The following is a 60948-nucleotide window of genomic DNA, read 5'->3' on the forward strand; positions in this document are numbered from 1 at the left end:
TTTCTGGTGTCCCCGCCGTGGTATTGCTGGAATATTGCTAAAAGCGGCGTAAAACCATACTCACTCACTCACTCATATTACCATAGCAAGCTGTTGTTCGATTCCAAATGTTGATTCAGTAAGTCTTTGGGGTGGAACCTACGAGTTTCTAACGGATCCATATCCAAAATATAGACACGACAAAGATCATAACGATCCACAAACAAGCATCGCTTTCACTGACCTTTTACTGACACGTATCGTCTCTCCTGTCTGTTTAATATCGCCGAACCACGTTGTAATTCTGTATTAAAGTCTTGTGTGTCAGTCGTCTTTAAATTCTGTCGCCACAGGGGAAAACCAAATTTAATTATTTGCATGGCTTTTTCGTCTTGAATAACACTGATCAGCGTAGAGCGTTGTGGTGCATTTGATTAAATATGCTCTTGGAATCGCATCTTAAGTACGTCCTTAATGGAAACCCCAGATTACTCGGAAGTGATCCTGGAAATCTTTAACTTAGAATTCTGTCCATCGTCAGTGACAATATTTGTTTCTGCGAGAAGTTTCTTCACTTTCTGCATTGCCTTGAACCATAAACCTTGAGGATGTTTTTCGTTTTCATCTGACTATTGATTTGTATGGCGTAGACTTTGAAATAGCGCCTTGAAAAGAACGAGAAGCCAAAGGGGAGGCTTTGTACAACTGGTGGTCAAACAAACACATAGGAATTTCGTTTGTTACTCACCGTCAGAGCTCCAAATTCTGACGAGATCAGTACCAGCATGACACCCCGAGCTTAACCAGTACATGCGCTGGTAAGAATCTCACTGATATATAGAAAAGTGGTTCATCGTTTTTGTGATTGGCGCCCAGGGGACTTCATGTAAAAAGGTCACGAAGTTCCAATCTTATCCAGATTGTGCCCAAGCTGTGCGTTAGAGTAAGTTTACTTTATAAATCCAAACAATGTTCTGAGGGTACCCGTTATCCTATCATAATCGAAGTAACTATCATCAACCAGTGTTTTAAAGTCAACTTATTGATAAGTATTTTTTTAATATTGGCTAGCATTATGCACAACCACCAGTAGCTAAAGTGATAACGTAAATCCTGCTGGGGTATCATGCAGGAAGCAGAAGTACTGTTAGTCTCCATGATCGATCCCCATGGCCAGTGAGGTGGTATGGCTTTGGCTACTGGTGGCCTATAGCCCGTGTTTTAAAATTGTATAAAATGATATTGTTATGTTCAAATATGTTTCATGAATTGTTTTTAAATAAAGCATGCTCAAATATGTTTCATAAATTGTTTTTAAATATTACTTTGCATAAATTACTCAATTGTGAATAAATTAACTTGGTCTCGTCGCTATATGGCTGAAATAATGCATGAGACGTAAAATTTTAACTCACTCACTCTGAGGGTACCTTGTCGGATCCATTCAATAGAAATCCTGTGAATCACATGACCCAATGTAAATCACAAAATTACAAACGCAAAGTATTTAACGACACGACATGTTGGAAGTGTGAAATATAACACAACTATTAAACGGTTCCCTTCAACTCAAACAAATTTTCGTGAACTAACAACTAACAACTCTCAACAATATCCAATATCCAGAATTTCCATGATTTATATTCAGTGAGTGAGTGAGTTGGGTTTAACGCCGCTTTTAACAGTATTCCAGTTATATCCGGGCGTGTCAGCTTAATGATGGAGGAAAGCCCGAAGTGATGCAGGCCTCAGACGTTTACCACTTCGGTGAAACCCACGAGCACGGGTATGGTGCTGACAAACCAAGAAACATAATCAGGGCGAACCAGGATACTGGTGTGCCCAAGGGACGCAACTCTGCAAAGCGAATCGCGGCGCCTGGTACAACTTAATATTAATTCACATTTTAAAAAAATATGTGAGTATTTATCCACATACAGTGTCATGTCTTGTCATTGCAATGTAACCATTGTTTGGCGGATCTTAATCATGAATTACCAGGATCAATGCTTGTGCTAAATTGTATGGCATTTTTTGTAGTTCCTGTCAAACAAGTGATCTGTCTGGAGTAGGCATAGCCAAGGCAATATATCAAGCATGTAAGAACTATACTCACTAATGAGGGAGTTTATATTTAACATCAAAGTCCTGGGATTATTAATAATTTGCATTACTCGGATATAATTGCAATATTTGCGCATGGTGGGCCAGACATTGTCTACATACAACCCGTGACAGTGCATAATATGTGATGGTTATATATAACTGATGTGCCGTACAAATAGGTTTTATCTTTCGTTTGGATTATTTGAAAATACGCATACAAATACAAGCTTTGGCTGTGGTATCCGTTTGAGAAGAACCCACGAGCAATGTGGAATTACAGATTATCTGTCCATAGTGAATTTCTTTATTTATTTTAATAACGAGACATACCTCGAAGATTGTAATTTTCTCTATGTAGTACCAATAGTCTGTTTTTCAAAGTGACCGATCATTCTAAGGGGATGTGGTTTAGTAGTAGACAGGATATTTTTTTATTCTGTCATAACGTTATTTCGTTGCAGGGGGCACGGATGGCCCAGTCGTCTAAGGCGCCTCAATTCGCTGTGCAGAGTTGCGTCCCTTGGGTACGCCAGAAACCTATGATTGTGGGTTCGAATCCCGGTTCGCCCCGATTATATTTCTAGGTTTGTCAGCACCATACCCGTACTCGTGGGTTTCATCGAAGAGGTAAACGTCTGTGACCTGCATCACTTCGGGCTTTCCTCCTACATTAAGCTTACACCCCGTGAATACTGTTGAAGGCAACTCACTCACTCCCGCTTTCGTTGCAGCCAACATCAAGAAACTATCAACCAATTACCGACCGTTCCAATAATCTCTCGAACACAAATCCTTTTCTTATTCTGCAGCAGTACTTTGGAACAAACTGCAACTGAATCTCAAGACTTCATCTTCTCATGTTTGCGTTCAAATCTGGACTAAAAACACGCCTTTTCAAACTTTTCTGCAACGAGTGAACTGTCAATTACACTTCAGAACTGTATAAATGTTTATTGAATTATAATTTTTTATCTTTTCAATCATGAGCAACCACTTGATGGATGGAACTTTGCGCTTTATAAATGGACTTATTATTATTAGGAAATGCTAATATCATTCGGAAAATTACAAATAACATGTTCTAAAACATAATGTCACGTCATAGGTTGGGAATTCAAACAATAATGATGTTAAATTACATGCATTCACAGCTCTCTAATCGAGTTTGATCACATAAGTCATCTATTTATTTCCGCGGAGGAATTAATCCCAATAGGTGCCTGGCTATCGCCTGTGTTTTCACATATAATATGAGGCCGTGTTTCCTCAAGACAAATTATGTATGAATCATTTGCAAGCATTTTGAAGATTACAAAATTTCCTCCTTATAGAATAATATTTTCTTTGTATTGCAAATTTACCTCAGCAAGGAATCACCAACTATATTCATTTATCACGAGTTTGTGTCTGCTGTAATTAGAAATATGCAAAATGAAGAATATATGCAGTTTATTCAAGTTAGCTCATAATATTAGTTGGGTTTGAAAGCCCACATGGGTAGAATGTGAGAATTCCATGTTTGGATTTTGCTGGAATGGTGATAAAACAGCGTGAAGCCCCGCTCACTCACCATTTCAATAACGTCATCTTGGTAAAGACACTCAAAGTTATTTCTAAATATAATGTACATCGGGAGTGTTTATAACAACATTTATAAAACTGCTATGGTATATACGGTGATAGTATAAATAAACAGTAATGAGTGCCAACTACATCCTTCAAGACATTCTTAGCTTACGTCATGCTGCTAAAACTGACAATACAAAACAATCGTTATTTTTCCCTTCGTACCATGATGAATCATTATTTCTGAATGAACATTGAGAGTTTCTAATAGCATGTGCAGATAGTTAAAACAAGAACAAGTGCCAACTTTGTCGTTCAATACATGATATTGAAAACCCGAGAAGATGCGGGTAAGAATAGAACTTCAGCAATCCATGCTTGTCGTACGACTGACGGCGTCGGGTGGTCAGGCCAGCTGACTTGGTTGATGCGTGACATCGTATCCCAATTGCGTGGATCGATGCTCATGATATCATTCTATAGATTGTCTGGTCCAGACTCGGTTATTACAGACATGCATCAACCAAGTCAGCTGGCCTGACCACCCGTTTCCGTTAGTCGTCTCTTACGACATGCATAGTCGCCTTTGAGGGTAAGCATGGGTTGCTGAAGATCTATTCTACCCCGGATGTACAGCGTGATGTCGCTGGTCAATCATATTTTGGCACTCAGACAAAATCCTGCGACAATCTCTAACACCACCTGCGACACCTTGGTAATATTTTCAGTAATCATCAGGCTGTGTTCACATTATAAATGTCTCGGAATTCTTGCTGCGAAGTGGTATTATCTTTTTCCAGAAGCTACAACATTCAAGGACTCAGCAACGGTTTCAAAACGTTTGATGGTTGACATTTCCAAAAATGATGCATCAGCGACAATAATAATGTCCGGTGCAATTCCCTATTTCGACCATATGTTCCCCTGTTTGTTCAGGTGAACAATTGACTTGCCTTTGCATGTGTTTTGTGACGGGTCCCACTGATGGAGCAGGATACACTCATCTATTCGCGAACAACTGTAGCATCACTAATGGATAGTGATTGATTGACAATTGCTTGATATACATGTAGGCGGAATCGTACGATGGACGATGTGATTTTTAATGGAAAGCGTATTGTACTAATCTTTTTTAAAATGTTCATATAGGTACACATATTTTGTTACCCACATGGTACTCCGTAAACAGTTAACCTAAACTGGTACACACCACACTCGCATAGAATTTGAAACGTGAGCAAAACCAGTTATATGCATATGCAGATTGCGTTCAGGTTCTATAGATTGACTGCATTGTGCATTATTTATCTGACTTCCCGAAGCGCAACAAATACAAAAGATAGAACAACAGGGTAATTAGTGAAACACCGAGTTGAGAATCAATTCCTAACCTTTACATTTATCTGAGGCAACGATCCATATGTATATTGGTCCTTGAGCACAAATTTCTGCTTGTTTATTTTGCCAGAGTATATATGGTACTTAAGAAAAGTTCTTTGTGATTGGGTCAAAAAAGAATAATAAAACTGATTACCTGTCTTGTGAAAGTCTGGTTCTCTGCAACAATGGATATATAGGGCCAATGGAGACATGTAGCTCTTTTATTGCTTTCGAAGGCTCATGCAGAAGAAGACAGGAAGGTATAATTGCCTGTATCTTAGACCAATGTAGCATCGTAAACATGTTGTTGAAGATATGCAGACTGCAAATAAGTCTTTATAATGGGAATCCGCACACGACGATCTCGTTTCTTACATCCAACTGACCGTTATGTAATTCTTGTATAAATGTCACTGTGGTCGCTTGTGAACCACAAATTGAGCTAATAGAAAGGCGCAAATTCTCTTTATTAGAAGAGACCGAAAAATAACTGTCTTTCGGAGACTGAAATACTTCATACAAAGTATTTCTTCCACGTATAGTTAAGACATTGTATGTGTATAGTTCATTAATATGTCAATACTATGTTGCTGAAAAGCTGATCAGAGTATGGGGAAATGTTGCCTGCGTAGATTAAGTTCTTTTGCCACAGAAAGAAAGGGGAAGTTTTAAAAAGCGGGTGAACAGTTTTTGACTAGACAAGCTGATATTTTATGTAGAAATCGTCTCTGACGTCACATTGAGAAGGTCAGACACACATCTTCAACAAAGCCCCTGCGTATTAAATTTGAAACACCGTGTCTTCAGAAAGAATATCGCCATTTTGTGTTGTGTGACGAGGACAGCGTGAGCGAAGGATTACAAAAAGCGTTGAAAGGCAGCGAGAGCTGGAAAAACTATAAAATAACATGGTCTCAAATAACACACCATTTGAGCTGAAACACAAGGTTCTAAAAATATTTCGCTGTGTACCCAACAGGTTATAATTTGTGTATACCATCGACCAATACTTGTGTTGAGAACATATTTCTAGAATTAATGCAGTGTTATATGTGTTTTTGAGAAATAATCCTGTCGTTAAACATGCCACAATTTGTTTTGAGAAATAATCGTATCGTAAAACATGCCACGATTTGTTTTTGACAAACATTCCTATCGTTAAACCTGCCACGATCAATGATGAAAGCTTTAGGTTCAGGTCGTTGTGAGGGCCGCTTGGTAAGAGTTCAGTTGATACACAAAATGCTAATGATTTACTGAAAGGAAGATTGTCAGATGAACATTATGAAAACGATTTATATATAGAAAACCAAATATGTGATTGAATATGGTCTTCGAGGTTTCATTTAGGTTTCGACGCGTGAAGATCCGGGATAGAATCGGTCTTTAGCAACCCATGCTTGCTGTAAGAGGCGACTAGCGGGACCAGGTGATCAGACTCGCTGACTTGGTTGATGCATGTCATCGATCCCAATGGCGTGGATTCCCGTGAAGATTCCAGGGTAGAATAGGTCTTCAGCAACCCATGCTTGCCGTAAAAGGCGACTATGCTTGTCGTAAAAGGCGACTAACGAGGATCGGGTGGTCAGGCTCGCTGACTTGGTTGATGCATGTCATCGATCCATATTGCGTGGATCGATGCTCATGATGTCAATCACTGGATTGTCTGGTCCAGCCTCGATTATTTACAGACCGCCGTCATATAGCTGGAATATTGCTGAGTGTGGCGTAAACAACAAGCAAACATTACCCGAAGACAGTCAGAGTGTAGAAGACCCACCCGAGAGAACTATGAAGCTCACTCGTTACGCACATGTGCAGCGTACAGCTAGTTAGGCAGCGAAAGCTGAAGCTGACTCGATTATATACAGACGACGTCATATAGCAGGGCTTATAGTTTTGACTATGTGGCTTTGCAGCTGTAACTGACAAATTATCCAGCTTTTGTTTCGTTTCCAGACCGTGAAACTTGCTCGTGTTGGTTCTTCCCAATCAAGTATCGGATGCCATGTTGTCATAAACTGGCACTGGCACTAAGATGAGTAACTCTGGCTTGTTTAGCTCGGAACATGAAGCCTAATAACCGCGTAACATTTCCACAAGTTTTGAGATGCTTCAACGTGAGAAACATTGATATTAACTAATTGTAAATTTGCGTTTTGTTTCTTAAAAGGGATTTTTGAGCGTACACTTCCCCTTTAATAAACCCCCTAAAATGATTAAAAATAAACGTGTATGTGTTTTTCTACATGGCAGATCATCATGACTCTTCTTTTTTTGAGGGTATATTTACATAACGTTTTAAATTCGGTACATGGGACATGTGTGTTTGGAAGATCACAAACTGTACATGAAACGTTAACAGAGAAGTCTTTAGTGAGGTCTGGTCACCGGACCACACAAATGATCCCAGTGAGACAGGTCACAAATGGCCCCAAATCAAGGAATTAGGTTAGTCCTTAAGTTTGTCGTGGGAGATAGTGGACTATAACGCGAAACCAACCAACAAGTCCACAAGTCTCCTTGAGATATGGTACAGATGCTGCAATATATCGCTCTTGTACGTATTTTTATGGAGCTTTGAAATCCAGTGCAATAGATGAATGGACAAATGCAGATGCGTGGTTTTGGTAGATTTCCTTCTCAGTTAAAATATTGAACTAACATGTGGCATTGTTAGATATGTCTATGGTTCCAAGTTCAAACAATTAATGTCGTTGTGCTTACACATAACGGTCATGTTATTTGAGGTCTTGTCAGTGGGTGCAAGGACAACCTTTTCATGTAGGCTTGCCTGGATGACAGCTGTTTTGAAGAAATTGGGCATATTCCATTTCGCATCTTCATTTTCAGTTTGTACATCCTACCAATCACAACATCTCGCACTGACTTTACCATATCCACAGACATTCAACCGGTTCACATCGACTGGCCAATATTTTGGCATGTTTCGACAGCATCAAGAAGGCTGTAATTATCAAAAGGAGATAAATCACCTGTGATTATATGACCAACAGGTTGGTGTAGTATGGTGACATACTCTACGTTCTGCAATACGTTACCAATGATGATCCGGGGAAGAATAGGTCTTCAGCAACCCTTGCTTGCCGTAAAATGCAACTATGCTTCTCGTAAGAGGCGACTAACGGGTTCGGGTGGTCAGGCTCGCTGACGTGGTTGATGCAAGTCATCGATCCCAATTGCGTGGATCGATGCTCATGATGTTAATAGAGAATATTACATTCATTCTCGTAAGATAACATTTTTACGAAACGAGTGGACTTTCTATGGTATCTGACCGAGCGAATTATTAGCCACGTTAAATATATATTTAAGTGTAAATACATAACTTTCGTTCGTTAACATACCAAAACTGAAACCGGTTGCAAAATCTGGTTGCGCACGAATATTGATATATGCCCAAATATGGGCATTGTTGACATTTCTATGTCTGGTTACGGTGACATGCAATTAGTCACCGAGTCTGGCCACCTAAACAAGTTCGTCGCTTCTGTCAATCTCGACAAAGTATGAAAATACAAATCATGATATATGTCGTGAAGCTCATTGGTGGGTTCGACGAGACATCGGTGCCTGGCCTGTATGTCTGAGCACTGTCCTTATCTTTTGACAGTTAACCTACAGACTGGAAAATCAGCTGAACACTCTTCACTGTGGCGTATCGTCGTCATTGTTTTGCAATATTCCTACTATATGGCGGTAGACTGTAAATAATCGAGTCTGGAACAGACAATCCAGTGATGGACATCCAGAGTTTTGGTTGGTTGGTTTGTTTGTTGTTTTACGCCGCACTCAGCAATATTCCAGCTATATGACGGCGGTCTGTAAATAATCGAGCCTGGACCAGACAATCCAGTGATCAATATCATGAGCATCGACCCACGCAGTTGGGATCGATGACATGCATCAGATAAGTCAGCGAGCCTGACCACCCGATCCCGTCTTACGACAAGCGATTGAATAACTAAACTTGCTACAAAGGATGTGCAAAAATGTGCTGAATTGGGAGGGAAAGTGAGGGAAAACACGTTGCTGCTGTGTGAGAATTGACTTTGAAAAGAGGCTGAATTCAAGAGTATATGAGAGTTATTCCCCTTGGAATCCGTGACCTAAATAATGATCGTTGGACCTTCAACCTACATTGTGAAGTTGCCTCTATTGACCTACAACTTGATAACTTTTGTACTTGTGTAACTTACAGATTTTGAGATATTTTCAGACTGCTGAATTAACACATTTTTAACGAAGAGCTTACAAATTAACTAATGCAAACTGAGGATGGTGCTTGCGTAACATTATTGTATAATAAAAAGCATTTTTGATTTAGGAAAACCAACAGTGACACAGGCTGTATCACTTGGTAAAAAGCCATGAAAATGGGCATGTTGACAAGCTTTAAAATTTGGGTTGATTCTTGAATACAAACCAATGCTCGGGGGATACTGGCATTCAAACGCGCACATTACGGCATAACCAGGCCATTTGTCTCCCGTACATATATACTCAGCAGCCAAAGTTCCTGTGACACCAATATTTAGTGTATTTTTCAAACAAGTAAAGTTTGGTTTTCAATATTGTAATACATGTATGGAATCAAGTCACAAACACGCAACTGCTACAGAAAAGCATGCATCCCATGCAAAAGTTGACTTTTATGCAAGTCCAATGCATTTCACTACCCAAGAATGGGTATAAAAACGTGCGTTATCGGGATTCCATATGCACTGTTTAGCATCGTGCTGACAAAAAACTCTCAGAAAAACAACAACATTACGCAATTATTTAACATTACGAAATGCCACGCCTGTCCGAAAATGAACGTCTGTGAGCCACTGGTATGCTTGAAGCAGGATCGAGTCAACGTGACGTTGCAAGACAATATTACGTCCACAGAAACACCATTTGGTATTTATGGCAACGTTGGCAACAGACGAATGCAGTCAGAGACCATCCTCGGAGTGGCAGGCCACGAGTAACCAATAATCGACAAAACAACTGGATTCGAACAACACACCTACGAAATCGATTCCAGCAAAAAACTGACTGCAAGAAGCATTCCTGGCCTTCGACGAATATCTTCCCAAACCGTACGTCGTCGCCTCATATGTGCAGGGATTGTAGCCAGAAGACCCGCAAGACGTCCCATTTTGACAGGAAACCACCGTCAAGCACGCCTACAGTGGTGCAGACAGCGTCTGCGCTTGACGGCCATGCAGTGGGGGCAAGTTCTATTCACTGACGAGTCTCGTTTTCACCTTGGCCACAGCGATGGACGGATTCGAGTGTACCGAGTTCGAGGTGAACGTTACGTCAATCATTGTGTCATGGAAGAAGATCGGTTCGGGGGCGGCAGCGTTATGGTATGGGGTGGGATTACAGCAAGACAGAGGACCCGTTTGATAGCGGTAGAGGGAATTATCAATGGACAGCGCTACTACCGCGACGAGATCATCGGCCCTGTTGTTCTACCGTTTTTGCGTCGTCATGGCCAATGCATTACCTTTCAGCATGACAACGCCCGTTCTCTTATTGCTTGACTTGTTCAGGATTACCTTCAACAAAACAACGTGAATGTCATCCCCTGGCCGGCTCGCTCCCTTGATCTCTCACCAATTGAGCACATGTGGGATGAGACGGATCGGCGCCTCCGACGTCAACCACGTGTTCCACAGACATTCCAGGAAGTCTTTTATCTGTTGCACATCGAAATTGTTTCAGATTTGGTAAAAAACATAACTTTGCATTAAATCTTATTCATTGTCAAAGGAACTTTTGTTGTTCAGTATAGATGCAAGTGGAACGCCTAAGAATGATCAATATATGTAATAATATAGATGTCACTTGGTGGTAAAGACAACGATCATACTACACTGAAATAGAATCTTTTTGTTGTCGTATACTGTCAAATTAATGTGGTGATACTAAAGCTTGTCTAGACGATATAGCTGCGCAGATCGACATCAACAAGGATCAAAGAAAGTAGACTGAATTATTCGGTTTAGGCTGGAAGAGGTAAAGGTGTATGGCGAATACGCATAAATTGGCATATCGGCATTATTTCAGCCATATAGCGACGCTTTGATTAGAAATATTGGTTGGAAATATTTTCAGTTAGCGTCAAAGCTTCACAAAGTTTTAAGGTAGACATGTGAATGAGGCATCTTTCCTTCACTAGACCCTTCTATGTGTCAAGTTTGGTGAAGGAATATTGTACCGTTTTCAAGATCTGCTCTTGAAATGACATCTTGCGTTGACGGACAGGCTGACGGTGACGGTATCGCGGTGCGGGGTATGAAATTGATGTCCAATGCAATTCCCTAATTTGTCTTTTACCTTATGTTCCCGATTGTTTTCAGAACAATTGACTTTCTGTTGCATGTGTTTCTGACGGGTTCCACCGGTGATAGTGATTAATAAGCACATGTTCATGATGTAGTAGACTCGTGAATTTCTTAGAAATATTGAGTTGCATAAATAAAGGAATGGCAGCTCTAGGAGTGAGTGAGTATGGTTTTACGCTGCGTTTAGCAATATTCAAGCCACATCACGGCGGGGGACACCAGAAATTGGCTTAACACTTTGTACCCATATGGGAAATCGAACCACTAGGAGCACTTGGGTCTGCAATAGGCCTATGATTGGGCAAGTTTACAAGCATAGCAAGTTCAGGTCGGGTTATTCCAAAAACAAGAAGTGACACAGAGAGGAACTGAGAACATTCAGACTTTGCGAAACTAGGAAAAGTAGGTCTTCAAATTAAAATATATTTCACATTATACACAGTTAGCTTGCTTCTTTATGAAACTTCCTCTTGTTTCTGAGATGTTAAACGTGCTCATCACAGGTATATAGGGTCCTTTAGTGTCGACAATCAGCAATACCAAACACCAATACACGCATATAAACGTTACATTTGTTGCTGCGCATCTTACATCCTTACATACATCATGATCCACGCGAAACACATCGAGAAGAAAACGTTTGATGCATGGGATCAATAAGGCGGAAAAGTCTTTGTTCATCAGATTAAATTAACAACAAAGTATGTTTTTACTTCCATGCGATTATCCACCATATATACTGAGTTAGACAATGTCTTTCCAGTGTAAAATGAGGACAGAAGCCAATTGAGAGACCTAAACTAGGTCACGATGCATTCTGCTTGTGATGAACCAACAGTGACAACAGTTTCCATCTCATTATTACGGTACCTTCGAATTAATGACGTGTGTTTCGGGGTTTACATATAAATATAACTGAACAAATAATAACATATCAAAACTATTAAGACCAAATATGACACGTTATAAACAATTGTTTTGAAAAATACGTATACACATGGTAAATAAAATTTTCGTTGTGTCCATTGTAATTCCTGCATTGAACGTGAACTGGTCACATGTTATTACATTCATTCCCATATGGATGTAAAAAAATAGACCGCGCCCACCGAAGCAGACTACTTTTATTACTACGGCAAAATCTGGAAATCCGAATATTACAGTCGAAGGAATTCCCTCTCTGCTCACGTGTGTCGTAATGCACAGGGCATTTAACGAAACTTATGGATTTATTGTCCCAACTACTCTTTGAGACCAAAGGCCGAGAAGGACTGAAACAGCAAACGTGCAGCCTCGCTCGCCTGTTTTTGTCCGCTCGCTTGCCACAAATTTTATATTTTCGGGTTTCATTTCTAAGCAGTATTTTTCCAACTGTGTCCTTCCGTTCTCAAGGAATTAATGTTTGAATCTGTAATTGACCATGTCATTTGAAACATCCGCCTTCTCCCGGACATATTTGTTCCGGTTCGTCTGACTGTTGCAGGTCTTCTCTCCTCCTTTTGTTTGTTTCTTGTTTGTTGTTTAACGCCGCACTCAGCAATGTTCCAGCTATATGACAGCGGTCTGTAAATAATCGAGTCTGGACCAGTGATTGACATCATTAGCATCGATCCACGCAATTGGGATCGATGACATGCATCAACCAAGTCAGCGAGCCTGACCATCCTATCCCGTTCGTCGCCTCTAACGACAAACATCTGCCTTGATTGACTGGTCCTATGTTGTTCTACTTTGTTTTGATCCTACCAACTATTGTAGATAACACAGGTTTTCTTGTCGAATTTAAGTATAAGGATTGACTGTGGATATTTGTCTGTTCATTTAGGTATGAATCTAAAAAACCGAGGTGCAAACTTTTGTAAGAATCCGTTACGCTAAGTGAGACTTTCAAGAACTACAAAGCCAAATGTGACATGATATATGCAAATGTTGTAAAATAGAAATGCGTGTGCAAGTCAATTTCTCATAATACTATATTTCAATTACTTCCCATAGACTTTTCAGAAAACTGTAATTACAAATAGATACGGCGGCATGGCCGTGGAATCGGAGGGCAACATTGATATCGCAGCTGCCGTGATGGACCTGCCTACAATCGGATCGTAACTCTGTGAGCATTTTTTCCTGACGTTATCGCTGAAATTTTCGTTACAAAGTATAACTACAATTGGACATTTTTGCGGCACCGTGTAAATGATCATTTACTATGGCAGTGAGTGAGTATTGTTTTACGCCGCTTTTAGCAATATCACGGCGGGGGATACCTGAAATAGACTTCACACATGGTGTCAATGTGGAGAATCGAACCCAGGCCTTCGGCGTGACGAGCGAACGCTTTAACCACTAGGCTACCCCACCGCCCCCTCATTTACACTGGACGGACAGCGCGCCATTATAGGACCAGTTATGCCAAGATTAAGAATTTATATATATGACTTCAAGCTTTTCTTCTGGATGCTTGTGTTAAAAGTGAGCGAGTGATACTTGTTTAACGTTGCATCAGCAGTCTTCAAGCCATTCGCTGCCAGACAGGTAAAAACATCTTCATTAATAATATATATTTCTTTTGAAAATTCAGGAACGTTTGTTACAAATAGGATGACAATACAAGTACAATAAATTATCACGTAGATGTACAAGTGTCCGTCTGACTTGGGTATTATTTGAAAACATATGTATAGAAGATTGATGTATGTACTGGCATTCTCCATGATCATGTCTTGGCTTAGCCAAGGCTCGGTTATCCGGATTACAAATATGATAAAAGCCAAGTATTATAAACATGATCTATCTGACTATCTGTCTTTCATCGAAAACAAATGCACTCTTCAAAAAAAGAAACGAACAGGTAGATGTTTAGTAAATTTATTGTACCTTATAAAGTCGATATATTTCATTTAATATCATAGTTACAAATATGAAATTTTGGAGCTCGATAGTCACATGTTGTCGTTGTACAAAGGCATTGAAAACTGTTCATTGCAATTGTCATGTCACATAAGGTCACAAGGTGGCGCTGAACTCAGTATCTCGTGTGACCGCACCGGGCAGCAATGACGACTCTGCATCTCCTCGGCACTGACTGGATAAGTGTACAAATTCTGTCTTGCGCAATTCTGCGCCATTCTGCTTGTAACGCGTTGGCCAGTTGTGGGATTGTCTGCGGCGTGTTCTGACGTTGACGTACACGTCGATCGAGTTCATCCCAGAGGTGTTCAGCAGCCCATGAATAGGTCTAGAATACGAGCTGTGTGCGGTGAAGCGTTGTCTTGTTGAAACAGCTCCCTCTGGTAGTCAATGATTAGAACAAGGTGAGGTTGAAGAATTTGGCCCACAACCAAGTCAGATCTCGTGGTGAAGGATATGGCCCCCAACACAATATCACTACCGCCACCGAATTTATCGAATTCACGTATACAGAGTGGGGCAAAACGCTCATTTCGACGACGATAAACACGTCTTCAATCTCGCCGGTGAAGAAGAAATCGTGATTCATCGCTAAACCACACTCGTCTCCAATTTCTCAAATTTCCAAGGATGTAAGGTTGGCACCAACGCAAGCGTCGCTGTTAATGGATCTGTTGCAAATCAGGGACCATACCTGGTCTTCCAGCCTCGCGAAGATTGTTCCTGACAGTCTGGTCCGATATCCTCCTCAAACCATGGATGCGTCCTGCAGTCTCCGTACCTGTGGCATTGCGATGGCGTAGGTGGAACAGTCGAATATAGCCAACCTGTGCATGGGTGGTTCTCGGCCGTATCTCAGACGGTCTGCAGTGAAATTGAACTGTGTGTATCGGTCCTTAAGGCTGCAAATGGTGCTCAGATGGACGTTAAAGTGGCGTACAACAGAAAAATGCGATTCTCCTGGAGCTCTTTGGACACGTCTCATGGCGATGTCTCGGCATTTTCGAACTTGAAAAATGTTGACAATTAAATGACAAATTATTGGTTTATCATTGCCTTTTTATCGCCACTACCACGAGTTACGAATGCCTTTACTTGCACGTGTATATTGCTTTGCTGTTTTCCTCCATGACATTTTTGAACACGTGTGAAAACAATGCCGTTTAAGACATTGCAAATTGACAATGGCTGCGTTTTGATGCAACGTTAGTCGAATATCAGGCGATACATTTTTTTCAGTAGCATATATCCAATTTATATACCGTTTCTGTCTGTATTCAGGTTCAATGAACTACATACCACGTGTGCGTTTCCTTTTTTTGAGAATGTATTGTTTAAGAGTGTAAGAGTGTGTACTGTCGGACCGAAGGAGCCAACAAAAATGGATCGATTGCTTGTTATCGTACCCTAAATATACCTGAAGTTGCTCATAACATAAAAGACAGGACTGACTTGAAATATCTTGATTATTTACAGACCGCCGTGTAATGGTGTGAATACTGCTGATGAATATAACGATAACCTTATACTGAAAGACACATCATTCACTCACTTGTGTGAAACTGATGGACAGACAAACATAGTGCAGCTACGAGTTCGTTCATGTATGTTCACCAAGGACAAGTCATTCACGACAAAAACTCTTCGATTTGCGCCAAAGTCAATATCGACAGCACTCGTAATTGGTAAATATGAATGGGGTCATCTCATGACCAGTACTACAATTGGACCCAGTCTATTCTCCAGACAATAACTGTCAAATCGAACCGCCAGGACCTTGTGGTTTTCATCATTGTATCTCGATGTCACATCTAATTTGAGGGGATGTCATTTACAAAGGGTCGCAATCATATTGTCCTCGGCTGAAGTGTGCGTGGTTTAAGACACACAAGATGCCCTGGACTCACGGAAATGGAAAGAAGATGTCATTACCTAACCATCTCATCTGAAGACAATAAATTCGAACTACTTCTATGGACAAGGATGTAGCAGCTTATATATCTTGAAATATTAATGAATTTTGGTCAAATATTATTGTTGGGCAGGCTGGATCGCTATCCAAATAGGAAAATATTAAGGATGTAAAATGCCAGTCACCTGACATTGTGTGCAACTGAAATGAAACCGGTTTGCGATGATATATATATATATATATATATATATATATCAATATTGGATATTTCATGGATTTAGACGAAATAAAATTAAATTGAAGATATTGATTATTTTGAAAGCGCGTCATTCGACTCTTGCGAAAAGTTCCTTCATCAGGGTTACATCAATCATGGCCTTAGTGACGCTTTCAAAAGGTTTTATGGTAGACATTCATTTTTAATTTGTTTTAAGGTGGCGTGACCCAAACACTATAGTATGGTCCACCACAGTATATGTGCCACAATGCGATATTACATTCCTTCCAACAAACTTTACACAGTAATATGACAACTAATACTGTGAACAATGCTTTCTTGCTTACTTCATATTTTAAATTTATTTCACAATTGTATCGTTACAAATTTTAAAGGAAAGTATTTCTCTCTCAAATCAGAATATAAATAAACAGAATATATCAAATGATATTCATCCTCCATGTAGCCTGATTTACAGCGTAAACATGTCGGTCATATCTGGCAATACCCTCATATATACCCTTTTCAATTCGTAAATTATGAGACAACACAATGTCAAAGCAATCCTCAATTTATCAATTAAGATAATATAATGTAATCTTCATTAACAAATACATATTGAACATTTAGAGCAAGCATGTATAACGGTATCGTTTGACTCGCTAACATGGTTAATGCATGTCATTGTATCCAAATTGCCTGGATCGATGCTAATGATTTCAATCACTAGATTTGCAGGTCCAGACTCGAGTATTTACCGGCCACCGTTATATGGCAGGAACGTTGCTGTGTGCGGCGTTAAATAACAAACAAACAAACTTTTGACACCAGATGTTTGCGAAAAGGTGGGCGTTTTCTACCCCGATGTCTAAAGAAATGTGTTTGTCCTTTATGATCTCATTCGTCACCACTCGCCCCTTTCCGTAACCTTCAAGAAGACTCGTCCCCTATCGATGAATGTTATCTGCAAAAATACTTCAAATCAATCAGAATGCGCGTATGATTTCAAGTTCTTCGTCAAAGAATCCCTCAGAAATAAATTTTGATTTTACAAATGGCTTGCATCTAAACATATACCAAAGACACAGTTAAATGTGTTCAAACATACTGTATCATTCCGCACGTCCCAATGTGCTTTAAATTGCATCTGAAATATATATAATATATGGGGTAAATGTGTGAACCATTTCGCAACGAGTTGACAAGTGTTTTAGGTATGCCCGTTTGCACTAAGACGGAACCCGGTCGCAAAAATGGCCACGAGAGGGGCACAAGTCGCTATTCGACTTGTCCCGGAATCACACGAGTTGGTCACAAATGTTATTATCTGTCCAGCCACGACAAGTTTCATGCATCTTTCATTCTAAAAAATTAGTAGCTTCACAAATTTCTGCAGTATCGTAAATTCTCAAGTTATAACGTCGTAAATTCTCAAGTTATAACGTCGTAAATTCTCAAGTTAAAACGTGAGTAGAATTCTCAACAAATATTATCCGAAGACAGAACGTGCATTACTCCATCCATTAATTATATTCTTTATTGAAAAGGTATAAAAACTCGAATCCATCATTATTAAATCGTCATCAGAACCAATTTCTCAGCAGATGTGGATACAGTTGATTCACTGCGTCATATAGAAAATGGAAATGGTTGGATAGAAATTGGTCTCAGATGCAAAAACACTCAGAGAGGCGAAATTATCAGCTTAAAGCTATTAGTTCAGGCACATATTTCATATAAGGTTCTTTTACTTTCAGGAACATCAATCTTCACGATATGGCGGAAATATTGCCGATGTAACTATAAATCGAAACTCACTCACTCACTCACTCAAGTTTAATTGATATTTTGTTTTGCAAAAATGCAGGATAATAATGACTTAAATACCATGCCTGTATAAATTACTTCCGGGTTGGTTATGGTTCAGTATATTCCCAGTATATTATTTAGTTTAAAGTATCCACGTTTATTAGTTTTCATGATCTTAATATGAAGTTAAAACACATTGTATTATCAAGAAACAATTGTGAACAACAGCAAATTGCCAAAATATTACTATACCCTCTCTCGTAAGCTTAAAAGTAAGACGTGTATAAAACATCACCCTTAAACATAGAGCGAAAGCAGCAACATGAGCAGCTAATGGATGCATTGCAGTTTGCTCATTGTCAGAACTTTACGTTCTTTTATACACCACTTGAATACATATGACCGATTTGTTGTGTAGTAATGACACGTGTCTAATTATAATGAAATAATAAAATGAGGTCGTTTGTAATTCATGGACGTAAAAAGCCCAACTCTGTGCACCATACTATTGCCTTCAAGCGACACTGCGTCGCCTAAGCATAATGCCTTATACGAAAGAAAGACTTCTCTGTTACTGTAACATGAGGTCATGTAACAGGCTGATAAGGTATCATAAGGGTCAAAGCGTGCACTGTTATGCTGAAGATCCCGGTTCGATTCCCAATATGGTACAATATGCGAAGTCCATTTCAGTGATATTGCTCGAACATTGCAAAAGCGGCGTTAAACAATATTCGGGCACTCAGTCGCATGCAAAATGTAACATTTACTTTAACAATAGAAACCGTTGATATGTAGCCGCTTCTTCGTGAATTTAAAACTGAGCTAAAGTACTTGACTGAGTGGATTCTTCTATGTTGTTAATGTAATATGTTCACATTTGGTTGAATTTATGAATCATTGTACGTGGAAAGTGTGCGCGTTACATTCCACAAAGTACTAGTATTAGGGTCATTAGCGTTGTTCACCATATTCTCTGACAACATACCCATCTTGTATACAGTCACAGTGCTCTTTTGTCTTACTTTAGCTCACAAAATCTCCCCCAATCCTGGTTCTTTTGAAATGTGTCCAGTGTCACCACAAGTTGGAACAAGTTGTATGATTTCGTTGGTTTGTTGTCTTTGGTCCCGAGTTCAATTATTTCGTATACATGCAAGACTATACGGATAACAAATGCGGACATCACACATTATTTGATCAAGAAACGTATTCTCATATTACAGTTACAACTCTAAAGTTTCACCCAAAGAAACCATTTCACTTTGTACTACATTAGTCTGAATTAGATGATTTTCCTTGTTTTATACCCTGTTTTCGTAGCTATGTTAGCAGTGTTTTGTGTTATGCGTCAGAAGTATGGGGTTTTCATAAGGCACATAACATCGAAAGATTACATCTGGATTATTGTGAGCGGTTATATGGCGTTAATAAATTAGCTTGTACTGCTTGGGCTTATGCAGAACTTGGTCGTATAAAAGAATGTTCTATTAAGCAACGCCGGTGTAAGTTGCTTGTAACTGATAACTGTATGCTACGTTGTTATGATTATTTATATGACGAGGCAGAAACAAACAATGTTTACAGTTGGGCCTCTCAGGTTTTCGTGAAATATGGTATAAGCAAGAACAGAATGTTACTTAAACAAAGAACGATTGGTCATGCCTTTCATCCAATAAGAAGTCAATTGTCCAGTTTGATACTTGCACTTTGAATATTGTACCAAACGAATGCATGTACCAACCACAATGTATAACACCGACTAGCTGTAACGCTAAAGAATTGAATCGGATCTGGGTCAAAATTTGTAAACCTGGTTCATTACGATATTGTATTTCCGGCATTTTACAGGACGGTTTTGACAACAATGATGTTCAAGAACCGAAACCATTGTTCTCTTTCAGCAACGATCACACAGTAGTATATTAATGGACATATTACTTGCGTTCAGTTATAAAAGAATATCTTAGTAACTTTCGTCAAGAGCGAACTCCATCTATGACTCTTCGATCTCAGGAATTACGCTTTGAAGAACAGCATCACACCACCACAGATTTGATAACAGTGTTTTCAAGCATAAAGGAAGCACGCAAAAGTAAACAAGTACACTCTCCTGACGTAATACGGGTAGAGGAATTGGTGTAACGGGTCGATGGCCAATTTAAGTCGATTGGTTTCAAACAAATTAAACCCTTTTCATATTCAAAAGAATAGTTGGCAACCAAAACGTGAAATGTAAATGGTGTATCTGAACCACTTGTTATGAATTGCCGATGGATTGACATCACATTTTAGACACAATAAAGACCACGACGTTGCAAATTTGCATTGGAGTCGCACAAAATTTATCGACGTCTCTCATTTCTATAGGAAACTGTCAAATCCCATTTTAATTCAGTATTCAAGTCTTGTATTTCATTCTTCGTTAAGTTTCATCGCCACGTGCACGACTTTTTCGTCTAGAATAAACTTCAACAGTGAGATATTTGATTAAACATCCTCTTGAAAATCAGCTTAAGATGTTATTAAGGGAGACTCATTATTATTTGAAAATAATCCTGGAAATTTAATTTTTAGACGTTTGTCTATCTATAGGAAAAATATTTATTTTAGCTGAATTTATGGATGTCTGCATGGCCTTGAACTATGCGCCTTGCCGTTTTTGTCGTTTTCACCTGACTATTGATTGACACGGCGTAAACTTTCAAATAGTTCTTGGAAAGAAACCGGCGCCATGGGGAAAATTTGTAATAATGTTGGTCAATCAAACGCATAGGAATTTAGTTCATCGGTCACCACTGCGGCTCCACAGTCTGAAGAGATCAGTCCCAGCAGAGTCTTTTCACGTCACATGACTCAAACATTTCCCTCGCAGCTAAGCTGGAACATGAGCTGCTTATCTAGTGTGTCAAAGAGATGGTTTAGTATTCGACGCCCGGAGGACCTCTTGTAAAGGTCACACAGTCCAAATTGAATCAAGAATGTGCCCAAGCTTAGGTTTTCTTAGTTTAATTTACAATCACTACACACTCATGAGGTTACCTTAAAATACCCTTTCTACATGACCCAATATAATCACAAAAACACATATGAACTATTTGTCGACAACAATCGACGTTAAAACCTTGACGTCAATATTTGGCGTTCAGATGGCACATCACTACCAGAGGTCTAGCTACAAATAATCATGCAACTACATCAGTGTTCCTTTTATCTCAGATGCTGAAGTTTAAGGGCAGCTAAACCCTAACCAATATCTACTGATAAACCAGAATTTGTATGGATGTGGAACTCTCACATTTCTTCATACATAATGACAACTTCGCTTTCAGACGAAGGTTTAATCAAACACAACTAAATTCCCATCTATTTGGTCAACCGACAATAATACAAGAATGTGCACTTTCATCGAAAATAACAATGTTTTACACAAGCCTGATTTACTGTCTGCAAACTCTCGCAAACACCTGGTGTCATCACTGATTTTCAACGGTCAATCCATAAAACTTTCACAGCTATTTTGAACTCTCTGCCAAATGGAAACTGTTTCAGCGGATAATCAAGACTGACAATCCTCTTGCACTTACAGTTAATATTTACTTGAACTGGGTCGATGTTTAAGCTGGTTGACTAGAATCCCCGAGTTTCATCATAAGCTCAGAAGCATCTATTTATGCTGAGTCAAGAAATGCTGGCGGACTCATTAAAACTGCCTCCCCCCCCCCCCCCCCCCCCCCCCCCCCCACACACACACACTCTGTTGCAAAACGAATATTTTTCTTAACGTTTTCCTTACCTGTGAGGAGTAGAATCTCTCCACTTGTTAACAACAGACGTAATTCAAAACAAACATTGTGTTTGTGTACGTTTAAACAAAATCAGTAACTTGCGTAAATGACTTGTGCTATTTTGCCCTTACGCCAGTTTGAACCTGTGTCGGTGGTTAATCAAGACTGGTTATTCACAAGCGTTGACGTTATATATATAGAGAATACTACACTCATTCCCGTTAGATACCATTTTTACGAAACGAGTGGACTTTCTATGGTATCTGACCGAGCGAAAGCGAGGTCAGATACCATAGAAAGTTCACGAGTTTCGTAAAAATGGTATCTAACGAGAATGAGTGTGGTATTTTATTTATTACCCACGTTAAATATATATTTAAGTGTAAATACATAACAACTTTCGTTCGTTGACAGACCAAACTGAAACCGGTTGCAAAATCTGGTTGCGCATGAATATTGATATATGACCAAATATGGGCATTGTTGACATGTTTATGCATACGCATTAACAACATGCGCCTGCTGTTCTGTTTGCAAACAAACCAGCACCGACGCTCAAGATCCTTTAGGAAGAAAGTCTTCAACTTATAGTAATTCAAGCGCCATGTTGTTAGTACGCAGGACACCGATAAAAAAAATTGAAATGTCACATTAGCGCCGCGCTTTGAATATCGGACTAACAGTCGGTCACACTGCCGGGGTCCCGTCTGTGCTATCAAAAAATGGTTCGGTTTCCTTGATCTATCAGCTGAATTTATATCATGTCCGTTCAATTTTGGAAGAGGGAAATCAGACTCTTCGCCAAAGACATTCATTTTAACTGTACCACCCTATATACTGAAGATGTGAAAATCAACAAACTCAAATATGCTTGCATGTCAGTGACAGCTTCGAACGATCGAAGGGCAAGGTCGCCACCGGAATAAGAAAAGACAACCGCGATCCACTCACAGCGTTTTACGCTAGAGATAGGGAATGTTATTGTTCACATTTTCGGATGTTTTGGGCCACAAAATCAGAAGTCAGGCACACTTCCACGGAGTTTTCGAATGATTTGTATCGGAACTATGATTAAGTGATCTGGTCGTGCTGTCGTGTTCGTTCATCCATGAACAACACCTCCCGAAACAGCGCCACAAAATACGCTTCAAAGGGGACACCGATGGCACAACCGGATCATCCCAAGTAAGTCTCGATATCTGTCCAGATAGTTTAAACAGACTTCATTTCACCACGCTTATCTTTTTACGTTAAATCAAATTGAAAGTTGCGAAAGTGGTCGGGTGCGTCACGCTCAAGGGACGCGCTCGATCGGCAGTCGTACATTGTAAATCGATTTATAGATCCAGCTCGATTATATGTCTGTAGAAGCTCTATGCATAACTTATATAGAATGCAAACCTAATTTGATGCGTGTGACTCTCTTGTTTGGTTTAATTAAGTGTTTGTAAATATCTCTCGTTCTCATGAATTTCTTTAGTTCTGCCTTGTAATCGCAAAATGAATGACGTCTCGCGATTTTTTATGAATGAAAAAAGTAGTCCAGGTGTGACAGAGGTCACGGTTATCCAATCAAAACGAATAAAACAAGGTCAACCTTGTACGACACACGTGTGACGTACGGATTTAGTATCTTACCACCTGTATCTTCACCACGTGGGTAATGAATATATATATATAGCTAAGAAGGAACATATTTGGAAATGTAGTTGGTTTCGTTTGTTGTTTAACAGTCAGCAGTCAGCAGTCTGCTATATATCACGGGCCCATTCCGTCGATTACACAATAACATACAATCGATTGTCGGGGACCTATACTAACCGGCTCCCCCACAGGGTATGGGTGTATGTTGTTCTTTGCTTAAATTAGTATGGACAGAGTCCCTACCTTTTTCCCAAACCACACTGACGTGTTTCTGTCAATAAACTTATGCCTAAACACAGAAATTATGTAGGGATGCACATATATGAAGGCACCATCGACCCATAGGAGTCAACACGGCAATATCTCCTGACATTATTCCGATCACCTTGTTGGAAGAGTGACTGACACAAGACCTTATTCGGCACTATAACATATCGTCTAGACGGATTTCAATCACAATAAGCGAAGAAGATAGTTTTGACTTTTAATTAATTAGGATACTCTGTATGTGGTATTGAAATTTCTGCTCCTCCCAAATTTAAAAAACAACAACTTTTCGCGTTCAAACCTAGCCACCCAGATCATACAATGCAAAACTTACAGAAAAAAGTGTTTTCACTGTGTATGGAAAGGGAAATGAATATACCATTAAAAGATATGCCATGCCCTTTTCTCCTAAATATGGAGGTAGTAATGTACCGGTAAGATGGCATTGGGATTCAAACGATTAAAAAAATCAGAAGGATATTATACTGATTATTAGGACATGATTGTGCATGATCAAAATTGTTATTTTTCTTCATGAATATGTTTTTTAGACTTAAAAAAAAGCCAGTTTATGACATTCAACTGATAATACCGGTTGCGTTCGGTGTAACAGTTGTGAACCTTGGGAACTGTGAGATGCCCGTGGGAGCAAATTGCAAGTGATGCACAGGAAAATTGAAATGCACGTGAAACACGTGCCAGGGTTCTGTATAAGAACCACCTGACACCTACTGAGAATTCAGTTACTTTGTGAAGACAGCAACCATGCCACGACTATCCCTCCAACAACGTGAACAAGCCATCGGACGATTAAATGCCGGGCAACGTACCCAAGTCATTGCCAATGCTTTTAACTGCAGCGTACGAACCATTGAAAGACTTCGGATTCGTTACAACACCACCAACAGCACTAATGGCCGTCCACGCAGTGGTCGTCGCCGAGTCACAACACCAAGACAAGATCGCTTCATCCTGCGGCAACATCTGCAGGACAGATTCACCACAGCGGCACAGACAGCTCGTCAGACCATTGGCAACCATCAGCGACCCATCTGTGATGACACTGTTCGAAATCGCCTCTTGTCGCCGTCCACACGGGGTCCAGTGCTCACTCCTCATCATCGTCAGCAACGTCTTGTGTGGGCTACCCAACGACAACATTGGCGGCATCAGCAGTGGAGGACCCACGTGTTCTCAGATGAGAGTCGGTACTGCATTTCCACCGCAGATGGAAGAGTACGAGTGTGGCGAAGGAGAGGTGAACGTTTTACAGAACAGTGTGTGGTTGAAAGAGACTCGTGGGGAGGACCAAGCAGTATGGCATGGTGTGCAATCGGCATCATTCAGAAACATGGACCTGTTGTCTTTCAGAATATTGGCCCAGGCAGAGGCCATGGAGTCACAGCCGCCCGTTACATCGACCAGGTTCTCCGACCCCACGTTGTACCTCATTTTGCAAGACTCCGAAACCACACCTTCCAGCATGTCAACGCCCGTCCACACACTGCCATAGCTACCAGGACCTTCCTCCAACAGCATAACATCAGAGTAATGCCATGACCTTCACTCAGCCCGGACTTAAACCCAATTGAACACTTGTGGGATGACATCCAAAGACGACTAACCCAGATCCAACCGCGTCCAAGAAATGCAGCAGAACTCAGTGCAGCTTTCCTCAGGGTCTGGGCGCAGATTCCAATGGCGTCTGTAAACCGTTTGTGCCACTCCATGTACAGAAGATGCCGGGCCGTTATCAACGCACAAGGTGGACACACCAGGTACTGACTTTCAGCCTCCATCTCTGAGAATCACGTGATCAGACCCTCGATATGACATTGCAATAACATGACTGACACTCAAACAATCCTTCATCCTGACAATGACTTATTGCATTATTGACATTTGAATAAACAGTTCACTATTTTCTGTATTCTTGCGACGTTTCTTTATCTGTTCAGTATATATAACACAAAGTAGTCAACTCTGGCATCTTTTTGGACATCTTCCCGAGGCAAGAGAGTTAACTGATTATTAAAGTCATCTCTTCCCTCGGGAAGATGCTTTTTTGATAACCAAAATTAACTTGTATTTGGCAGATTCGACCCGTGAAGATCCAGGGTTGAATAGGTATTCATCAACCCATGCTTGCCGTAACGGTATCGAATGGTCCCCAATTTGGTAGTGTCCTAAATGTGTGGATCGATGGGCATGTCAATCACTGGATTGTCTGGTCCACGCTCATTTTTTTATAGCTGGAATATTGCTGAGTGCGGTGTTAAATAAAAAACAAGCAAACACATTTGGCAGATTCATCTTTTTCACAAAATATATCATCCCTAATACTTCATACATACATATTTTATAATGATGTCCTAAACGCATGGGCCCTACAATTGAAAAAAAATGTTATAAAAAGGCAAAAAGTGATTTTGAGCTGGCAATTCCGTCTATTTTTAGTGGTATAATGATGACTGTCAAATTGGAGAAAAATAAATCTGCTCAACTAAGCGGGCCAATACTCTTAAAGGATACGGGTGGGATATATATATTTATATTGAATTTAAAGAAGTATATGGGATTAATACTGTTTTTCTAACATTCCAAGGTATTAAAAATGCTATCAGAGCATATTGTTTGAAAATGAGCCTACCCATACCTAGCTTTACTATTTAATGTCTTTCACCTGAAACAATATGTAAAGAAAAGCAAAATATCAGATTTTTTTGGACCGGTGCTTTGCAAGAACACATACTCATATCAAGGGAAGATTTCAATATTATGTCGTATAGATGTACACAGGAAAGAAGATATGGGACTCAATCCGTAAAAGTAACTTTACTAAGAAAGTGTTATCCCAACCCGATTATAACATTTGTTACATTTGACCACTTTCTAAATGGCATTCATAGCTTTCGGCCATAGGAACCATGCCAATTTACACTTGTCAGAGGGGTACACAAAGTACGTGATCTAGACTACCAGTTGTCGGAATTTCCTTTCTGTGGAAGCCTCAGAACCTGAGTGGGTTAGATCGCTGACTTTGTGTGCTGGCGATTAGGCGCCTCAACCGGGAAGATGGGTTCGAATCCCAGATGGGACTCAACCCCCGAAATCACTAGGCACTGTACTATACTAAGAAAGTGTTATCCCAATTACATGTGTTACATTGTGTGACTGGGGTAATGGTGTAATGTAAAAGTGTGAAGGATCACAATATTTTGGTCGTATTATGGTGGAATTTCCTTTTCTGCAGGGACAGTGTCATGTCCTATTATTGTCATGTAATCACGGATCGCAACTATGGATTAATAGGATCAATATTTATGCCACAGTGTTGTTTAGTATGCATGTACTACCGGTTTCTATCAAACGATCTATTCTGTCTGAAGCAGCAACTAGAATGGTAAAATATCAACAACTAAAAATATACCCACTAGTGAGGGACAGTTTTCATTTAACAAATATATTGTCATATATTGTACAATTAATGAATTTATTCTATATTGATGCCATATGCAAAAGTGACTGTTTGTTACATTAAATGTAGCCCAATTTGGTAACTATGGAACATAGAGACAAGTGAATTTGGTAATGAATGCAGCACAACTATCCTTACATTGAGGAAGAAATCTGAGACTTCGTTTGAAAATGTCAGAATAATATGGTTATATATTAATAATTTTCTTGACGAAGACTTATTGATAATTAAATGGATACGCCATAACCACTTGGTCCAACTTGGTTAAAGTACTTTGTGAAATGTTAAGAATAGTTTTGTTTGTTCTTCTACGCCGCGCTCACTAATATTCCAGTTATATGACGGCGGTCTGTAAATAATCGAGTCTGGACCAGACAAGGCAGTGATTGACATCATGAGCATCGATCCACGCAATTGGGATACGATGACATGCATCAACCAAGCCAGCAAGCCTGACCACCCGATCACGTTAGTCGCCTCTTACGACAAGCATAGTCACCTTTCACAGCCAGCATTGGTAGCTGGAGACCTATTCTCTACCCGCAGCTACATTTAGGAGATAAACATACTGTGTTTTCAATGTAGAGCTAGGTTACCTGTAGATTTAATTCCGCTAAATTGAATTTGGAACCGAACGCGCAGCGTGAGGTTTCAAATGTTAAATTTAGCGCGGTTAAATCTACAGGTAACCTAGCTCTACATTGAAAACACAGTATGTTTATCTCCATTCTACCATGACTAAATAAAACGCGAACTCTTTGGTGTAAGCAAATAAACTGAGTGAAGCGGCATGGGTTGAGTTCAGTGTTTTGAGTGGGTTATCGATCTGAATTACGGAATCACCGAACAAATATGGTGCTGTATATACTCAAGCAGTTTGTTTAAACCGTAATACTTCACTCGAACATATGACAGGCATTGAAAGCATAGAAGCACGGCAACTAACATAAGGTGGGCATCCCTAAAGAAAACAAAGCAAGCTTTGCAAGGCTTTCGCTCTACATCGCGCGTCACTATTATGACGTCATATCGCTCATTGTGACGCAAAAGATTTGACGTCACAGTCGTATATAGAAAAGCGCCAAAATTTCAAGCTCTCTGTTGTCTCCAAAACGTAAATACATTCCCTTTGTAGATTTCTGTCGTGTTTTTCTGCACGAAATGTATTGCCACACATCTTTTGAATATTTAGTAACCGCATATGTGCATTCTGTAACCTGTAACTGTAGATACAGTTATTTAAATATGCCTACCGACAATGACTGAAAATAGTATTATTCTATGAATATTAGCTTCCGCGGTGATGCGGCCGTCAAACCAGCTGTTTCAATGAGAGGGGATTTATTGTGATTTAATAGCCTCTGATTGACCAATCAGAATCGAGTAAATTCCAAATTCATGGTAGAATTTATAATAAATGCTATAAAACCATAAGAAATGCCCAGTGTCATAATACGAACATAGTTCTTTTGATTAAAAGATAAAGTCAGACTGTAGTGTACTGTTATCACATTCTGGTTTTATATTTATATTTCGTCTGATGCGCAACCCAAAGAGATACTTCTGAATTGGAAGTACACTTCTAGGAAACTGCTTATGCAGGTGTGTGCTTTGGTCTCGATGTCAACACCCAGACTGATTAGTAAACGTAAGGCTGTCAGTAAGCAAAGATGAACGTAGCCAGACTGGCACTAACTATAGTCCTGTATGTAACAGTATCATGCACCCATGTCACGCACCCTATACCTCTTGATAAATACAGTAAATAGATTCCGTTTGATTGAATTTGTTTTAAGCCAGACTGTGATTACATTACTGCTTTGCCTTCGCATGAACTTGAAATGAGCATCTTACAAAACAAATGCAGATTGCTCCGTACATCGGAACTTATCTGATGAAGTTGTGACTCAGGGCATGATTTATTGTATTTTCGTAATGATGGGTACTGAAAGACAAACATGGAGGAATTGAATGCAGTGTGTCAACACCTAGACGAATTATAACATGGGACACATTTCCAACTTAAGCAAATTCACATAGTTAACAGTGTCAATGTTTCTCTGAATATTGCAGTTCTGAGTGGAATGCCCGCAGAGTTTACATTGGCTTTTACATTATGTCACTAGGCTGGATGATTTGTAAATATTAATTCTTGTGGTAATGTGAGATTTATTCCTTAGTGGTTGTTTAAAATGTATATTGAGTTTGTGAGTATGGCTTTAAGCCGCTTTTAGCTATATTCCAGCAATATCATTGCGGTGGAAACCAGAAATGGGCTTCACGAATTGTACTTATATGGGGAATCAAACCTTTGCCGAGACGACCGAACGCTCTAACCACTAGTCTACCCTTTGAAATGCATAGAAAACATATTTTTGAAAGGAACTTCTCCCTTTTTATTTTGCTATAGTTTATAAGCAATAATCATAACTTATAAAGCGGTGCAGGAGGGTTGTCATTTGACAATGTGAACGTCACGTTACCATCCCACAATCATACCACTAATCCAAGGGCTAGAACCGTGTACCGGAACGCGACATTTAGTTCACGTAGGATACATATTACGAAACGCCCGTTTCGATACAGTTGCATAAACTGGCCTTAACGAAAGATCATAAAACATGTGTCCTCGATTTCATTTCAAATCAACACAAAGCATAGTCACATTGAAAAGCACTTTTCATAAGAAAGCTAATGTTCTGATAAGAAGTAAGGCGCAAACAGCTGCTACATAGCACTTTTTCTGAAAGGATACATGTGGACATAGCTGAAATAGAAATAGTCATCGTATTGGTAGCTAGGCAACAATCGTTCTCAAACACATTCTTGATTGATATTAAGTCTTCAATTGAAAGGTGTCCGCGAAGCATTTTATGCAATAACTGAACACCAGTAGCAGATGTGGACGTAGGTAAGGACGTCACCGAAATGTGGTGAGCATTTCACGGTTTATCAGGTATTTGTTTCCAAGAAGGTCACTTTTTAACACTATGCAAGACAAATATCTTAAGATCCGCAACCCATGCTTGCCGTAAAAGGCGACTATTCTTGTCGCAAGAGGCCACCAACGGGATCGGGTGGTCAGGTTCGCTGACTTTGTTGATGCATGTCTTCGATCCCAATTGCTTGGATCGATGCTCATGTTGTCAATCACTGGATTGTCTGGTTCAGATTCGCCGTCATACAGCTGGAATATTGCTGAGTACGACGTTAAACAACAAACCCAACCAAAACTAAGATCTGCGCTTTAGTGTCCATCTAATTATCTGTTTGTCCTAACACTATAAGTCTTGAAATTGCACAACGGGGTTTGAAAATCTGAAATAAATATACATTAAACTACGGTTATAACGAACTAAAAGGGACTACTATTTTTAGTTCGTTATAACCGTAGTTCGTTATAAGCACATACACAGCTTAACTACAACAAATAGTCGGGACTAAAAAGTAAGCTCGTTATATCCGTCAGTTTACTGTAGCAGTAATGTCAACATTCTTACAGCATGCATACATTTCGTACCTCTCGTATAATATCTAACATATACCACTGAAAGCCAAAAAGGTGTCATATTCTTGCAGCTTCATCGTTGCATCTCAGTTGTTCAACAACAAAATGTCCTTCAGTTTGAAAAAAACCCATTTTAGTAGGATCCTAATTACAGTGTACAAAGTACAGTTATCGGAGATGCCCTGACGAAATATGGCCCCAAATTGTAAATATTTATATAAAAGCGATCATCGATATACTTGAAGGGGAAGTTAAACTTGATGTAAGTTGATTAAGATTAGGTGAATATGTACTTCTAAATTCGGGCACGTTTGGTTCACATATTTCGGGGCTTTCGTTTGAGATAAGTGTGTTCGTCTTTGTGGATCCGTTTAAGAATGGATCTCAAGTACACGAATACTGAGGGGCTCATCTTGAATTCCTCTTCTTGCACTGTGACACCACCATGCGATGCACGAAAAATGCATATCTCTGTTTTGATTGTGTTTGGCTTTCACCCTAAAAACAACCTAGATTAATCTCCTCACAGTAACAGAGTGCATGAAATTTTTCAATTACACTTTTTGTCCATTACTCTTACCAAAGACGGCATTCAAGAATGGCGATGATGTTATGAGAAAGTCTTAGAAATCATGCAGCTAGCCATGTGAAGGCACACTCAGCTGAGAATTATCTCGACTTGTTGCAGTTTCATTGGGTATGCTGCAATGTGTATTCGTCTCAAAGGCGTTGTTTAGCTGCCGGGTCGCTAATTTACATGGCATGGAACAGGGACTTTAGTGCACCAAAGGAGGTTGTACGTTATCCTCATCCACTGTGTAATTTGCAATTTATCAAGAATCCTTTGTCCAGTCGCCTGTCTTTTAAATGGCAGCTTAAGTGGCAGTGTGATTGAGTTGGGTTTAACTATGCTTTTAACATTGATCCAGTTATATATCACGTTGTGTCAGCTTAATGTGGGATAAAAGGCCGAAGTTGTTCTCAGCTGCAGACGTTTACCACTTCGGTGAAACTCACGAGCACGGGTATGGTGCTGACAAACCTAGAAACATAATCGAGGCGACCCGGGATTCGAACCCACATACATAGGTTTCTGGCGTGCCCACGGGACGCAACTCTTCATAGCGAATCGCGGCGCCTTAGACGACTAGGCCACCCGTGCCCCCTTAAGTGGCAGAGTTAAGGTATCTACATATCGGAATTTGAATATCACGCACGAGACACAAATGTTCACTCTTAGACAACATTTCATCTAGTCGCCGATATATTATCATCATATGAACTTTTAAGAATTTCAATAATAACTGCTGAACATGATCTGTCTGAATACGGAATGGTGTATTGCTGTAATATGATACATTCTCGATTTTACAGAACAAGAGGTATAAATTATCTTAAGATCTCATGGAATCTCTTCTCCAGTGAAACGTTACTTTTGTGCTGTCTGTGCACATGAAATAAAAATTATGTGTTTGCATGTGACAATAACGAAAGAGATACAATGAATTGTGTATCATCTTGTCGAGTGACATGCTGTTACAGTAATGTCCTGTATTTAGCTTATACATACTATCGAACTGAAGCACCTCATGTTAAAACACAAAACCAAGGATATTTCAACAAAGCAGCGTGAGGCATTGTTTGGTCGCTTGTCATTAAATATGCTACGAGGTAGGGGTGGAAAGTTCAAAGCCCCATGTTGCCATAGGTTTTCACCATAATAAATTATAAAAAAATAAATAGACATTCAAATGCCAGTAAGACCTGCCCTACCCTGTGGTGATATTGCTGGAATACACATTCACTCACTGTATATAAACTGTGAGTTAGTGTGTATTTCAGCAATATCACGGCAGGGTAGGCAGGTCTTATATATCCCTCCGCCCCATACATGTAACTTTAGAAGAATACTGTTCTTCTCCTGTATAAAACAATATTATGCAAGGTAATATTAAGCTTGTACCACATGTTCCAGTGTGTTTCCATGTGAACAGTTGACTTGCCTTTGCATGTGTTTGTTACGGATGCCACCAATGGGGCAGGATACGCTCACCTTTGTTCGGACACCCGGTATCACCTCAATTTGATAGTGGATCAAAAACACAAGCTCATGTTATAGTGGGAATCGTGCATCACCTCTGCCTTTTGCAGGAATTATGGAATATGGAAAAGGTACGTCTCTTTTATTGCTAACGAGACTTATACTTTTTCTGACTTTAAAATATATAGAAGTTTGTTTAAATCAGTCAGATTTGTAAGGGTAGGGTTTAATAACATTCATTTTTAAACAGTGCGTGTCCTCATAAAAAGGACATGATATTGAAAAATGTAATTCATCTTCAATAATTCTGTTTGTAAACTGATAAACACATTGTGGATAAAATATTTAAAAATGAGTTATGGCTTCATCTTGACAGCGATTTTGGTACACTCCTGTTGTAACGCTTAAGCAAAATGACACAGGATAACACCCTGGTAAAAGTAATGCCATGCGAGCATTTACACTTATCCGTTGCTTTTTGTTTTGTCGAAATATATTTTGTTTATTCCCTCATAAGACTATTAAGAGGTCGGTGTGACAAGATGATGACAAAATTCTCTAAAAGTTGTTTGATAGGAGTTAATTACAAACAATTGCACATGACAAAGCTAGGTAGGTATGGCCAAATCATACATTCTCAGGCTCGAAAATTAGCCCAGAATGTCCTAAATTACATGGAGGAAGATCGGGTGGTCAGGCTCGCTGACATAGTTGATGCATGTCATCGTATCTAAATTGCGTGGATCGATGCTCAAGATGTTAATCACTGGATAATCTGGTCCAAACTCGATTATTTACAGACCACCGCCAAAACAAGCAAACCAAACAAAAGTTGCAGGTTTATGTTATCTTCTGATGCCTATGTCGTCTGCATGAGCAAATATGCTGAGACAATCTTCGTCGATTGTTATTCCCAGTGGCATCTCAATTATCATTAACGTACAAATTAAAAAGGAGGGGAGATAAGATAATCCCTGTTTCAGTCCACATTTGACATCAAACCAAGTTTAACAGAGTCCGTTGAGCCGTACCCAGCACTGACCATCCTTATATAGCGACACAAGGGAAGAAAATATGCTGCGACTAATCCCGATGTTGCAGTTTTTTTCTCACACCATTTGCCTATCTGTACAATCAAAACCTTTCCTGAAGTCTATGAAGACAACGAAGGTCGATTGCTTGACAAAATGTCAGTTCACTTACGAACGAGTCTCGATTGAGGCAGGTGCTCCGTTCTTGAGTCCGGCATAGTGACGGGTTGCGCGTAATAGAATGGAGATATGACAGCTTGAATATAGATTCATGAGGCCCATGTGGCGATCCTTGTCAAACGGTGGAGTAACGAGCAACTCGATAACAGGGATCAGGAATGACCAGCAAATGAGCATAACATTGTGACGTCACTACCTTGTGTGTACATGTATACCCAGTGCACGTTTCACCATAGCTTTGGATTGAGACTTGGTTCTGTCTCCCTGATAAACCGTGTACTGCGTAAATATGTAGTGACGTGACGGCTATATGGATTAATTGATCCACCGTTTCCAATAAAATCCTTGATCCTGTATCATTAGTCATTTATCATTGATAGGTCATTCACAGCTTGTAGCGTTTGCGTCATACTAAAATATGTCATATGTCTACTGTCATCTTCACACCCAGCACACCTTTGTCGTACGAGGACACTAAATGGATCGGGTGGTCAGGCTCGGTGACGTGGTAGATTGCATGTCAACGTATCCCTATTGCGTAGATCGATGCACATGATCTCAAACACTGAATTGTCTGGTGCAGACTCGATTATTTACGAATTGTTGTCACATAAACTAATGCCAACCCCCCCCCCCCCCCCCCCCCCCCAAAAAAAAAAAAATATGCCAAGAGAGTTTGGAAGACTCTGGAAGAAAATCCAAAGGCATGTAGAAAGTCATGTATATATTCCATTAGCGTTTAACAAGTATAAACATGTGTGATATAACACTTTATGACTGACTGAGACAAAAACACATGACACATAGGGTAAAATATGACAAGTTTCACAATACCACTGTCCCAATACTTGTTTAGCATACCTTTAAAATATCTGAAAAAAACATTCAAATCCAACTTAATACCGACTATGTCCAATTTGTTTCAATAATGCACGCCTGAACGCGACGACGTACCACGACGTCAAATGTCGGATGACGTCAATTGTCGGATGACGATGGGGGTAATCCGCTGCCATTCCTAAAGGAGACATTGTTCCGGGTTCCTGATGGTTGACTGGTGCCGCTGCTCGTCTTTTGAACTGTCGGTCAAGGTATTCCCATAATGTTCAATGGGGTTATTATCAGGAGAAAATGCTGGCCAGGGTTAAACGTGAACTTTTATGTTCGTCTTGCCGTATGTGGTCACGCATTGTCTTGCTGGAAGACAATGTCACCTGGCTGTTGTTGAATAAATGGTTGCACTACGGGTCTCAAAACTTCGTCTCGGTGTCCCTAGGCATTCAGATTTCCCTGAGTAATAACGATCCTCGTTTTCACATGACCGCATATAACTCCCCTGACCATGACGCTCCCGCCTACAAATGGTTGAACTTGCTGAACACAATCTGGCGCTAAACATTCACCTACTCGTCTATATCTCGCAGCCGACCATCATGTCTGTGCAAGCAATATCTACCCTCATCGGAGAACATGACGCATCCCCAGTCTCACACTTACCAACGTCGAACTCGCATGGCTCATGTCAACATCAGTCTGCGGTAGGGTCGACGTGCTCTGACACCACGTGCTCTTGATCTCCTATACACTGTCTTTCGACTGACCCTGTGTCCTTGTGCCGTCGCTGCAATGAAGCGGTTACTGAGATGAATAGTCCGGATATGGCGGTCTTCATTGGGCGTGGACCGTGGTCTCCCCCTGCTACGCCTATCTGACGTCTGTCCAGTCTGTTGTAAACGTTGCACCAATCATGGTCATGGTGACACGGATGCATCGAAACGTTTTTGCAATGGCGGCATGCCAACGACACTTTCCATCGGTATAGTGCTTAAACGTGGCATATTTTATTGATGCTTTTGGTTGATGTGTTCTTGGCGTGGCTTGTCATCAATTTTATTACAGTACTTTTGCATGGTGGCAAAATGCATGATTTGCACTCAAATTGTCAATTCTTCCTGCTCTTTGTTATCGGATACTTTTGGTTGCATTAGTGCGACATATATAAGTCTTAATATAAATTGATTTTTAAAGTTTTATTTGGTAAAACTTTCTTTCGGACAATACTCAGGTCTAAAATCAAGCGTTTCTTACCCGATGACTGTATAGCGACAGACAGAGGGTTAAAAACACACGGCGGAGTATCACACTCAACAAGCAACTGTTTCTTGACAAGCTCTGATGCAGCTCCACACACCAATCAGCTTTATTTAAGACACACTTCTTATTGTGTAAGTACATTTTGGGTGGCATACACATCCATGTTTTATGATACCTAAAACAAAGTCGTTTGCACCTATCTGTTGTCAAAAGTTTTCATTATGTTTCAAATGACCTTTAACGACAATTTCTGCAGCATCCTGCCCATATGCAAAGTAATTATCAGTCAATTTAAGATAATTTGCACAACAAAATTAAGGAGATGACACTTAACTGATGGACCTTGGCCTGTGCCCCCTCAACTGCGTGCACGTGGCGGTTGCTGACGGGACGCTGCCTGACAAACATGCATTCTGGACATTTGCGTTGAGATAGGGATAATCTCCTCTGAAGTGCGTGAACTCTCCGCAGTGAAAACATGATCCCTGTCGCTGACTTTTACCTCGAAAAAGCTTGTTGTTGATTTTTTAATAGACTGCGCACCAGAAGAAGAAGGTATAGCAAACAGCACGGGTTGTGTAGCGGAAGTCGCTGACCTGGCTCTGAACCTTGTCGAATACGATGCATTCCGATTTCGTTTTTGCTTGATTTTGTTTTACTGCTTTTAAATTTGGTCCTTTTAATCTTCTTATATCATCGTCAGAATCATCTACTAAATCGTTTGTCACGTAGTTTCAGACTGTTTCCCAACCATCTTCTGATGAACCTGCAATCTTTATCATATTTTTCTGCAGTATTCTCTGGATCTCTGAACCAATATCACTGTCAGCTTCTGATAAACTTCCAAAAGTAGATTAACCTTCTTATTTTGTTCAACGCGTCAACTCACTCTGTGTTGAAGCCAGACTGAATTGTGTTTCCCTACCGTTTCCAGGTGAATTCTTTTTCGGCTTTTATTTTCCTGACGTCTTGAGATGTTTGCAGAAACTTATTCCGCATTGCAGATAAACTCGAATGAATTGCCATTCAATTTCTGCCTTGTTTGAATTGAGCCGATCCAAGATGGCATCTAGTTTCGCCGCGGTTGATAATTCACCTGTCATGTTGTTAATTGAACTGCCGTGAGAGCAAGCAAGACCCTTCCTTTATATACCCCCAAATATCAGCGCCATCTACTGGCATAATTGCGTCCCTTGATTAAAGAACGTACCACTAGGAGAAAGTAGTTTCCCTCTAATTCAATACTTCAAACGAGGGAAACATCATTTCTTATGGCTTTATGGTGATATTATGTTTTCTTCAAATCATAAGATGTTAATGGTAGCTGTCAGGCTGTAGTTGTAGAACAGTTTTGATAGTAATTGTGACAGTAGCATGCCTTAAGTGATAAGACATATCCAGGTGAGCTACAGTGTCGTGACATTATTAATGATGTACCTTATTCAACACAGAACTGGCAATGCAATGGGATAACTATAGCCTAAATGCATGATCAAAGGAGGAAATACGTTTATCCTCCAGATTAATCAAGGTCTTGAGACTATATTACGGTCAATAATATCTTTTACTCAACTGCGTAACCTCTCGGCATTATATTTCGTGAGACAAAATTACTAAACCAATTACAGTTGAGAAAAGAGCAGATCAATTACAGCAGGATGAGAAGATTTTCTGGCAGAGGAATTTCTGCAACCGTCTGACAATGGCTACAATGGCGCTAGCGGCAATGTAATTGCAAGATGAGAGGTCTAAATTCGCTGGGATTCCATTGACTCCACATACACATATGGTGACAATCAATAGAAGGGTTTGCTCTTTTTCAGTATTTAAGAATGGAATTCCGTTTAACGCCTCTTGGAAAAGTATTTCCGTTGTATCACGTCGTGTCGGCTTGACATGGGATACAATCCACCGAGATGAAGTAAGTGAGATTGTGCAATTCTATACATGCTTGGAGATATATTGACGGGGAAAAAAGTTCAAACTAATCAAACTAAAAAATCCTATGAAACGTGATCACACATGTCCTTAATTGTGTCAGATTTTGTTAGTTTTAATCACATCCTTACACAAATATAATATCAATAATGAATTAAAGTTATAATCATATCATGAACAAAACAGTGTACCGCTGTCAGATTAACTTCTGTAATAATGTGTAAGGAAGAAGTGAACATTGAGAGGCTGACATAGTGTCGTGTATACCGAGGACACTACAACAATGTACTGTATAAAATCCTTGGGTGGATTTGGCTTAATTCGACGTGAAGGTTTAGGTACACAAGAGTGAGTGGCTTTTACACCACATGGAAATGTATTTCAGTGAGATCTCGGCGTGGCAGCCTGATGTGTTATGAAAGCCACCGTGATTTAAGTAAGTAAGATTGTGAAATTCTATACATGCTTGGTAATATCTTGACGGGAAAAAGGTTCAAACTAATCACCTTCTAAACAAACTATGAAATGTGATCGCTCACGTCTTTGAATTGTGTTACTTGCGTTACTTGTGCTTCCTAGTAGTCTGTCAGGCAAACAAGATGGTGACTCTATCAGCAATGGTTCACGCAGCCAGTCACACACTGTCACGGCCTCACGGGCACCCCCCTTTTAGCAGAATAATACTACAGTAAACCACGGTTATAATGAACTCGAAGGGACATCTCATTTTAGTTCGTGATAACCGTAGTTCGTTATAAGCATATATACGACATTTATACAACAAATGGTCGGTATTGAAAATTAAGTTCGTTATATCAGACAGTTCGTTATATGCGTGTTTGCTATAACCATAGTTTACTGTACAACCATTAGGCAATGGGTATATATACGCTGCCCCTGACTTGTTTTGCTGTAAATCGAGCTAAATGTTTTTTCAATGTTGGGTTAAGCAAGATTCGATATTTTATATAAATACACAGAGGCTCTCTAAGCATGGTTATTGAAATGAATTAGAACAACATGATCAAGGATGAGTTTTGTTGTACATTCCGCAACGTTGGCAGATCACCAAGGACCCAAAACCAATTGGACAGAGTTCTGGATATTCTGGATGCGTATCATGTGGGCAGTTGAAACAGAGTCTCCGACCCCTTTCAAGAAGATAATAGAATACAGACTGTAAAAAATGTTCTCCGAGTCTTAACTAATCGTAATTGGGCATCAAAAGTTAAAAACATGTTATACGAATGTGGATATGGTTATATTTGGTTACAGCAACATGTAGATATGCCACAACATTTCTTCTCCCGTTTGACACAGACTTTAAAAGATATGTACATTCAAAAATGGCATTGTTCTTTGTCCAGTTTTAGAAAAGCAAACTACTACACTACATTTAAGACTACTATTATACTAGAACCTTATCTATTAAGTGTAAATTTACATAAGTTTAGACCAGCTCTTTCTCGATTCCGTTGTGGCTCACATGATCTATTTATTGAAACAGGCAGATATGAAGGTATTGCAAGAGAACACAGACTTTGTAGGATTTGTAAAACTGATTGTACTGAAGATGAATATCACTTTTTATGTGTATGTCCAGTGTATGAAGATTTAAGAGCAAAATATCTAAATAACTATTTCTACCGCAACCCAAACGGTAACAAATTTTGTAAATTAATGGCTTGTGATTGTACAGAAACTATTAGAAATCTATCAATGTTCATTTATCATGCCATGAAACTAAGAAAATGTATGAATTTGTAACACGCCCCACACATTGTACTATAGGCCTTTGACCTCATAAGTACCATGAATAAAGATTGATTGATTGATACTAATCGCGTCTGCAGCAATGTAACGACCACAATCTGTGCTATATTGACTCAGATGATGAATGTAATGTCCCTATATAGTGAGAAAAGAGGGAAGCATCATAAGGCCACATACGTCACTGTCTCAATATGTTCTTTAAACTGTGATCTGGTGCCTAAGGTGCTCCAATTATTTTAAACCCGAAGGATTCTGCTATGATGAAGACAGCTCCAGTATAAAATCCTAGTCCTGGTAATTAAGCCTTTGTGCAAATAATTGTAGAATTGTTGCCGTTTTTTGTGTGAAAATTGCACTGCTGAATGCATTTGTGAAATATAGCCCTCACAAATATAGCCCGGGTTTACATAATTTCTGTTGCACATTCCAAAACTGCACAGGGGTATCTTCCTGCAGTCATGCTTCGAATACAAGTATATGATATACAGGAAGCAGCACCGAACAGATACATCAATAAAATCAACTTTTGAGGTACAAACGAGCATGCGTTTTTTACGAAGAATTCAATGAGTGTAATGCGAAAATAAATGTTTTATGGTAGAAATGTGGAGGATATTTCGAAATTTGACCCATTAGTGAACACAATGATATGCGACACAATTCCTCCAGTATTTGTTCAGTTGACAGATGTCATCGATGGTCCAAGATGAAATGCCAAAACATCATCACCAACACTATCATGACGGATTGGGATTGCCGTCGCAAATCTGTTCTTTGAGCATCAGAAAGCAATGAGCGGATCAGTACGAAAACAATTTAATAATGGATCGGACTGTTTGTCTCCAGAAAGGAGGAGTCGGTGTTGTGTGTGCACAGCTCGAGAAGCTGTTCATTTTCATTCATCTTGCAAATTCGGTATGGTCCCTGATTCGTGGTCAGTATCCGCCCTTTCACTGACGTCACCAAGCAGTAGCAGCTGTTCTTCGCGCGTGATCCCCTTGATGACGGTCTGAAGCTGGTAGTAGAACTTGAACATGTCTATCGCCTCCTGTGTGGAGCAGAGGGTCGGAACGAAAACCATGATGAGGCCTGTCTGAGGTGACAAGTTGGATGGTCAGAATTCTTCAGAGTTCGTTGACAGTGGACTCACTCAGCTGTGGTGCGAACATTCCAGCATCCCAAACTAACAACTGGCTTCTTGAGTTTCTTTCGTCGATCTTTGTTGTCTTTTGCCCACTGGTCAAGCTGGTTTTCAAAACAGGCAATGCATAAACCATTCAGCAATATAATAACTTCTTCAAAAACTGTCTGATGAAATTACTCCTCCCATGCACATTATGCGAATTTCAGGTCATCGTAGCATGCAGAATGTCCATATCGATTTCAGCAATGCTCCAAACAGAAGTAAATTAAAGAAAACAGCAATAACATGTGCGAACGTACATGTTAGTGAGAGCAATCAAGTATCAACTGATGATGGGATCATCAAAGGTGTGTACAACGGTATCGAGTAAGACATTGGTCCAAATCAAAGCAAGACAGGTGAAACGATCAGTGATAGAGGCAAACTGATAGAGAGATAGGTTGGGCACAACTCAGTTCTACTCCAGTGAAAACAACATCTCTGACGCTACACTGGAAGTTAGTAAGCGACTGCCAGTAATGGACAAGATGGAGGAGAAATCCTCAGTGGAGGAGCTGAGCAAGGCCATCGAGAGGCTGTTTTCTGCTTTAGTGCTCAGAATAGATTGGATCCCTTCAGCGGTCATCAATTAAGGAATGGGGCTCCTGCTAAGCCTCTTGTTGGAGTTTCTGTTTCAGGTTTGAATAGACTGAGTGATGTCCCAGAACACGAGAGACTGCAACAACCTCACCTTGAACAAGAAAAAGGGGGATAGTAGCGTTTGTAACAACTATCTCATTGCTGAGCATCGCCGGAAAAGCCTTCGACCTTGTAGAGAGATTGGTTCCTCAGTAATGATCCAACCACACTGACATGCAAAGCACCATGCAGTTTGACTGCTCATCCTCAGAGGCTTTTGAAATCCGCAGTTGAGTAATACAGGGCAGTAAACTTACCCCTACCCTGTTTTGAATCTCTTTCACAGTTGTGCTGAAGCAAGCCGTACACCCTTGACCGTCGGAGTCCATCTCCACGCAAGATTGGATGGGAATTAAACCATGGTGCATGCCGAGAGGTTCATTTCAACGATTAGACACTGGGGTCCGAGTGGTCTAACATACTTAAACAATGTCCAACATTTATGGCACCTAAAATTCTTAAAAAACATTGTTTTGTTAAAGGTATTTTGAAAGATATTCAGGAACTCTAAGCTCAACTGTGAGAAAACTGTGTGAGTCGGCCCAGCGTGAAGCACGTGAAATATGTTCCCCGAGCCTTTTGCACCTACACCTCGCACTTTCCCGATTTGGGTTATGAAATGTCCCGGGGCAAGTATACCATTCATTTTGGACTAATTCGAGCACATATATATATATATCATTCACCTAAATATTTCTTGCCCATGTTGATGGGCCTATTATGGGCAAGCATAGCCCTGCTGAAGATAATAGTATTTTGTTTCTATCTGCTCGTTTCATTGAACGAAAAGTTACAAAATCACAAGTACAGCACAAATACTAGAATGCCTAAAGTAACATACTCTATAAAAATTGCCTAAAACACATTTCGCAGTTCATAAACGGATTAGTCCTGATGAAAGTAAATATTTAGTTAATTTTATACCATTTCTCGTGGCAAAAGACTACATACGTTAGCCTTCAGTGCAGACTTCGCGGGTTCTAATCCTGCTTGCGACTTGCCGTTTTCATTAAATTGTTCTATCATCAAGATAAATGATATGGGAAAAAAGAAGTTTCGTTATTACCAAGTCGCGTTTATCTAACATTTCAGTTATTTGGACCGCGGTCAAAGACAAAGGAGCCATGGTTTAAGTAGAAATGAATAAATAGTTGAGCTGATCTCAAACCAAAATCACCCTCCCGCCGCTCCCTTATCCCCTTGTCATGTGAATTTAAGAAATCCCCTACCCTCTGAGCTAGTTTTAAGTGTAACATCCACCACATTGTGTTCAAATTGGATTCAGAATCGTGAGGACTAAGTTGGTGTGTTTCACTGAGTTTGTTACCGTTATCCGTATACCTTCACTCTTTAGATTGATTTTTTATGATAGCTTTTCGAATTTACGATCATTGTTCAGAAATGAACGATTTTACTTTGATTTAAGGCATACTGTCGAAATTTGACGTGTCACAAACTGTAATCTTTCTTCTTGATACTGACACAAAATGTACATAAAATGTCACAAAGTTCTGTTGAGGGAATGGATTTGATAGGATGTGTGTTGCTATTTGCACTCATGAACCCCTGCAAAAGCTTCATGTTGTACATTGTTTTACATAGTGTGTTTTGATTGGGATTGTCATGAACAAATTTGGAGAGACACTGACGTTAGAGTGTCATGATCAGATATTTTGGCAAGACGATACCTTGAAACTTGTCGCATCTCTTCAGTATAAGTACGAATGATGTACAATTTTGTATGTTCCAAGGGGTGCCACACTGGATACAACCTTCCCTTTGTCTTTATCCGTCGATCTTCACACAATCGTTTACACAGATATTACTGTTGAGGCCTTTTTGAAAGTCATGACCTTGCCAACACTGCAGCATCTAAGATTGCAGACGATAAACGGATACATATGTTAATATTTATTCCAAGTTTGTTTTATTGCATAAATACATACAAACGACACAATTGCCAAAATATCAGGGCAAACAAGAAACTGAAGGGACTTGGCGTGACTAACATGTCTCCATTCGACAGAAGCATGAGTAATTTATCAATGAATTAAAACTACATTCAGGAATGTACATGTAGTGCGTCAATCACGGATATGAAATTTGATCTCAAATATAAATTTGATACCAGTTATCTCAAAAGACGTTCTCACCCATGTGTAAGAATAATATATATCTGAGCATTAAAATTCGGATATTATTTACAAACCACTGTCATATGGCTGGAATATTGATGAGTACGTCGTTAAACAACAAACAAACAAAACCTTGGCTATAAATGATGGTATGCATGTGTTTCTATTTTTCAAAAGTTAAAACGAAGCAAAGGAAAATCGAGGCTTGTCGATCATAAAGCACTGACTTCATTTTTTTCCGACATGGTTTATCGAGGCTGCATGGTGAAACAAGAAACAGAAACAGTTAGTGAAACAATACCCTCATTGTTAAGATTCAGTAGTCCTAAATGTGATTAGACTGTCATACCTTTGAAAGAGTAACTTTTTAAGACACAATGTATAGAAGGTGTATGGTGAAACGAGAAACAGAAACAGACAGTGAAAATATACCCACTGTGTTAGGATTCAGTAATCATGTACGTGACCAGTGGGTCATATCGTTCAAAGAACAACTCTAGTGCATTATCATACAGCAAGAAATTATATTTGTTGAGACTCGAATTCTTGACCATGAACTATCGTAAGAATTCATGTGTTTGTGCATGTGCGGTGGATGAACGTATTTACCAACTACTTTTAACTGAAACGTCTCTTCGAACAACACCTGAGTCATGTACAAATACTCAGTTATTCCAAACAACGCTATACTTTTCATAGAAGGTCATCTTTGGCACTGCTCAACATTTTATCACAGCACCGCCTTTTTGACATTTTAGTGGTAGTAAGATGGTGGGGATCTGTGGACAGCCAGTAAAAGTTTTGAAACTGACATCTTTCCCTTTGGACATTCACGGCATTCTCGGCTCGCATTGTCTAGTTTGTCCAAAGGAACGTGAGACCACTTCCACACTTCTTGACTTCGTTCCACTCATGGTAGAAATAGTGTGCTGGGTATCGTAGAAGTCATGTAAAGATACCTGAAAGAGAATATGTGTCATGTTTCAGAGAGATTACAGTTGGTGACGTATGTGAGTGAGTGAGTTAACATTTATGCATTCAGAGATTTGTTAATCAGGGAAGTTATTATTCTGAGCATTGTCACTTGAAACGAGTCTGTCATAATGAATGGGGTTACAATTCAGTACAAAATAAGCTTTGACATGATTCGTAGCTAGGAGCATGAGCAACGATACTTTGAGGAAATAATGCATATTACAGTGAAGAATATGAAACTTTACTGTGATATTGTTTTATTACGTGCCTCATTTTCGATAGTGGTTTCAGACGAATACCTAAGTTTCGGGATCCACGTATTCATGCAACCAGCGCCCTCTTACTAGTAGTAGTAAGAGGACATATTTGCTAACATTTGTGTTTGTCTGTTGACAGCAAAAGTTTGGAAACTGGCATCTTTCCCCTTCGACATTGCACGGCATTCTCGGCTCCCATTGTCTAGTTTGTCAAAAAAGGAACCCCAGACCACTCTTGCCATCCATGCTCTTTGACTTCGTTCCATTCATTGTCGAAATGGTGTGCTTGGTATTGTAGAAATGTCATGAAAAGATACCTGAAAGAGAAAATGTATCATGTTTTGGAGACATTACAGTTGGTGACGTGTGTATGTAACTGAAGCAACATTTATGCATACTAAGATTCGTAATGAGGGAAACTTTTTATCCGAGCGTGTTCACTCTGAACTAGTGTCTTCGAACAAACGGGGTTACAGTTTAGTACAAAACAAGCTTTGACATGATTCGCAGTTATGAGCATGAGCAACAATAATTTGGGGCAATAATGCACATGACCTTGAAGAAAATGAAACGTTACTGTGACATTGTTTTTATAACGTGCCTCCTTTTCCCTAATGGTTTTCGACGAAGGAATGGGTTTCAGGAGCCGCTTATACATGCCTACAGCGTCCTCAAGACCTATAGTATCCATAGAAAATCATCGACGGATTTAAATCCGATTATCAGAGGCACCTTTTGTACCATGAGAGAATCCAGTAGGAAACACCTGACAAATCTGAAAGAAAAGAACATTTATTAGGTGAACAGTGTTAAGTTAATTAAATGTCTCGAAAACTAGTGAAAAGATGACAAATGTCATCCTAGAAAACCAACGACGGTTATAAATCCTATTCCTATCCCTCTTTCGGGCCACCTATATTAATTATCAATGTTACGATTGCTTGATATTTCACAACAATTTGTGTTGCATCGTGTCATTTCAACCGTATACTTACATTCATTCTGATTGATGTTTGACATTGCATACAAATTATGCTTAACACTAGCATATGTTTCCTGCTTGATTTCAGTGGCATTACACTTTCATATTGAGAGGGACAGTATTTCTGTCTGGCAAAAAAGATTCATTATTTAGAATTAATGGTTTCCAAAGATATTCAGTGGAAAAATAATTCATGGAAAAAGTAACGGTATCTTTTGAAACCCTTCAGGATGTTTCCTGCATGAATTAACTTGCTTAGTTGACTAGACATTGGTATCAAATTAGGTTTCGTGTGGCAATGTTAGTATAGGTTAGTCACGGAAAAGCACTGAGATGATCATCGCGTTTGTGTAAATAAATAGAGGTATTTTGTTACGCCACTCCTTTCAGCCTGTCACGAGATGAGAGAAACATGATATTTCACGAGACACATCAAATATGCTACTAATTATATACATTTTGTGTTTTCTACGGAAAATTAAAGTATTTCATAACAAATGTAAGAGCTTGAAACGTAATTTCACCACCCCATGTATTTGCGATTTAAAAAGTAGTTCAATGTTTGCAAAATCTTTAAAAAATATAAACAAAAGTACCAAAAAATATTTAGGGTCAAGAACATTATATACAAAATCAACTTTAACAAAAAATATTCTTGAAATCTACGAGACCGCTGTTGGGAGCGAATGAATACATGCTGTTCAAGCAACAAAAATGTCCCCAGACAAGTTAAATGAGAAATTAACAGTTTAAGAGGAAACATTTTCAAAAGAACAACAAACAGCAAGAAGCGATATTTACTCTATAAATGCCTATATGTATAGACAATGTACTGGAGACAATTTGCGTCGAAGTAACTCTTGTATGGCAACAGTTCGGTTCAAGAGTTTATGTTCACTGGGGTGAAATATTTAGTATTATGTTCACTGGAGTCAAATATCAAGTGTGTTATGTTCACTGCAATGAAAATATCACTTTTCTCAACTTCAGAAAACTCAGTCTTTCAGACTGGAGTACATAATGAAAAACGATTCTACTGGGAACATGCAGCAGCAGAGCTCTTGGACATCGTCCTCGACATCCGCTTTTGAGAAACGGTACCCATTAGATCATGAGATGAATGATCTATTCCGCGAAGTATGCAACATCACAACTGGCTATATTTGAACGCAAAACGTATGAATCGGAAACTGAAACTGATGTCGGCCGAACATGTTCATCAAGAACATTATATACAAAATCAACTTCAACAAAAATGATTCTTGAAATCTACGAGACCGATGTTGGAAGCGAAAGAATACATGCTGTTCAAGTAACAAAAATGGCCCTAGACGAGTTAAATGAGAAATTAACAGTTTAAGAGGAAACATTTTCAAAAGAACAACTAACAGCAAGAAGCGATGTTTACTCCATAAATAACTGTCATTATGGAACAAACGTAAAGAGGAAGTCAACAGTTTGTTTTCGGGCTAGACACTTACGATAAAGAGAGACAATTTGCTTTGAGGTTACTCTTGTATGACAATAGTTCGGTTGAAGTTTTTATCTTTACTGCCGTGAAATATCAAGCGCGTTATGTTCACTATAATGAAAATATCAACTCAACTTCAGAAAACTCAGTCTTTCAGACTGAATTATATACTAAAGGACGCTTCTACTGGGAACATGCAGCAGCGAGAGCCGTTGGACATCGTCCTCATCCTCGTCACCCGTTTTTGTAAAACGGTAACCATTAGATCGCACGATAAAGTTTCAGTATCTATGATTCGAACCACAAACAATTGATTGCGAGTTTTACGCATTTAACGAAGAAATAACATTTCTACCTCAAAGTGCAGGCACACTTGAATTACTTGTACATCACTCAGCACTATATCAAAACAGACGATAGCTGACATTACCATCACAAGTAAAACATTTCGAATGGTTTACTCAGGTCGCCTGCCCTTTTGGATGTAACCCATGAACAATGGCAACAGTCCAGTGATTACAATATGGGCGAGTTCGGGATTCAAACCCACGAACCGCAGAACTCTCCACATCGAATAATGAAACTGTTGGTATGATAATTTGACACACATACAGTGTACTTACAACGTCGGCAGAAGAGCAAGGGAGGCGATATCAATTCTAACTTCAGTAGTACGTGGTCTCTGTTACAACTACTTGTCACTGAAAAGGAAATCTTATTTCTCCAGTTTATGAACAATTTCGTCACATACATGCTTGAAGATGAGTAGGCAGAACAAAAGTGCAAACTAATCATATTCTGAATAATCTGTGAAATGTGATGCCTCACGTCATTTACTGTGCCAGGGATTGCTTTGAAATCACATCCTATCGAAAATATAATATGCATAATGAAATAAAATCAGAATCATATCATCTACCGCTACCTGCTATATTGCTGGCAATAATTTATAAGGAAGAGGTGAACATTGTTATTTCCATTTCAGTTAGTATGTAAATGTATGTAAATGAAACTGTTATTGAAACAAACAATATTCGCGCGATATCACGACGCTTTTAAATAATCGCGTCTGTGAGAGGTAAACAAGTTGATGACTGCATCAGCAACGAGCTCCATCGTTGAGGCAGGAGGCACAAACTGAGACCACCCGGCCTTCCTTTCAGTAGGTATCGACGACAAGGATATTAAACTTGGGATATGCGCAGCCTCTGAATCGGCACAGAAGCTAAATTTTGTCTCTTGGTCAGATGGAATAGGATTTAGGCATTGTACACATTCAAACGGTTGGATGTCCTTGACCTTTGGGAAAACATGACGCCTTTTGTGGCGAATTGTTGTGGAATATGGCTTGTGTGCCAATACTGAAAGGATCGAAACTGAATCAGAATCAGTTTAGCCTCTGCCTAATTGAGAGGCTTTTACGTCAATTAATAACATTTGTCATGGTTTGTAGAATATCACCAGAATTACGCACTTAAATTAGGTTTTGGTTTGGTTTGTTGTTTAACGCCGCACTCAGCAATATTCCAGCTATATGACGGCGGTCTGTAAATAATCGAGTCTGGACCAGACAATCCAGTGATTAATATCATGAGCATCGATCCACGCAATTGGGACCAATGACATGAATCAACCAAGTCAGCGAGCCTGACCACCCGATCCCGTTAGTCGCCTTTTAAGACAAGCATAGTCGCCTTTTACAGCAAGCATGGGTTGCTGAAGACCTATTCTACCCCGGAATCTTCACGGGTCCGCTCAAATTAGGCACTCAAAAATGTATTTTTACTAAAATATTATCAGCATCGTTTGAAACAACATCGCGCACATGTACGGATGCCTTACCACCAATTGGAACAGTTTCCTGGATATATTCTGGATACTGATCCTGTTCGTCTCCATACCCGAATATAATATGCCGTACATGGGATATCATTCTTTCTCGGGCATGAACACATATTGTTTAACACAGTGGAGCGTAACGTTTTTCAACACGCATCTGTAATCAGACTTTTTGTATATTTTGTTCTTCATGCGTAGTAATGCCAGCGGCTTACAACAAAAGTCGTATCTATTTTTCCTAGGTGATTCCCAAGTTGAGATGCGAAGGTTACACCAAACATTGGTTCATACAGAACTCCATTGTGAAATTAATAAAGAACAACACAAACGCAATGAATAATTTACAAATTATATTGAAACACACAGGATTAGGTTTACTATCACAAGATGGTGACGTAAAATGGGGTTTAGCGTCGCGTCCCAGATTATTGAACTTATATAGCGACGTGCCTGCACTAGAGTGTGTATGTGTGTATGTGTGTCTGTGTGTGACTAATGCTGATTTTATAGTGCGAGCCCACTGATATATTATGCCGCAGTTAACATGAATACCCCACTCAGACACAGTATACTGACTGTAAGCCGATCAGTCCTTGTTTGGGCCCCTTAATGCCGAGCGCCAGGCAGGGTACCAACAAGGGTACATTAATGTCTTTTGGAATGACGCGGCCAATGAGCTGACCCCGGACCTTACGCTGTCTTGGCGGACGCTCTACCACTAGACCACGTAGGTCACCTACAATCACAAGAGGCAAAACAATGGGTTATATATGTGACAGAACTAATAAATAACAGGTCCTATAATAAATGTCGGTGCTCTCACGATTGTCCAGAATACAGTCACAGTCGAATGTCTTGAATGAAACACATGTTCCGATAATGCAGTGTTGGAAATAGGCAAGTTTTCGTGTTGTCGGATAGGTCCGCACGTGGCAAGAAGATAAAACGCAATTCAGGTTGTAAAAGGCCTTGAATAGCCTTGTGCCGCTCTTAAAGGTACAGACAGCCTTCTAGAAACTGTCACCTCTCGAAACCCGGTGTCAACAACACCAAAGGGAATGTAACTCTAATTACACTTCCGGCAAAGGAAGATATATTTTACGAGAGCCTCAATAACTTTGCAGCCAATAATGGCTGAGGAATATTTCAGGATTTAAACAATGTATTACAAATAATTGAAACTGGTATTCAGAAAGTAATTACTATTCTTAATGTAAAGATGACAAGATGTGTCGTATAGACTCGGATGATAAATGTGATATCTATTGAACTTCTGGTTTTAAAGGGAGGCTTGGAGTGCATAAATATCTATACAACCATGGGTAAACACAATAATAAAACAAAAACGGCAATTATCAGAATCTGATTCTGAACTTGATTCATCTGATGATGAAACAGCGACGAGATTATTGTATTCCGAAAGGGATATTTGGCCTCATTTTCTGGTCATGGAAGCTAAGGGTGACCGTACTCTAGCTTCGTATTCACCATTTCTATTGGAAAAAGGACTCCACTGTTAAGCTGGTGAGTTGAAGCATATTACGAAATTACGTTCGAGGGCGTCTTTTATTGAATGAACGAGGAAATCACAATCTCATGACATCAACCAAGTTGGTAGATATACCTGTTAGCTGTTCTGCTCACACGACCTTAAATTTCATCAAGGCCATAATTCGAGACCGCGATTGCAGTCTGGTGGAAGAAACTATTCAAGAAATTGTATCTGAACTTCGCAGTCAAGGTGTGATTGAAGCCAAACGATTCACATATCGTAGAGATGGCTGTGTTTTCCCTTCAAACACATACCTTTTGACTGTCGACTCAACAGTTATACTAAATTCCATTAAAGTTGGTTGTTTCTCCATGTGGACCTCTACATTTCACGACCTTCTCGCTGTAAATGTCAGAAGTTTGGACACGGACAGAATTCATGCACACGTAAAGCTACTTGCTTCAGATGTGATCAACTTGATCATGATGGAAACAGCCTCTGAAATGCTTAAACTGTCAAGGTAAACATATGTCATCTTAAATGGACTGCAGTGAATATAGGTTTCAATCCATCGTACAAAAATTAAATATGAACAAAACATCAGCTGCTACGATGTCAGGAAACGAGCAAAAGCAGTCACATCCACTAACACGACAGGGCATATTTATGCGTCTGTAGTTAAACCAGCTACAATGGTTCAAACAACATTGTTCACTGTCAAACAGATCTGTCATGGACAGTAGGAGACCAAAAAAAATAACCAACCCAAATACAATTTGGTCACTGCTCCAATAGTAACACAAGAAGCATTTACACAAACATCACCTGAAACAACCACCAAAACTGTAGCACCAAATATTGTTAAAAGTCCAGCGAAGAACATGCAAACTGACAGAGTGTCAAAGGCACTCAATGACCCCGTACAACTTTACGACAAGTATGGGTCGCTCGAGGACATGGATACGGAAGTATCCCCTTATTCGCTCATTTCTGGCCGTACACGTGGCAATTCTCCCAAAAGGTAAGTCAGGAATCGATTCCCTGTTACTCCACCTCAATGAGTAACATACATTATCTAATTCAGTATAATTGCAGAGGTCTTAGGACAAATTTTAATGAGTTACAGCTAATCATACAAGACTATACGCCGTCAGCAATCTGTCTTCAGGAGATCTTAAGCAGACCGACAACTTTACGTCAGTACATGTCTTATCATTCATTTTCTCCGACGGGAAATAAAGCTACTGGAGGATCTACGATTTTGGTGAAGCAGAGAGTGATCCAAAGCCCTGTTTCACTTCATACTAATCTTCAAGCCTGTGCAGTATGATTAACTTTTCACATAACATTTACTTTGTGCTCTTTGTACATTTCACCTTCACTGCTCTTCAACAGTCTGATATTCAGAAGCTATATGATCAGCTCCTAAAGCCCTGCTTCATCATGGGCGATTTAAATGGGAATAACCCTAAATTAGGAAGTTGATCACTTCCCTACTGTTCTAAAAGCTGTTAAACCGGATGATGACCCACCTTCATCGTGGTGGAATTTTACAAAGGCAAATTGGTCCTTGTTTGAAATATTATGTATCGAAAAAATAAAGCCTGACAATTTCAGAAATGTATAAACCCCACTGAGTTGTTTATAAATAATATTGCTGGCCAAACAATTTCTAAGTCCTCTGCAAATCCTCATATTCGAAAACCATGGTTTAATAACGACTGCAAACAAGCAAGAAAGTGTAGGAAGAAGGTGGAATATAAATATTTCCGCAAACATCCTACTGTTCATATTTTGAATAATTTCGATATTACTAGCAAAATAAGCGCCAGGAACAATGTCTCCAATTCACGGACACCCATGTCCAAGGTATAGAACATGGTTAGAAAATCGTCTGTACACCACCTTGAAGACGGTGACAAATTAATAACAGTTAAATATACTTGGTGAAACTCTTGCCAAAAATTCTTCATCAGAGTTTCAGAGATATCAGAAACATCGGGAAAGGAAAAAGTTATTTTTGATTCTAATAATGGTGAAGATTTCAATGAAGTATTATCACAATCTCATTAAAATCAGACCTTAGTTCTCTCTATCGCTAAACAAAGATCTTAGGACATCTCATTAAGAGTCACGTCAGAACGACCTTCATCCAACCAATCAGAGCGTTGCTTTCCAGATCATGAAATAGACAGTCGGATTGTGTTTTCTAATCATGCAACCACGAAATATTAAAAAAGGGACAGTTTCGGGTTTTATGATTGTATCCATATAATCTAGGACATCTATAAGCCATTCCAGAATGTTCTTCTTATTAGTTTTAATTTTTTAGATCGAGAATACGTCAAAATGTGTTTCGAAGCGTAGTCGCCAAATTGAAACTAGTGTCGTAAAGCTCGAGAAACCTGCCTTCTGAATGGTTAATGTCGATTTCTTGTCAGTCATTTCATTGGTCGGTCAAAATTCGCGAAATGACGTGACCCATAATGGGATGTCCTCAGATCTTTGTTCAGCGGTAGCGGGAACTAAGATCTGATTTTAAAGAGATTGATATTATCATTGCATGAGCTACATACCACTCTTGAGCAAGCTCATGATACTGCAGCAGGGAATGATAATATCCACTATCAGTTATTGAAGCATTTGCCTGAATCTTGTATTGAGACACTTTTAGATATTTTTGACCAACTATGGAATTCAAGGTATTTTCCTCCTTCGTGACATAATGCCATTGTAGTCCCGATACCCAAACCTGGCCGGGATAATAAAGATTCCTCAAATTATCGCCCTATATCTTTAACCTGTTGTGAACGAATGGTGAATAATAGATAAGTTGGTATCTGGAAACATATAATCTTCTCACAAATATTCAGTGTGGTTTCCGGAAAAGTAGAAGTACTATTGATCATTTTGTACGGTTAGAATACTTTGTTAATAATGCTAACGTAAACAAACAACATGTAGTATCAATTTTCTTTGATCTTGAGAAAGCATATGATACCACCTGGAAGCATGACATTTTAAAGGATTTACATGATCTTGGCTTGAGAGGTCGTTTACCTTCTTTCATAACTCAGTTTTTAACAGACAGGCAATTTGAAGTCCGAGTGGGTATAACCGTGTCTGACCGTTATAATCAAGATCAGAGTGTCCCGCAAGGCAGTATTTTGTCTGTAACTCTATTTATTAAAATAAACAAAGGTTCGAAGTGATTCAGTATATAGATCACTTTTCGTGGATGATTTTAATCTATCTTATCGTGGTAAAAATATGCATACGATAGAAAGGCAGTTACAAATATGTCTAAATAAAAATGACAAGTGGTCTCTTGAAAACGGGTTTGTATTTTCTAAATCAAAAACTAATTGTATACACTTCTGTAGAAAATAAAATCCACATAAAGACACTGAATTATTTTTAAATAGCACCCCTTTAAAGTTGTAAAGGTGGCCAAATTCTTGGGACTCATCTTTGATTACCATGTAACTTTCCTACCACGCATTAAGGCACTTAAAGGTAAATGTCTCAAGGCACTCGATTTGATGAAAGTTGTATCTAATTCAAAGTGGGAAGAAGATCAGGCCACCCTCTTACATTTATACGGGTCACTGATCGGTTCTAAACTTGATTACGGCTCCATCGTCTACAGTATGGTGGAAGAGGGGCGGTCGGGTAGCCTAGTTAAAGCGTACGCTCGTCATTTTAATCATAGGCTTAATTGATAAACTATCACCAGTGACTGAAGGGATGATATAAATCCTGCCAGGGTCCATGCAGGAAGCAAAGGTTCTATAGTTGTTTGTTTTTTGTTTAACGCCGCACTCAGCAATGTTCCAGCTATATGACGGCGAATCTGGACCAGACAATCCGGTGATAAATATCATGAGCTTCGATCCACGCAATCTGGATACGATGACATGCGAGCCTGACCACCTGATCCCGTTAGTCGCCTCTTACAACAAGCATAGTCGCCTTTTACGGCAAGTATTGGATTCTGAAGACCTATTCTACCCCGGAATCTTCAAGGGTCGCAAAGGTACTGTTAGTCTCCATGGTCCCTAGCATGGTGATAAAAAAAAGTGACTGATGATCTCTAGCCCATTTTTATATTGTGTTGTTCACTAATACTTACTGCTTTTTAATATTCTCAAATAGTTTTAAATCGAATCTGTAATATTCTAGTTATTGTTCTGTCCATCATTGACAGCTTTTTATTTAAGTATAATGAATGTATAACCTCTCGTCACGATATGGTTGAAATACTGCCGGTGTGACATTAAATATTAACTCACTCACTCACTCATTCACTGATCATTGACAAAATATTCTGAATTTTGCGAATGAGTCTGGTCGATCTTTCGTTGTTTCAAATTTAAATGTTCATATAAATCTGATAACTAGAGAGCATGAAATAAACGTATGGTCTCTACGATAACCACACAGCCAAGTAGTAGCTGAACATCAACTTTCCTACTGGCATTATGGGATGAATAATTCATGTTTAGGTATTTAGGCAACAAATACTTACTTTGCGTGAGTAGCGGGAGCTTCTCATAGTGTAAGATATGCTTACACTTTTCGCAAACGCCTTTCCCCACCTATTTTGCCTTTTACATCCAATGCAATTGCTTGAGGCGGATGGTCGAAACTGGTTGTCTTCCATTTTAGGATAAATATGGTTTGATCTTCATCTTTGTACTGTATCTAACCAAGAGGTATTTACTTTTCTGAACCAAGATAATAAAATAATGAAATACCAGCACCCCCGAACTAATTAATGGACAGTAAATATTCAGTCTACTTGTGAATCCATGTAATCTTTATTTAATTTACCGAAACAAATAACTCTTAAACAGACCATAAAAATATTTCAAATTTTACAAAACCATTTGATACATGTGAGACTGGGATAAATGAAAACAGAAATAAATTAAGGATGGTGTATACTTCCAACGGCTATCACAATCTTATTTATCTTATTGGGTTTTTTTTAGAGAAGATGAATATGCAACATTTATCACTGTTTATATTTCCTTCTTTTACCTGTGATATATCCTTTTCCAATTATAACTTTCATTTTTCTTTTCCTCATACAATCACTCAATGGATTGTCTGGTCCAGCCTCGATTATTTACAGACCGCCATCATATCGCTAGAATATGGTTGAGTGCGGCGTTAAACAACAAGCAAACAAATCCAAGTCATGATAATTAGGTAATTTACAAATAATTGCAGAATTTGCCTTAGTTCATGTAAACTATACATATAACTAAATTATATGTGTGTGAAATATTTGCAGGATGTAAATAATCGCATTTGCACAATCAAAAGTCAAACAAATTTAGTGATTGAGTTTGATTTAACACCGCTTTTAACATTATTCCATTTATATCACGGCGTGTCAGCTTAATGTTGGAGGAAAGCCCGAAGTGATGCAGGTCTCACACATTTACCATTTCGGCACGGGTATGGTGCCGACAAACCTAGAAACATGATCGGGGCGAACCGGGATTCGAACCCACAATCCTAGGTTCTAGCGTGCCCAAGGGACGCAACTCTGCACAGCGAATCGCGGCGCCTTAGACGACTGGGCCACCTGTGCCCCAAAAACAAATTAAGGGTTAATAATGGCCCCGAAATTGGGTTTATTTATTTGACGTAAGGACGTTTTTGACTGCTCATTTGGGCTCATTTCGTGCAAGAGGGTACGAGCTTACTGTATGATTATTATTTTGCCCTGTACCGACTCAATGTGCGCAAAGTACTACTTCAACCGTGTGAAATCTATAAAAAAAAATTGCCTTTATAGTTATTTGGAGATTATATATTAGGTAAACAGTCGAAAAAGAACTGTCATGCTATCACCTTTGCTATATTTAACTGTATGAATGTTAGCCAATATTTTACAAACGACAAAGATGTTAAAAAAATGCTCGATCACAGTAATATTCATATGTCAAAACCTTTCCGACAATATAACTACAGGTGTTTAGGAATCACTATCAGATAGTGATGACGAGAGGTGTTCGCAAAAAATGTGAACATATACTGCCCCAGTGGTGGGATACAGCATGGAAAGGTTGAAAAAGCGACAGCTATATGACGTATTTGCTCTGTGTAGACATGATTTATTGAAGTTGTATGGTGAAACAAGAAACAGAAACAGACAGTGAAAATATACCCTCTGTGTTAGGACTCAGTAACCCTATATGTAACTAGTGTGTCATATCGTTCAAAGAACAACTCTAGTGCATGATCATACAGCAAGAAATCATACTTGTTGAGCGTAGAAATGGCCTCAAATTCTTCACGTGAAATATCGGAAGAATTCATGTGTTTGTGCATGTGCGGTGGAAGAACATATTTACCGACTACTTTTAACTTAAACGTCTCTTCGAACAACACCTGAGTCATGTACGAATACTCCGTTATTCCAAAGAACGCCATATGTTTAAGGGCATCTTTGGCACTGCTCAACATTTTATCATAACACTGCCTTTCGGACATTTTAGTGGTAGAAAGGCATTCGTCTAAGGACATATTTGCTAACATTTGTGTTTGTCTGTTGATGGCGGGGTTCTGTGGACAGCCAGTAAAATGTTTGAAACTGACATCTTTCCCCTTGGACATCGCACGGCATTCTCGGCTCGCATGGTTTAGTTTGTCCGAAGGAACCTGAGACCACTTTGGCCATCCATGCTTCTTTACTTCGTTCCACTCATGGTAGAAATGGTGTGCTGGGTATCGTAGAAGTGTCATGTAAAGATACCTGAAAGCGAATATGTGTCATGTTTCAGAGAGATTACAGTTGGTGACGTATGTATGTAACTGAATGCATACTAAGATACGTGAATGAGGGAAATTATTAATCCTAGCATTATCACTCGAAACGAGTCTGTCATGATGAATTTGGTTACAATTTAGTACAAAACAAGCTTTGACATGATTCGTAGCTAGGAGCATGAGCAACGATACTTGTGAGGAAATAATGCATATTACAGTGAAGAATATGAAATTTTACTATGATATTGTTTATTACGTGCCTCATTTTCGATAGTGGTTTCCGACGAATGCCTAAGTTTCGGGATCCGCTTATACATTCAACCAGCGTCCTCAAGCCTGGGTATTTGCCACACGGCCATGGGTGCTTAATGCTGGAAAACAACACTGATTCTCTGCTATATATGTAGCATGGGCAGTCTTTTTGTCCTTTACAGCTACGACACTTGCCATATATAAGGCCATTCTGAAGCACAGTCGACAAATCTTCGGCACCGGTGAAGGGTATTTGTACGAAGACCAGAACGTCATGTTCCCTCTTGTCAATGTAAAATGTATGTACTTCCTTTCCGTACACATTCTTTACATAAACTCGTGTTGGGTGTATTAAGGAATCTAAAATGTCATCATCATGGTTTGTACGTGTGAATATTTGTAGAGAAGAGAAGACCAATAGTATCCATAGAAAACCAACGACGGATATAAATCCAAATATCAGTGACACCTTTCGTGCCATGAGCAAAGCCAGTAGGAAACAGCTGACAAATCTGAAAGAAAACAACATTTATTAGGTGAACATGGTAAAGTTCATTAAATGCCTCGAAAACTAGTGAAAAGCTGACATATGTTATCTATAGAAAAACAACGACAGTTGTAAATCCTATTACCAGTGGCACCTTTCGTGCCATTGGAAAAGTTAGTGGGAAACACCTGACAAATCTGTAAAAGAGGAACATTTATTAGGTCATTGGACCTAAAAAAGCAATTTTATGTAACAAACGTAGCAACCCATCTTATATATCAAGATTACATGTTACGATCGCTTTATATTTCACAACAATTTGTGTTGCATCGTGTCATTTCAACCGTATACTTACAATCTGATTATTGACACTGCATACAAATTATGCTTTACATTAGCACATATTTCCTGCTTGTTTCCTCAACTTCAGAAAACTCATAAGCCGCATAAGCCGTTGGACATCGTCCTCGGCACCCACTTTTGTAAAACCTGTACCCATTAGATCGCGACATGAATGATCAATTCCGCGAGGTATGCCACATCATAACTGGCTATATTTGAACGCAAAACATATGAATCAGAAACTGAAACTGAAGTCATGACCGAATTTCGTAAAACAAGTTCCAGTATCTGTGATCTGTGATTCGAATTGAATTCGAGTTTTGCGCATTTCACTTATAATAACATTTCTACCTCGAAGTGCAGGCACCCTTGAATTACATATATATCACTCAACACTATATCAAAACAGAAGGTAACTGCCATTTTCGTCACAAGTAAAACATTTCGAATGGTCAACTTACGTCGCTTGCCCTTTTGGGTGAAACCCATGAACAATGGCAACAGTCCAGTGGTCACAATATGGGCGAGTTCGGTGTTCAAACCCTAAAACGCGGGACTCTCCACATCACACAATGGCACTGTTGGTATTATAATTTGACACACATACTTACAACGTCCGCAGAAGAGCGATGCTGTACCAACCTTGAATTCACAGAAATGAAAGGGAGGTTACAGCCTCTTATCGCTGGCTGTTGGCCTTAAGCGAATGCATCATCGTCTATTAATGGTTATATATATATAGATATTCAGTGGAAAAATAATTCACGGAAAAAGTAGCCGTTTATTTGGAAACCCTTCAGGATGTTCCTGGATGAATTAACTTGCTTAGGTGACTAGAGATTGGTATTAAATTAGGCAAATTTGTGGCAATGTTAGTTAAGGTTAGTTAAAGGAAAGTACTGAGATTTTCATCGCGTATGTGCAAGTAAATAGAAGTAGTTCAAGTGTCTCTTGAAATACCTTGTTTTTCTCATCTCATCACAATGGCACTGTTGGTATTATAATTTGACACACATACTTACAACGTCCGCAGAAGAGCGATGCTGTACCAACCTTGAATTCACAGAAATGAAAGGGAGGTTACAGCCTCTTATCGCTGGCTGTTGACCTTAAGCGAATGCATCATCGTCTATTTCAGAGTTCGGAGATAGTGAAGTGCAAGAGAGAAGAACAGAAACCATGTGCTTTGTGTATTTAACATCCATTGTTCTTCGTTTCATAACACTGGAACACAATAAAGGTTTTGCATTAAGTAAACTCTATACGTGGTTGCAGATGTATAGAATGGGAGGAGGCATCATCACTTCTAACTTCAGTAGTACGTGGTCTCTGTTTCAACCATTTATCACTGAAGGGGAAATCTTATTTCTCCAGTTAATGATAACACAAGTCTTGTACCCCGTAAGTCCCAAAACAAGAGACAATAACAATACTCCAGTGCTGTAAATGTGATCTCTTTCTCTTTCGCTTTCCCTTCCACTTTCGAAATCAAAGATCAAATCACATCTTGGCAAAGAAAGTAACAAATGTCAAATATTGAAGATCGCCATGTAGTCTTGTGTACAAAGTGGACAAGTAGTTTAAGGATAACAACTCCCTTAATTATACTGTTCCAGTATAATAAAAGGAGTTATCCAAAAAGCAGAGAGCAGTCGGTCGGTGCTTCCATCCCCGGCCGCGTTATTTCAAAAGACGTTAAAAGATCGTGCATGTTGTTCCCAACCTGACACGCGGCAATAAGGTAATAAACAATAACTGGTCGGCTGGACACTATAATGTTAAACTGCGGGATGATATCTCAGTGAGGTAGCACACGTAATGTGTATATATTAATATAGAAAAGGAGGCACAGAAAAGTGGAGTAAAATTGAACACAGTTTTAACTGGCTGGGGCTTTCAACTCGTACCACATACAAGTGTCATCTATGCAAGTCAAATGAAATGTAAAATCAGTAATGGCCTGATGAGAGTCGTACATAGTACGAGTTGCAAGCGCAAGCCAAATAGAACTGTTAAATTTTAACTCCAGGTGTTTCCCCCCATTGCACACAATAGGACACCAATGACAGAATATGTGTCCCTCAGATGTGTACACATAAAGCAAATCTCAAGTCTCATCTTGACAATACGA

At 39.4% G+C, this 60948-nt stretch overlaps 1 protein-coding gene across 2 annotated transcripts; it reads right to left on the bottom strand.

The window, feature by feature from the left end:
• Window positions 1-57065: 57065 nt before the first annotated feature.
• On the bottom strand, window positions 57066-59529 carry LOC125372410 (heparan-sulfate 6-O-sulfotransferase 1-A-like). 2 transcript variants are annotated; one of them, XM_048382353.1, is made up of 3 exons: window positions 59429-59529; window positions 57997-58500; window positions 57066-57722 (listed from the first exon to the last, which is right to left on the bottom strand). In XM_048382353.1, the coding sequence occupies exons 2-3, from the start codon at window positions 58467-58469 to the stop codon at window positions 57143-57145; spliced, it is 1053 nt and encodes a 350-aa protein (XP_048238310.1). In that variant the 5' UTR covers window positions 58470-58500; window positions 59429-59529; the 3' UTR covers window positions 57066-57142. The 2 variants fall into 2 exon arrangements, with proteins under 2 accessions (XP_048238310.1, XP_048238309.1); XM_048382352.1 differs by having other exon boundaries at window positions 57997-59528.
• Window positions 59530-60948: the final 1419 nt, after the last annotated feature.

The sequence above is a fragment of the Haliotis rufescens genome, unplaced genomic scaffold (genome assembly GCF_023055435.1).
Source record: "Haliotis rufescens isolate VD_foot unplaced genomic scaffold, xgHalRufe1.0.p SCAF_4, whole genome shotgun sequence".
NCBI lineage: Eukaryota > Metazoa > Mollusca > Gastropoda > Lepetellida > Haliotidae > Haliotis > Haliotis rufescens.

What these genes read in the sequence shown, in the direction of transcription:
- LOC125372410 (XM_048382352.1), bottom strand. Translation starts at nt 58,517, where the DNA reads ATGTTGTTTTCTTTCAGATTTGTCAGCTGTTTCCTACTGGCTTTGCTC. An exon ending in AAACCACTATCGAAAATGAG is followed by an intron (nt 57,723 to 57,996) that starts GCACGTAATAAA and finishes ATTCGCTTTCAG; the next exon opens with GTATCTTTACATGACACTTC.